The sequence below is a fragment of the Salvia miltiorrhiza genome, chromosome 5 (genome assembly GCF_028751815.1).
Source record: "Salvia miltiorrhiza cultivar Shanhuang (shh) chromosome 5, IMPLAD_Smil_shh, whole genome shotgun sequence".
In the NCBI taxonomy this organism is placed as follows: Eukaryota; Viridiplantae; Streptophyta; class Magnoliopsida; order Lamiales; family Lamiaceae; genus Salvia; species Salvia miltiorrhiza.
The window spans coordinates 46,753,999-46,814,946 of record NC_080391.1 but is presented as its reverse complement, the minus strand read 5'-3'; the positions used below and the strand labels follow the sequence as shown (position 1 = coordinate 46,814,946).

Sequence of the window (60,948 nt, the reverse complement as noted above, 5' to 3'; positions counted from 1 at the left end):
GTATTAATGAGAAATTATGACGAGTTTTCTTATGTTGAGTAAGTTTTACGGTTCCAAATGATGCCCCTTTCTTCCCCTTATTCTTTAACCCCATCCCTAGTTGTAGATCACTCGACTTAACTATCCTTAGTTAGGGCGGGCTGCGACAGAGTGGTATCAGAGCGAAGGAAAGCTCTGAATTAGAAGTCTTGAGTTTAGTCTAGAATGAGTCACTAGACTAATAGTTATTAACAACCGTGAGCTCAGCGCACCATCACACCAGGCTCAACGAGGTATGTAAAATTTCAAAGTTTATTTGACGTTAAATTTTGAAGAGCATGATGTTGAGGTTATATGATGAGTTATGATGTTACACTTTGAAGGTGCATAGTTTGAGTTTGAGGATGACAACATGATTAATAATGAGTTATTATGTTGTAAGAGTATGATGTTGATGTTACATGATGAATCATGAGAGAGTTTATATCATATGATGTTATATGATTGAGGATGCATAATTATGAGTTATGATGTAACACCCCGTACTTTTCCTCATGTTGTGAGATAGTGTCTTAACACTATTGAGAGTACTGAGATGTCGAAATACGAGACTAATTTTTTTTTTAATGACCAGATAAGACAGTTTGTCTTTTAAATGGAGATACGAGTGACTAAACCGATGATAGAGTTGGAGTGATGAGATTCGAGAAATGAGCAGAGATAGAGATGCTGATTGAATTGAGCTGAGATTTTATTTTATTTCCAACTACCGGGAATAGAGTTACCGGATACCGAGTTATCAGAGATTGACTGTCCTATTAAGAAAAATAGGAATAATGAGTTGGAAATAGAATCGAGGAAGAAAGAGTGAGAAACCTTGATAAATAGAGTCGGTCTGAGAGACGTTTAGTCTGTTTGTGTTTGCCGACTACTTTGATGTGATGATATGTGAATTTACGTGACTGATTGATTATGTGATTTTGTTACGTGAGTCATTTTAACCAAGTTATTATGATTTTTAATTGAGACTTTAGCACTTGGAATTTTTATTAAGTTTGCAAAGCAAGTGCAATTTATTTTTACCGGAAATTCGAACGATGCCGGTTTATGGAAATTTTTCCAAGCATAATATTTTTAAATTATTTTTCCTATGATGAGGAATATTATAATTGAGTGAGTGCACTAATATTAGTGCTATAATTATTTTGGTCACATGAATAATTATACTATGATACTTTATTAATGAGTAATATTTCCATAGTTTTTGTGATTATTATTTAATCACCTTACTCACACTATTATTTTAATTTTCCTAAGCATGTGACTAATTCAATAAATTGCTAAGTGTAGAGATTGAGAGAGTAGAGATTGAGAGAGTAGAGATTAGAGAGAGTGTAGAGATTAGAGAGAGAGAGATCAAGGCATTAATTGCCAAATATTTCATAAGATTACAAATCTTTCCAAAGATTGCCAAATCTTCTATAAGATTGCCAAATCCTCACAAATCTTACCAAGCAATTCTCTCTCACTCACTCACTCCATTCGACCAACACCCTCTCTCCCTCATCTCTCTACTTTCCACCATTGTCAACCATGGATGAGACCTCCGAAGCTTCACCAAAAAAATGCCAAACACATAAATCACCAACAAAATCCCACCTAAACACCTCCTATCAACTTGAATTCAAGGAAATCCTTGAAGATTGATCTTCAAAGTTAGAGAGAGAAAGTTTGATATTTGGTGTAAACTTGGGTAAGTGATCTCCATATTCATAGACTAGACTTGTATGAGATTGTATGTGAGTATTCTTGAGAGTTTGAAGCAAGAAAATCACCCCCTTCTTTTTTCTCTAAATTTTCGAAAATATGGGTCTCATACCCTTCAAAAAATTTTCTTTTTCTTTCCTTGAATTGGGGTGAGAAAAATGATCTATGATATGTTTGGTGATGATTGATATGTGTTTTGAGATTCAATTTTTGAATGAGTTTAGTTTACCCAAAATTGGGAGATTTGGAGTCAATGAGATAATAAATAAATTGATGATGTAAATGAGTCTATGAGATGTATATGATGATGATTGATGGAGTAATTTGAGTATATGATGTCCATTGGAGTTTTTGATGTGAGTTAGTTTACTAAAATTAGGGATATGCGTATATATGCCCTTATATGTAAATGATGGTTTTTATGTGAGATTAATTGGTTAAAAATGAAAGATATATGAATGGATTAAAGATTCATATGTGTTTATAAATTTCAAGGAGTTAGTTTAGTAAAAATTAGGACTTTTTGATCTATATGTCTATTAAGTGATTTGGCTTAAAATATAGGTAATTGAACATGATGTTAGTGTTTTAATATGTTTGAATAAGTCTTTTCTAAGCTAAGTAAAATTTTGACTTGAGTTAGTTTATGAGAATTTTTGAGTTTTCATATCTTGAGAAGTCAATGATTGATAACATGAGGTCTAATTTGCTTTATGACCATTATGTGAAAGTTGTCATGTTTTTGTTGAGAGTTTATGTGGATATATGAGTTTTTATTAGAGTTTAGTTGGCATGATTATAGGGGATTTATTTGTGTAAAATGAGTTACATGATGTATGAAGTCATTAATGAATGATTGAATGATTTTGAGCATGAGATTGAGAAGAGGATTAAATTGATGCGTTTGTAGAAACGTTTTCCTTGAGATTTGAGTTTATGATGTAAGAGGAGATTTGAGATTGAGTATGATGAGTATTTTAATGTTTTTGAATGTTTTTGAGTGTTATATGTGTTTAAAATGAGCTTTGATTGGTTTTCTTTGAAGGAATGTTGAATTGAGCATTTAAGAGTTTGAGATGAGTTTTTGGTGTTTTTTTTCGTAGGCTACTGACCTACTGTGATAGACGGGTTGTCGATGTCTAATGGCTTTGAAAATTTTACAGCATGTCCCTACATGAGTCTTGAGCATACCGGTAAAATTTCAAGTCATTTGGACTTGATTTACTATTTTTATAAAATGCAAAACCAAATCTGCACATTTCTACCGGGAATTTCAGAGAACAGGGGACAAAGTCATTCATTTCAGTAGCTTCCTATGTGATCTATCTTTCCAAATTTTTATGGTATCAACCTTACTGTATGGGCTAGATATCCACCAAATTTGAGCTCAGTTTGACAACGTTTACTATTTTTCAAAAATCAATGTTTCCGATTGCTCAAAACTGCCGAATATGGTAGACCGTGATAAAAACGCCATATCTCCCAAACCACTTGGAGTTTCTGACTCTACATTTTTTTTAAATGAAACTAGACTCAAATACCTTTCTTTTGGTATGAGTCTGGAGTCCAGGAGATGTCGGAGTCAGAACGTGTTAAATTTTGAAGTTGAGTCAGTGGGAAAACAGAACATGAATTGTTGATGTTTGATTGTATTTTCTTATGTGCCTTATGTGTTTATGTTGCCTAAGTGTTTTAATGAGATTAGACGAGTCTTATATGAGAGATAAATCGAGACTTAGAACCATGATTTTCTTGAAACCTATCCTTGGACTTAAGGATTTGAAATGAGTGAAGAAGTTTATATATGTAGAGTCGATTAAGAGATAGAATATAAGATAGAGCATGAGTTAAGGCATGAGTTTTTGTCGTTGAGTTCTAATCGAGATTCATTTTATGACATGAACCTTCGATGATGACGATAATCCCTGAAGACACGAGCAGAGCAGGGAAGTAAGTAACTCCGCTTTGACGGGAGTTTTTGAGTAAGGTCTTCAGGTGGGCAATATTTTGAGTATATGTTTATCATTCGAGCTTTCTAAAATGATTTGATGATGATTATGAGATTAACAAATGTTTGAGATAAATGATGTTTAAGAACTGTTTGACTTGCCGATTTTTGCTGATAATGACTTGTGTGTTACCCTCTACTGATGAGACGAATTCGGTCCTGCCACAAGCGGGATTTTGTGCACAGAGGTGACTGCGAGCCGTCTTCGGGTCGGCCGGTCACGGTACTTGAGAGGGAGGCCTACTTCTCAGTACCTTTGATAATAACGAGTTGTAGATGTGGTGCATACATGTTGAGATCTTTGACTGCAGTCATTTATTTATGTTATCATGATTATGAAAACTGCATGCACAGATTCATTTACGCTAACTTTATCTCTGTGTATTGCTGAGATGTGGCAAGCTTCAAACTTATAGCTCTAAGAGCACCTTTCTTGTTTTTCGGCGTTTGCCCACTGAGTATTATGTACTCACGCCCTGCATGTATTTCTAAATGTGCAGGCTAAGCGAGGAGCGAGATTGGTCTGGTGCTGGCGGGGAATTGTTAGAGGATGTATTTACTTTATCGTATTTCCATTTTGACGATAAAGTCTTGATAATTGATATACTTGGATTTTCTTTTGAAGTTAAGCAATGTACTCACGGTTATATGTCTTCATACATATAATCGATTCGCCTTTTGCTGCGATACTCTGCATATTATGATTCCTTACGAAAAATGAGCGATACCCATTTTGTTTTTGATCTTGAAATTCCTGATAATTAAAAAGTTATAACGACGTTGACGATTTTACCCTTGGGGTCATTTATGATGATTTTCCTTAGCATGCTTTAATGCGAGCTTCCGCTTGATGTTTGACCTATTCTTCTTATCATTTATTCTTTTAAAAATAGTCGTATCGATACTCGTACCCCACTATCACTAGTGTCGGGAATCGGGCTGCGACAGGGTGGTATCAGAGCAGGTCGTCTGCTCTGAGTCTATTGCTTGACTGAGTTGAACCTTTGATTGATTCTACTCTTTTAAAATTGAGTACTAGCCTAATTTGAATTCTTAGGCTAATTTGAGAGAGTTAGTTCGAAACAGAACCCCAGCACCCCATCTCCTCCGGCTTAAACGAGGTAAGAAGTTGATGTTGTTTCTTGTCGCTTTCTTAATTGAAAGTTGAGTTTGTTTCACTAATGAGTTATGTATTGTTTTGATGGCGAAATTGTTTGAGATGATGAATTCTGATACGTGGCAGTTGATGTGGAATACGAGGAGAGATGTTGAGGCTAGTATAGCCGATTGTTTCTGTTGAGCCTCAGATACAGTATGTGCCCTTTGATCCTTATCCGAGGGTTGCCCCGTTGCCTAAGCCGGGCACTTTGGCTTTTCAGACGTATATACACTCGATTTTATATTCACCGTCCCGAGACGCCCAGGAGGGAAGGTCTCGGCCAGTACACCTGGACAGTGATGAGGAGGACCCGGATGAGGAAACTCCAGAGATAATGGTTGGCCACTGACGGACCCAGCCATTACAGCGTCATATTACTGCCGACGGAGTCGAGACGGGGGTACCTGTTCCCGAGGTGCCGATTTATGGTCCGATGGTGGACACCGATGTCGAGGATGAGCCGAGCGACGATAGTGTCTACCGACTGATCGACGAGTACGAGAGTTAGGAGACGGAGCCGAGTGAGGATATGGAGGTTGACGATGCGACGAGCAGGATTTCAGAAGATGACGACTAGCGATCACGTGTATCTAGTAGACACGTACATACGTATAGATGCATAGTCGATATATACGTATATGTATATATATAGGAAGAGAGGCATAGTATAGTGTGTATGTGCAGATAGTATATATCTATAGGTGCTTAGTACCTATGATGCTTGTATAACTAGAGCATCATTTTAGTGTTAGGACCTTTGTACATAGGATCCTACTTTTGTAAAAGACCTCAAGAGAGAGGCAATTTTCCTTATATATGTATATACAGAGATGTAGTTGATTAGTGAATTTCACTATCTTTATCAGAGCTTTGAGAATGATGATAAATGAGAAATAGAGATTGATGAGAATTACGAACGATGATAGACGAGAAATAGACTGGATGAGAGTTTTGAGAACTTTGAGATCACAAATAAGATATAGAAGTGAAATGAGAAACGAGGATTTGTATTTCGTAACGACGAACGGTTAGTTTAGAAGTCGATAGTTATATAACTCTTTTTCCTTTATAGTATACCTCCGAGAAGAAGAGGGAACCGAAGGAACATAAACCGAGAAGAAGATGAAGAAAAGGAACAGAGAAACCAACCGTTGAGATAATACGACGAGAGTTAGAGATTTCATCGCAATTTATAAACACGACCCTAATAGGACGAATGTATAATGGAGACCTCATAGGATGCATAGATACTACTGACCAATTGTACTTCGCAATAGAGGTACTTTCGTCGGGACCGCGCGTATTATCGCTAGGATAGTCATGAGAGTAGACTTATTGAGTCCCTATCCCGCTTGGTCGAATTTAAATTTTTCTGCATCTATTTGAACTCCAACAGGAGATGAACTATTTGCTATTGAGAAAATTTTTCCAGATCCACTGTGTTTGAGCCTGAGCCGTTTGTGTTGGAAATCTTTACCCTTTGCTTTAACAGTGGACAATTTATTCATTCATTTTCCACTTAGTGGATTGCTTCTACTCCCAGTATTGATTTACCCCAATCATATCATATCTCAGTTTTATTCTAGCTTCTGTTCTAATTTTTGATCTTACCTTGATTGTAACTTCTTCATTATCCTTGAGATAGCACTGGCTATTATGGAATCATTCCATTACTTGAGCTCGTCTTGTTCAATATCAGATATTTTTATTCATCACATCCTATTCCCTACCACATCCGACAAGAGTTAGGATCGTCTAGGTAATTAGGATGGTATAACAAGAAGAGTGTATGGAAGAAACACGATATATGGGAGCAGCCATAGAATATAATTATTACGGGACGAGCACGACTTTTCGATTATAGATTTTCTTATATTAGCCATGTATGCCGAAAGCTAACTAATTCGAGGATGAGAAGAAGTGATGCTAAGCCAGAATAGGCAACAGCAGATACAAGGAGAACGAGATTACAGATTAGAGCAGATAACGTTTTCGACGATAGCAGACTGGGATGATGACTAGTATAGAAGTAGCATCGTCGTAATAATAGGGGATGTTTTATTTTCGTTTTTCCCCGCAATTAGTAAGAGTTCTCGAAAGAGAAAATTTTCTTATATGTCTATATGACGATGACCAGAGAGTCTCTATGCTTGAGTAGAGTTTTGAGCTGAGGTTGCTATGATAGACATGAGATATGTCCTTGACGATGAGTTATGAGAATTGAGAAAACAGTATAATGTTGAGTAAGGGTCTTAAGATTTGTGAGTTATGAGAATTAGTTCTAAGGTTGATATATGTTCCCTTAGACTTTCACCGAGAAAGAGAAACCGAATGAAGAAAGAAATAGAGCTGTTAATAGGAGATAAGGCAATAAAACCGTAGCTGAATACGAACGTCAGTTTCGCGACTTGGTCCGGTATGCCACATATCGAGAAGAGATGAACGAGAAGATGTCAGGATTGCTTCATCATGATTGAGACAAGAGATTCGAGTCGATTTAACGAGTCAGAGTGCGATTATGTGTACTGAAGCATTAAATAGAGCATTTGATATAGAACTGGCAATGCAGCCAGAGAACGTGATTTGAGCTTCAGCACCCCCAAACGAGTTAGAGCACTCAGACGTGCAATCCATCCTTTTCTGGATGAGGGCAAGAAGAAAAGAGAAAATGGGACGACCGAAGTCAAGATCCCCAAGGAGCCGTGGCAGAGTCAAAATACGCCACCGCGATATCAGAACTGAAGACGAACAGCCTTATGATTGGCCCAACTGCCCCAGCAGCAGTAAACCTTTAAGGACCGCGAGGGTTATCGACTTGTCGAAGAGCAATAAATTACGTCTGAGAGAATGCAAGATAAGACAGAATAGCTGTTACACCTGCGGAAGGGTCGGGCACTACTCGAACTAGTGACCGAATCGTCAGCAAAGTGGAAGCAGATGACGACCGAGTCAGTTTCGGCCACAACTCAAAGCAATGGAGGGAATTCTACCGCTACCTCTACCACAGCGACAACAGCCAGCCTATCGACCACGTCAGTCAAAAAGGCAACTACCAGCCCCGCAGGCGAATCAACTGCATCATCGCGGGCGAATCAACCGCATCATCAGAGACTGTTCGCGCTTGAGTAGGAAGCACCGGACAAGAATAGAGGAAATTCGTCAAATAGGCGAGTTGAAAGACGTGCCCATAGTATTTTTGTACGACACTGAACGTAGAGCTTGCTCCACAACCTCTAAAGGGTAGCCACACTTATAGGCAGAATTACTACGGTTTCATCCGTGTGCCCTAACTTAGAAATCGAGTTAGAATTGATTAAGCTCGAGGCTAGAAACCTGAGATTGATGCCTATGTGGAAATGGATTGGTTAGAAGAAAACCATGCGAAGATACAATGCAAGGAGAGACAAATATCTTTTCAACCATCTGGCTAAGAACTTACTTCCTTCATTAATATTGAGAGAAAATGGGAGAAGAAGCCGATCATCTCGGCACTGCAAGCAAGAAATCTCTTGCGAAGAAAAGATACAACCGCGTACATTGTATATCTGAACCAGAGAGACGAATCCAAGGTAAACGTTGATGACGTACCAGTCGTGTGAGAGTATAAAAGACGCTTTTCCTGAGACTTTACCAGGATTACCCCCAGATCGATAGCTTGAGTTTACGATCAATTTAGAGCACGACGCGGCACCGATGTCGAAAGCGCCGTACAGAATGGCCCCTACAAAGTTGCGAGAGTTAAAAACTGCAACTACAAGGAGCAAGCACTTTTTCAAAGATTGACTTGAGAACGGGATACCATCAGCTGAAGATACGATCGGAAAATGTTTCGAAGACGGCTTTTCGTACGAGATACGGACACTATGAGTTTATAGTCATGCCTTTTGGTTTGACGAATGCTCCGGCAGTATTCATGGATCTCATGAATCGCATTTTACACGAATACCTAGATAAGTACGTGTTAGTCTTCATAGACGATATCCTGATTTACTCGAAGAGTAAACGAAAACACGAAGAGCGGTTGATGATCGTGTTAGAGAGATTTCGAGCTGAAAGCTTTATGCGAAGTTAGCAAATGCGAGTTTTATCTTGAAGAAGTCAATTTTCTCGCCCATAGTGTTTTGCGAGAGAAATTGAAATGGACCCAACGAAAGTTCGAGCGATACAGGAATGGAGATTGCCAACCACATCGCACGAAATTCGCAGTTTTATAGGATTAGCAGGATATTATCGACGTTTTATTGAGGGCTTTTCGAAAATCGCTAAGCCATTAACGCACATGCTAAAGAAAGAAGTCAAGTTCGTTTGGACGGACGAATGCGAGCGAAGTTTTCAAAAGCTAAAGAAGAGGCTTACTTTTGCCCCAGCGGATCAAGAGTATGCAGTTTATACTGATGCATCGAAAAATGGTCCAAGATGTGCACTGATGCGAGAATGAAGAGTTATAGCGTATGCTTCGCGACAACAGAGACCACACGAGATGAGTTATCTAACGCATGATTTAGAATTAGCAGCCGTAGTGCATGCTTTGAAGATCTGGAGACGCCATTTCTATGGAGCACGGTGTAAGATATACACCGATTATAAAAGTCTCAAATATTTCTTTGAGCAAAAAGATCTGAACATACGACAACGAAGACGGCTAGAGTTTGTGAAGGATTACGATTGTGAAATAAATTATCACCCTGGAAAGGCTAACGTTGTAACTGACGCGTTAAGCAGAGAGAATCAGGGAGAGTTAGGATTTCTCCTTACTCGAGAAGTGAACCTAATCAAGGAATTCGAGAAGATGAATTTGAAGGTAGTAATACCACCACAAACGACAGAAATAATAATTTCTGCACTGAACGTTATACCTGACTTACGATTGAGAATAGTCACAGCTCAAAGAGAGAGGACAAGAAGATGGAAACTTTGCGAATGAAGATTCGAACCGAGAGAGTTATCAAAAGGCGGCAGATAATGCCATTTTAGTTTTAAGAGAGAGACTGTGTGTACCTAATAAAGAAGAGTTGAAGAATAAAATCACGAGCAAAGCTCATGATACCCCTTACACCGTACAGGCGGAAAGTATAAAGATATGCCAAAACTGAAACGATGATAGAAACGATGATTATGTGAGTTTTTCCCTATCTCGGGGAGCATGTTATTTTCGAGTTAACAAGAACTCAAACCAAGATATATAGGATCGTATGATGTATTAGAGTAAGTAGGCCATGTAGCCTATAAATTAGCGTTGCCTCTGAGCTTCGCGAACGTCCATGACGTTTTCCATGTTTCTCAATTGAGAAAGTTCGTGTTTGATCCAAAACACGTCATCTATCAAGAAGAAGTGTCCCTGGAACCAGTTTTGAGCTACGAAGAGATAAACCTGATGCTATGCAGGACTGGAAGATCCAATAATTGAGGGACGAACCGATTCCTTTGATAAAAATCCAATGGAGATATCACAGTCAAGAAGAATCAACATGGGAAGTTGAAGAGAAGATGAAAGAGAAGTACCCAGAGTTTTTTCCCGAAGGTGAATAACTCAAATTTCGGGACGAAATTTTTTTTAAGGGGGGTAGGATGTAACACCCCGTACTTTTCCTCATGTTGTGAGATAGTGTCTTAACACTATTGAGAGTACTGAGATGTCGAAATACGAGACTAATTTTTTTTTTAATGACCAGATAAGACAGTTTGTCTTTTAAATGGAGATACGAGTGACTAAACCGATGATAGAGTTGGAGTGATGAGATTCGAGAAATGAGCAGAGATAGAGATGCTGATTGAATTGAGCTGAGATTTTATTTTATTTCCAACTACCGGGAATAGAGTTACCGGATACCGAGTTATCAGAGATTGACTGTCCTATTAAGAAAAATAGGAATAATGAGTTGGAAATAGAATCGAGGAAGAAAGAGTGAGAAACCTTGATAAATAGAGTCGGTCTGAGAGACGTTTAGTCTGTTTGTGTTTGCCGACTACTTTGATGTGATGATATGTGAATTTACGTGACTGATTGATTATGTGATTTTGTTACGTGAGTCATTTTAACCAAGTTATTATGATTTTTAATTGAGACTTTAGCACTTGGAATTTTTATTAAGTTTGCAAAGCAAGTGCAATTTATTTTTACCGGAAATTCGAACGATGCCGGTTTATGGAAATTTTTCCAAGCATAATATTTTTAAATTATTTTTCCTATGATGAGGAATATTATAATTGAGTGAGTGCACTAATATTAGTGCTATAATTATTTTGGTCACATGAATAATTATACTATGATACTTTATTAATGAGTAATATTTCCATAGTTTTTGTGATTATTATTTAATCACCTTACTCACACTATTATTTTAATTTTCCTAAGCATGTGACTAATTCAATAAATTGCTAAGTGTAGAGATTGAGAGAGTAGAGATTGAGAGAGTAGAGATTAGAGAGAGTGTAGAGATTAGAGAGAGAGAGATCAAGGCATTAATTGCCAAATATTTCATAAGATTACAAATCTTTCCAAAGATTGCCAAATCTTCTATAAGATTGCCAAATCCTCACAAATCTTACCAAGCAATTCTCTCTCACTCACTCACTCCATTCGACCAACACCCTCTCTCCCTCATCTCTCTACTTTCCACCATTGTCAACCATGGATGAGACCTCCGAAGCTTCACCAAAAAAATGCCAAACACATAAATCACCAACAAAATCCCACCTAAACACCTCCTATCAACTTGAATTCAAGGAAATCCTTGAAGATTGATCTTCAAAGTTAGAGAGAGAAAGTTTGATATTTGGTGTAAACTTGGGTAAGTGATCTCCATATTCATAGACTAGACTTGTATGAGATTGTATGTGAGTATTCTTGAGAGTTTGAAGCAAGAAAATCACCCCCTTCTTTTTTCTCTAAATTTTCGAAAATATGGGTCTCATACCCTTCAAAAAATTTTCTTTTTCTTTCCTTGAATTGGGGTGAGAAAAATGATCTATGATATGTTTGGTGATGATTGATATGTGTTTTGAGATTCAATTTTTGAATGAGTTTAGTTTACCCAAAATTGGGAGATTTGGAGTCAATGAGATAATAAATAAATTGATGATGTAAATGAGTCTATGAGATGTATATGATGATGATTGATGGAGTAATTTGAGTATATGATGTCCATTGGAGTTTTTGATGTGAGTTAGTTTACTAAAATTAGGGATATGCGTATATATGCCCTTATATGTAAATGATGGTTTTTATGTGAGATTAATTGGTTAAAAATGAAAGATATATGAATGGATTAAAGATTCATATGTGTTTATAAATTTCAAGGAGTTAGTTTAGTAAAAATTAGGACTTTTTGATCTATATGTCTATTAAGTGATTTGGCTTAAAATATAGGTAATTGAACATGATGTTAGTGTTTTAATATGTTTGAATAAGTCTTTTCTAAGCTAAGTAAAATTTTGACTTGAGTTAGTTTATGAGAATTTTTGAGTTTTCATATCTTGAGAAGTCAATGATTGATAACATGAGGTCTAATTTGCTTTATGACCATTATGTGAAAGTTGTCATGTTTTTGTTGAGAGTTTATGTGGATATATGAGTTTTTATTAGAGTTTAGTTGGCATGATTATAGGGGATTTATTTGTGTAAAATGAGTTACATGATGTATGAAGTCATTAATGAATGATTGAATGATTTTGAGCATGAGATTGAGAAGAGGATTAAATTGATGCGTTTGTAGAAACGTTTTCCTTGAGATTTGAGTTTATGATGTAAGAGGAGATTTGAGATTGAGTATGATGAGTATTTTAATGTTTTTGAATGTTTTTGAGTGTTATATGTGTTTAAAATGAGCTTTGATTGGTTTTCTTTGAAGGAATGTTGAATTGAGCATTTAAGAGTTTGAGATGAGTTTTTGGTGTTTTTTTTCGTAGGCTACTGACCTACTGTGATAGACGGGTTGTCGATGTCTAATGGCTTTGAAAATTTTACAGCATGTCCCTACATGAGTCTTGAGCATACCGGTAAAATTTCAAGTCATTTGGACTTGATTTACTATTTTTATAAAATGCAAAACCAAATCTGCACATTTCTACCGGGAATTTCAGAGAACAGGGGACAAAGTCATTCATTTCAGTAGCTTCCTATGTGATCTATCTTTCCAAATTTTTATGGTATCAACCTTACTGTATGGGCTAGATATCCACCAAATTTGAGCTCAGTTTGACAACGTTTACTATTTTTCAAAAATCAATGTTTCCGATTGCTCAAAACTGCCGAATATGGTAGACCGTGATAAAAACGCCATATCTCCCAAACCACTTGGAGTTTCTGACTCTACTTTTTTTTTAAATGAAGCTAGACTCAAATACCTTTCTTTTGGTATGAGTCTGGAGTCCAGGAGATGTCGGAGTCAGAACGTGTTAAATTTTGAAGTTGAGTCAGTGGGAAAACAGAACATGAATTGTTGATGTTTGATTGTATTTTCTTATGTGCCTTATGTGTTTATGTTGCCTAAGTGTTTTAATGAGATTAGACGAGTCTTATATGAGAGATAAATCGAGACTTAGAACCATGATTTTCTTGAAACCTATCCTTGGACTTAAGGATTTGAAATGAGTGAAGAAGTTTATATATGTAGAGTCGATTAAGAGATAGAATATAAGATAGAGCATGAGTTAAGGCATGAGTTTTTGTCGTTGAGTTCTAATCGAGATTCATTTTATGACATGAACCTTCGATGATGACGATAATCCCTGAAGACACGAGCAGAGCAGGGAAGTAAGTAACTCCGCTTTGACGGGAGTTTTTGAGTAAGGTCTTCAGGTGGGCAATATTTTGAGTATATGTTTATCATTCGAGCTTTCTAAAATGATTTGATGATGATTATGAGATTAACAAATGTTTGAGATAAATGATGTTTAAGAACTGTTTGACTTGCCGATTTTTGCTGATAATGACTTGTGTGTTACCCTCTACTGATGAGACGAATTCGGTCCTGCCACAAGCGGGATTTTGTGCACAGAGGTGACTGCGAGCCGTCTTCGGGTCGGCCGGTCACGGTACTTGAGAGGGAGGCCTACTTCTCAGTACCTTTGATAATAACGAGTTGTAGATGTGGTGCATACATGTTGAGATCTTTGACTGCAGTCATTTATTTATGTTATCATGATTATGAAAACTGCATGCACAGATTCATTTACGCTAACTTTATCTCTGTGTATTGCTGAGATGTGGCAAGCTTCAAACTTATAGCTCTAAGAGCACCTTTCTTGTTTTTCGGCGTTTGCCCACTGAGTATTATGTACTCACGCCCTGCATGTATTTCTAAATGTGCAGGCTAAGCGAGGAGCGAGATTGGTCTGGTGCTGGCGGGGAATTGTTAGAGGATGTATTTACTTTATCGTATTTCCATTTTGACGATAAAGTCTTGATAATTGATATACTTGGATTTTCTTTTGAAGTTAAGCAATGTACTAACGGTTATATGTCTTCATACATATAATCGATTCGCCTTTTGCTGCGATACTCTGCATATTATGATTCCTTACGAAAAATGAGCGATACCCGTTTTGTTTTTGATCTTGAAATTCCTGATAATTAAAAAGTTATAACGACGTTGACGATTTTACCCTTGGGGTCATTTATGATGATTTTCCTTAGCATGCTTTAATGCGAGCTTCCGCTTGATGTTTGACCTATTCTTCTTATCATTTATTCTTTTAAAAATAGTCGTATCGATACTCGTACCCCACTATCACTAGTGTCGGGAATCGGGCTGTGACATATGATGTGATGTATTTGAGATGTTTTGTGATGAGAATTGTTTGAGCAGTTGTGATAAGTCGCGATGATTTAGATGAAGGAATCTAATGCCATTGTTAAGAGAGATTTTCTACTAAGTAGGAGGATGAAATGAGAACTTAGAGCTAAAGCTTGAGAGAATTAGCAATTGCTTTAAGTACTTGTTTGTATGAGTTATGAGTTTGAGTTATGAGCTTGAGTATAATAACATGATTAATGATGAGTTACTAGCATACTGCAATGAGATATTGTACAATATGTTGAGATGTTTTGTGACGCGAGATTTGCTCACGCAACCTGAATGGTACTTGAGAAGGTATCATGAGCTATAGTCTTTGGAGATGGCTTTGAGAGAGAATTGTTTGAGTTGTCTTACTGAGTCACGATTATTTAGATTAAGGGATCTAATATAATTGTTTAGAGAGGTTACCTACTATGTAAAGATGGGACGAGATGAGAATTTAGATGTTTTGAGCTTGAGTTTTAAGAGAACAGTACTACTTAGTAGGAGTTTTGCTAAGTTATGTTTTGTTTATTTCTGCTGCTGGAGCCAAGTAGAGTTAGTTCCTAGAGTCACCTTTAAGTTCTCCTTATAGGTTGGCCAAGGCTGTTGGCACTGCACGAAAGTGGACTGCTGTGAGATCGAACTCAGGGAAGATCGAATACGAGGACGAGGCGTACAGTATGTGGTACAGAGATACCCTAGCAGATTTTCAAACACATGTTCAAAGACTATGAAAGGATGAAAGCCTTATGGTTGTTACTAGATTGGATGGCATCGTGCACCTTATCCCCGTGCTACCAATCGAGTGGTAGGATTGAGCAAGGAAGAAAGCTTCTCAATATGATGGGACAGGTCGTCTTGAGCGCTGGACCCACAGGAGATGGGATTTGTTACAGATACCTAGATTTTTCTATGCGGATCTACTGATCGGATGCTTGTTTCCTACCAGGGACTCCAGAAGAGTGTAGTAGATATCGAGTCGATCCTTGAGTATCAGTTACCAAAGATGATAAAATGATAAACGATAATGAGGATGAGAAGTAGCCGAGGAGGGCTAGAGTTGATGAGGATGAGAAAATAAGCCGATGTAGGCTAGAGCTAAGGATGATCTTGAGAGTATGAGCGGTACACCCTCGTTTTTGATTAGTTTCAATTACATTGCGATGTATATAACTTACTTAGGAGATACTTGTACTTGAGTTTTTGACATGCTGATAGATAAACATACGAATCTAGTACCCTACTGATGTTAGATAGATGGATGTTCCTAGTGTGCTAAAGTAGCAACTAGATGAGTTAACCGGTAGCAATTACTGTAGGAGGTCCAGACCGAGACATAGTACTATTAATGGTGTCGGCTTAGAAGGTACATCACGATAGATACTATGGTTTTCGTAGGGTTTATATGACCCATTTATGTAAGTCCTCTAAAAGAGGCATTCTACTGATGGATATATTTGGTGGACCCGAGTGGTCTTTATGTTAGCATTTCGTGAGTGCTTATTGCCTTACAGATGAATGTTAAGGTGACCGTGAGGGTTTCCTTAGAGTTTGAGTTAGTAAATTGAACTTGAGTTTCGAGGATGCTTAGAGCGTTGGTCGAGTTGAGTTTTCCTTTTGTGATTTCAAAATGCCTCAAAGATTTCATCAAGAGTGTGGCGTGGAGGATAGGTGAGAGACAATACTCTGCCACCACCACCGCAACATGAGAGGAGAGTCGAAAAATATTGAACTTTCGGAACAAGAGTTTAGAACATAGGACCCTAAGTTTAAGCTTTTAGCTTGCTGGTGCGAACTTAAGTTTTGTTATGTATAGTATGTTGAGGGTTTAGAAGACACAGAATTTCCAAGTTCGGGATAGTATATCCCATGTGACTGGGGAGTGATTATGTTGGACCTGGCCAGTCCGCATGATCCAAATCTCAGTAGACGTGTTTTGGGTTTATAAACCCACGTGTTTCAACTTTCGGTTGAAAAGCCAGATGGGTTCTTACTCTAGGTCATTTTTGTTCGACCTGGCAGTTACTTCATTCTACCCTCTGGTCATTCATTTGAGTCTCTTGAACAATTTGTTTTGATGTCGTTCTAGGGTTGAACCCTTACAACTTTTGAGTTATCCTAGTAGATTCTTTTAATGTATAAGACTAGTGAGAGGCACGTCAGAGGACTTTAACACCTGAGCAACTGGTAAACTATACTTGAGAACAATTGAAGACTACTCTTGAGAAGTATGTACCGAGGAGTACAGTAAGCAGCGAGAGGCTGATTATCGAAGTTTGATGCAAGGAAAGAAATCGATTGTAGAGTATAATCGAGAATTCTGTGAGCTAACACGTTCGCTCATCTGAAGATGGATACTGATGAAGAGATGTCTGAGTTTTAAGTGCCGGTTTAAGGCAGGACTTTAAGGTAGTATGGACAAGTTATTGGATGCACCAGTTAGAATCCTGTTTAATACAGAAGCCTCGCATTCTTTAATTAGTTGAAGCATGTTACCTTCAAACTCGAACCAAAACGAGCTAGTCTCGAGTTGAGAGTAATCACTCCTGTAGGAAGAGCTACTACAGTTCCTCACATGATTTCTAACTTAGAGCTTGAGTTAGGATCACTAAAGATGAAAGCAAGAACCTTGCACTTAATGCCTATGTGGAACGTAAACATTATTCTAAGGATGGACTGGTTAGCAGAGAACTTTGCCCCGATTGATTGTAAGAAGAGACAGATAACTTTCCAACCACCTGGGAAGGAACAGACATGTTTTCACGGCATTGATAGAAAGAAGAGAGTTCCAATCATTTCGGCACTTCAGGCGTCGAAATTGGTAAAGAAGAAAGGAGCACAAGCTTACCTAGTTTACTTGAATGATGAAGGAGAATCAAGTAAAAAAACTTTGAGGATGTAGCAGTGGTAAGGGAATATAGAGATGTATTTCCCGAGGTCTTACGGATTGCCACCAACAAGACAATTTGAGTTCACTATCGACCTAGAACCTGGATCAGCACCAGTGTCAAAGGCACCCTACAGAATGGCGCCTAAGGAGCTACAAGAGCTAAAGATTCAGCTACAAGAACTGCTCGAGTTAGGTTTTATTAGACCTAGTGTATTCCCGTGGGGAGCACCAGTCCTTTTTGTCAAAAAGAAGGATGACACGTTGAGAATGTGCATAGATTATCGAGAGCTGAATAAATTGGCACTCAAGAACAAATATCCTTTACAGAGGATAGATGACTTGTTTGATCAATTACGAGGAGCGAGCTTTTTCTTGAAAGTTAATTTGAGATCAGATTACCATCAGTTAAAATTTTGACAGAAGGATATACCTAAGACAGCTTTTCAAATGAGGTATGAGCACTATGAGTTCATAGTTATGCCATTCGGTTTGACGAAGGCACCAGTAGTTTCCATGGATCACATGAATCGAGTTTTCATCAATAACTGGATAAATTTGTCCTAGTTTTCATAGATGATATTCTCATCTATTGGAAGGATGAGCAGGAGCGCTAAAACATTTGAGAACGATGTTGGATACACTAAGAGTTGAGAAGCTTTTTGCCAAATTCACCAAGTGCGAGTTTTGGTTGAACGAAGTAACTTTTCTAGGACATATTGTATCATCCGAAGGAATTAAAGTTGACCCCGCCAAGGTACAAGCTGTACATGAGTGGAGATCAGCAACTACGCCTAACGAGATTCGCAGCTTTTTAGGTTTAGCAAGATACTATCAGAGGTTTATTGAAGGATTTTCCATGATAGCAAGACCGATGACATAATTACTCAGAAAAGAAGCTAAGTACAATTGGAAAGAAGAGTGTGAAGAGAGTTTTTAAGAGCTTAAAGGAAATTGACTACAGCACCAGTGCTGCTAGTCCCGAAAATGGATAAAGAGTATACCATCTACACAGATGCGTCAAAGAATGGGCTAGGATGTGTTTTGATGCAAGAAGGAAGAGTTATGGTCTATGCATCACGACAACTTAGACCCCACGAGATAAATTATCCAACGCATGATTTAGAGCTTGCAGCCGTTGTGCATGCCCTGAAAATTTGGAGACATCATCTCTACGGAGTTAGATGTGAGATTTTCACGGAACATGAGGCAAAGGAGATGGCTCGAATTAGTAAAGGATGTTAACTGCGACATTAATTATCACCCTGGCAAGGCCAATGTAGTAGCCGATGCATTGAGCCGAAAGGTCTCGTCAAAGTTAGGATGCCTTCTCACGAGAGAGGATGAGCTTATAAAGGACTTTGACAAGATGAGAATAGAGATGATAAAACCACCAGGGACGATAGCGAGTATTGTTGCGACGATGCCTAGTTTGAAGAAAATGGTGATTGAAGCACAAGGAAAGATGAGACAATGAACAAGTTACGAGAAAGGATAAGAGTAGGAGATCTCAAGAGTTACCAAAAAGCATCAGATAATGCTATTTTATTTGAGGGGAGAATATGCATTCCCCGCGATGATGAACTTAAGAATACGATCATGAGTGAGACTCATGACACGCCTTGCACCGCCCACCCAGGAGGCACAAAGATGTATCAGGTTGTAAAAAAAAAAAGATTTTTGTGGGACGGAATGAAACGAGACATAACTTCGTTTGTAGAGCGATGCTTAGCTTGTCAGCAAGTGAAAACATTACACCAACGACCCTATGGGAAGTTAAAACTGTTGGAGATTCCCGAGTGGAAATGGGATCACATAGCGATGGATTTTGTGATAGCTTTACCGAAAAGTCAAAGAAGAAATACAGCAATTTGGGTGATTGTAGATCGACTAACAAAATCTGCACATTTCATACCGATCCTAATCGCGTATGGACCAGATAAGTTAGCACAATTGTACGTTCGTGAGATTATAAGATTGCATTGAGTACCGGTGTAGATCACCTCAGAGAGAGATTCAAAAAAAAAAATTACATCACGTTTTTGGATGAGTTACAAAAAGAGTTGGGTACAAGGATGAATTTTAGCATAGCAGACGATAGAAGATATGATAAGAACTACTATCCTTGATAGAGGAGTACATCGGGAGAATGTGTTGCCACTAATTGAGTTTGCCTATAAGATGTGAGACAAAGTTTCGAGATAGGTGACAAAGTTTTCTTGAAGGTTTCACCCTCAAAGGGGATGAATAGATTTGGAATTAAAGGACAGCTTAGACCCAGAGTTATAAGTCCTTACGAGATACAGCAAAAGATAGGTCCAATAGCGTACAGGTTGGCTTTGCCACCTAGCTTTGGAAACGTGCATAACGTGTTTCACGTGTCATATTTGAGAAGATATATTTGAGAAGATATACCCAAACCATGAGGTTTACTAAGAAGAAATGATCTTAGAACCAGACTTGAGTTATGAAGAGAGACCTCAGATGATGCTAAATCATAAAATTCGGCAATTGAGTAATAAGTCGATTGCATTGGATAAGGTCCAATGGAAATATGATAGTTAGAAAGAATGGAAAGAGAGCTTGAGGATAAGATGTGAGAGAAGTGCCCGAAACATTTACAGGAGGTACAAATTTCGGGACGAAATTTATTTTAAGGGGGAGGGTATGTAATACCCGGGCTTTTGATGACGTGTTTAATTGCTTGAGTTTGAGTAATTAGGGTTTAGATCCCTTGTTTGATTTACTTTGTAAAGAGATGATGAGTTATATGAAGGTTTCTAGTTATTTTTAAAGATGTTGAGATGTTCTTTTGATGATGTGGGATTTTATATCCGTAATTGAGTTTGAGTATTTGAATAATTCGAGATAATTATTTGAATGAGAACGGTGAACTCGGAAGTGAAATCTGAGTCCGTTAAGACGTTTTTGAAATTTTTGACTTTTTGACGATGAATAGTAAAAATACTGCTATTTCGTCTTTTTGTCGACTTTCAAAATCTTACATGCATGTCGTCGAGAAATATTCTTAATTTTTCGATACGAGTCCAATAATGAAAGTTTTTATTTTTTTGACGACGAGTGAATAGTAAACCGAGATTTCTCGATAAACGAACCGAGCTCGTTTATCAGAATTTCGAGAACGAGCTTGCGTTTTCTATATTTATATAGAATTACGAGTGTTATGAAAGTGAGTAGGAGTTAAGAGGGCGAGTAACGAAGAGTATGGGTAGTTAGTCGTTAAAACGAGACGAAACGAGATATTTAACGACTAACGGGTTAATATCCTAAATATCTAACCTACCCTACGCCTAACCACCCCCCAACCGCCCACTATTCCTCTATCTCACTTAACTCACGCAGCCCACACACACAACTCACGCAGCACACACAAACACACTAAACACACACTATTTTCACGCCAAACACCATTGTTGAGAAGCTTGAGCTTTTGAGCTCCGATTTGAGCACCGAGACGAGCGTCGATCATCTTTTCAATCACGTATCTAAGTAGGTAAGATCTCTACCTACGTTTTGATGGTTTTCTTTTCGATTTTCGTCGACGTCGAAAAACGTCGATTCTCGACTTTATTTTGAAACGACGTCGGATCGTCGTGAAATTTTAGTATGTTGTTCTTGGGTAGATGTTGAGCATGTTTAATGAAGGGAGTAAGAACGGAACGAACCGTAGCTATGAAACCCATGAGGGCAGCCCCGTTTTTCACATATTAGCTCGTCTTTCGATTTTTGTTTGATCGTTTAGACTTGATATTTGTGCTTAGGGGTATGCTAGGATCGTTATATATTAAATTCGTATTTTTCCAATAACGAAAATTGTATAAATTTTTAGAGTATGATTATTTAAATTCGTGAAGTTTGGGACGTTGCATGATGAATATTATTGTGTATATGTGTTCTACGATATCACATGAGCATGCTAGATTAATTTGGGAATTTTCGAGAAATGTTAGAAACGAGAAGCGAGAGGACCGAATGGTTTGATGCCCAGATGTGAATATTTGTTTTTTTATTTGAATGATTTGAGTTTATATATATGTGTTATATTTATTGAATATTGCACGTATAATTTACTTAAATTTATTTGAACACCGAGGTTCAAATTTGATGAAGGCCGCGAGTCATAAGGCAGAGACGAGCGATGCTCGATTTTAATTGAGTTAATTTGAGCATGCCAATGTGTTTAGGATAATTAAAAATATTTCTATTTAAATTTTGGGAATTTATTTCCATTAAATACAAATTTTCTAATTATTCGATGGTTTATTAAATTGAGATATGTGGAGTATGTGAAGTCATGTAAGTGAACTAGTACTGCATATGAGTTAATGCTATGTTAGTAAGACTATATGAATTATTTGAGTATTTGTGAGATGAGCATGATTAGTGAGTTATTGAGCTTTTTGAGTTGCATGAGAAATGCATATAAAATGACCAAGTATGAGAAGATAGCATGAATTAGATATATTGTGTTTCAATGAGAGAAATAAATTAGAGAAGTATGTTAGATAATTAAAGTTGGAATTTAGTATTTAATTACTAAGTTGAAGATTTAATTGAGAATTATGAGCATGATAAATTGTTAAAATATAATTTATTATTTGAGTTTGATATTGATTATGTGTCTAATTGGAGTGAGTGTGAGAGTTATGATTAACGCACATAAATGTTGGTATCTGACACTCGAACAATTGGTTTCGAGTATAAATGATAGTTTACTGATAAAGAGTTTTGATGATTTTGAATTGTTGGTTTGCGTTGAAGAGATGTCAAGATGTTAAGTTTTGAGTCGAGAGACGAGTTCACGTAGTGAGATTCACGCGTTGAAATCTCGTGGCTGACATTATGTATGAATAGGTCATGCCGAAAATTTTAGTGAATACTTTGATATATCATCAAATAATCATTATAATTTCTTAGTGAAATTAGGATTTGAGGTCAAAAGAGAGATGAACATTAGAGATACTAATGTTTCATAAAAGAGATTAGATTATTAATCGAGTTTTCTTTAATAACTTCTCACTGATTCTTCATAACGATGAAGGTCCTTTTGGGAAGTAACGACTTGAGGGAGAGAGTGACGTTACTCGTTGATACAGAGACATAACGAGGTGGGCTTTCTTAAACACGTATATAGAGATCCCCTGCATACAGGCCTCTTATACGAAATGAAATGAATGATATGATATAATTGTTAAGTTTCGATTTTATGAAAATGATCAAATGATGAATGGTTCTTTATGAAATGAAATGAAATGAAATGAAGGATGTTATATTGAAGTTATTGCATTGCCAAAATTTTGATGTTTTGGTATGTTATCTATCAAGCATCTGATCAATAAAGGGGAGGGGAAAGTGGTCTTTCCTAGTAGCAGCATTCAACATGCGATAATCAATGCAGACTCTCCAACCAGTAACCACACGTGTAGCAATCATCTCATCAGACTCACCCTTCACAACAGTCATCCCCCCTTTCTTAGACACCACTTGGGTAGGACTTACCCACTCACTATCAGATATAGCATATATAATCCCAGCATCAAGCAATTTCAACACTTCTTTCCTAACGACTTCTTGCATAATAGGATTCAAGCGCATTTGAGGTTGCGCTCTGATGCGTCTTAGACTTTTGGGCCATTTGGCCCTATTTTTCCCTTTATTTGTGTCAGTACAGGTCTGTCCGGGGGAAAAATGAAGTTGTGAAGGAAGGAAGGTCAGTAGAGCGGAAACGGAAGAAATGCGGTCAGAATGGGCACTACCGAGCCCAGATTGCTAAGTCATGTCTACCAGCATGGAGCTTCGGCCAACAAGTACCTCCCTAGTTCAACTTGGGGCATGGGAACCTGGAGCAACCACCTGGTATGAGCCACACCGATAAGAGCAGTCCGTCTGATCGTTACCAGGAGAAACAGACAGCCAAAGCCAGTAAAGGAAGGTGAATCTCGGAGTTCTCGAAGAAACAAGTGGAAGAAAGAAGAAGAAACTGGAAGGATCGAAGGAATGGGAAAGGTTGACTAAGCTTGCAGCTGGACGCCATCTTCAATCAGGATCAATCAAAGATCGAGCTAATTAAGGAAAGAAGATCCCGGCGAAGATTTGGCACCGGCGCAGCTAGGGTTAGGCCTCTACCATCCGGCAGTATAAAAGACTAACGGTGTGCATCGTGCACAACTTCTTGGCACTCAAAAAGCTTTTGGCACCTTGAAACTCTTATATTTTACTTTAGTTATCATTTAAGTTCGCCGTGTGTGGCATCCAAAACATTTTACATTTTCCGTGCTTTTCCCTATTCAGTTGTTTTTCTACTTTTGAACAAGTTCGAAGGCTTGAGGCCTAGGTACTATTTTATCTATTCCAGTATTTCTTTTCATTCTATCATGTGTTTAATCACTTTTGCATTTATGAATTGTGCTATGTGTGAGTAATCCCCTTGGTGAGGTTTTAGGGGTGGAAATAATTGATGTTAACATGTAAACATTCGTGAGGCACTTGTTCTTTCGGTTGAATCTCGTGGTTCCGGAAGGATCTGTTTGAAACCATGGGCAGTAGGGGCCTAACGGGTGATCTCCGTTCGGTAAAACGCTGTCCATGTTAAGCAAAGGCCAGGGTATACCAAGGTACAACAATCGGTATGCCCAAGACCGAGTAGCTGAGCAGCGTCAACAAAAGGCGTTGTAGATCCAGAAGGTGGGGAAATGGTTGATGGGATACACTGCCCTTCCTCAGTCTTGGGCTTCTCTAGAGACTATCCATCAACTGTGACGAGGCATTAAGCCATGGTTATCAAACGAGGAAAGCAATCTCGGCGCCGTAGCATGTCTATGACTGGTCGGCTGACAAAGCCGGAAATAGTTGAGTCCAGGAGGCATGTGTCACTAAAAGCGTGGAGTTGGGGACCTCGGGAGAGAAGGTTGGTGAGGGTCATACTTGGTGAGTAACGGGTATGACTACTATCTACGGAGAAGTGAAGCACTGCCTTGTGACCGGGGATTGTGTGACCTTCGGACCAAGTGACCACAATGAGATCAACCATCCTATATGTGAAGTATAACCCCTTGAACCGCCCCAATGTCTTTGGGCCACGCCTTGGGCTTGTATGGATCGTAGACGGATCATCAGTGTGCCTATGACCGAAACGAATGTTAACAACAGTTATGACCTAACCGAATAACCTCACCCCTTTGTTATTATTGATCTTGTTTATTTCGTGTGCAGAGTATACAGATTGAGAATTGTGACACCTCAGTTTGTTGTAGGAGAACAAAGTGGTTCCTCACTCCCTGTGGGATTCGACCCTACACTTACCGCTAAGGCTAAGTTCTTATTGTGAGAAGTAGGAGCGTGTATTGACTGTACTGGGCATACACAGGTATTTTGTCCGCACCGCACGACGGGTGTGTGTCAAAATTGGCGCCGTTGCCGGGGAGTGACGCGCAGCAATTTTGTTCCTCCTCATTCCATCTTCCGCTACTGGTGTATGCGTGGAACTCGTAGAGCTGTAAGAGCATTGGTGTTTGACCCCGATATTGATCGTACAGAAAGACGACTGCGCGCAGAAGCACGAATAGCGAGACGCGAAGCTATGGCAGAAGCTGAACAAGCAGATGCCGTACGGAATCACCTTACCCGCAAATCCGTTCGCACCTCGTCGGTATGACATGAAGCCCTCATTGCTTCAGATCTTACCGAAGTTCAATGGATATCAAGGAGATGACCCTCATACTCATCTCCAAGATTTTGAGATGACAATCATGCACCAATCAAATGATGAGCAGCAAGAGTATGTCAAGTTGATACTCTTCCCTTTTACCTTGGTGGACAATGCAAGAAGATGGCTGTATGACCTACCCGAGGGCAGTGTCACTACATGGGCACAACTGCAACAGGCTTTCTTAGAAGAATTCTTCCCAGCAGCACGAGTGGAGCGGATGCGATGGGATATCCGCAGCATCAGGCAAGACGGACTAGAATCCTTCTATGAATACTGGACGAGATTCAAGAGAATGTTAAGCAATTGCCCCCATCACCAAATCTCTCCAAAAGATCAAGTGGAGAGCTTTGTAAAGAGCATGCGGAGGAACGATCGCAGTCTGGTCCTAGCAGCTTGTAATGGATCATTGATGAGCAAAACCCCGCTGGAAGTCTTCCAACTATTGGGCACCATGGCGGAAGAATCACGTGATGAAGGGCATGAAAGGAATCTGGAGAAACCAAGGAAGGCTGAAGAGAAAGAGGAAATGTCTAAATTAGAAAAGACGATGGAGAAGAGCATGAACGAACTCAAGGAGCTTCTTTCGGGCTTGACTATACCGAAGAAGATTCGCCAGTGTGGCCTTTGCGATGCCACTGGACACCAATCTGAAAATTGTCCAAATTTTGGTGAGGATATTGTTGATGTCAATGCCATTGGAGGACATGATGGGAATCCACGGAAGTACGATCCTTATGCAAATACTTACAATCCTGGGTGGAGGGATCACCCCAACTTTCGGTAGAAGTAAGATGGTCAGCCCCAACAGCAGAACAATATGGGCGCACCAGTGCAACGTCCTCAGTATAATCAGAACCAGCATCAACAATAGTACCAGTTAGGACCACCTCAACACCACAACCAGAATCAGCAACAACCTCCTTACCAACCTCCACATCGAAGAGCACCTTGGAAAGAAGCAATTGAAAGCATGGCTAAGGAAAGCGAGAACTTTCGCAATGAAATTCGTGCCGGCATGAACCAAACTAACCAGCAAATTAGTCATTTGACTAAGGCAGTGGCCAAACTAGAGGAGAACGCTGGTAAACTCCCAGCCATGGGAATCAACCCCAGAGAGCACGCCCAAGTGGTGCTAACCGAGTTTCCTGAGGGAGAGGAAAAGGAGGAAGAATTGTTAGCAGAAGCTGAATTGCTTCGAGGAGGCTGGAATAAGAACAGGAAGGGTCCAACTGATGAACAAGTTGGAGGTAGCAATCCAACCGAAGCACCCTACCCGGGACGCTTGAAACAGAAAGCTAGAGAGAAGGAAGCAAGTGAAATGATGAAGATGTTCCAAAAGGTTGAGTTGAGCATACCTTTACTCGATGCTATCAGGCAAATCCCCAAATATGCCAAATTCTTGAAAGACCTTTGTTCAAGAAAAGTCAAGATGGAGGAAAAGGTCCGCTACGTGATGGGAGAAAGTGTTTCGGCGGTGATCCAACGGAAGCTACCCACTAAGCGAAAAGATCCGGGGATGTTCACCATTCCATGCAACATAGGAGGAACAAATATGGATAAGGCAATGATGGATCTGGGAGCCTCCATTAATGTGATGCCATTGGCTGTATACAAGAGACTGAATATTGGCGAGATGAGGAACACCCGTGTGGTCATACAGTTGGCTGACAGATCCAACGCTTACCCTGAAGGAGTAGTGGAAGACGTGCTGATCAAGGTTGGGGATTTGATTTTCCCAGAAGACTTCTATGTTCTAGATACCGGACCTGAAACTGGAGAGAATGCCATACTATTGGGAAGGCCGTTCATGATGACCGCCGGAACCAAGATCGATATGAAAACCGGAATCTTGACATGTGAGTTCGACGGCGTTCAAGTGGAATTCAACATCTATGAGACCATGAAAAGGAAACAAGCAATGGAGACGGTGGACATGGTCGATGTATTTGAACCCTTGGTGCAAGAACAATGAATTACTTTCGGTTCTAGGGATACCACAGAAAAGGTGATTCAGTATGGTCTGACTGATCGGGATGCCGAACATATGGAGGACGAGGAAATGAAGGAAGCCATCATGGAGCTCTACTCTCTCCGAGAGAGCACCTTAGAAGCCGAGGTGGAGGTAGATCAGAAGATCAAGGAATTGATACAGGAAGTCTATTTAGCTGGGGGAACAGAGACAAGCAAACCGGAGTTGTTGGCTCAGTATGGGCAGAACGAGAAGCTGCTGCCCTCAATCCAGAAAGCACCCATTTTGGAGCTCAAGCAATTACCTAAGCATTTACAATATGCTTATCTGGGACCAGAAGAGACGCTACCAGTTATCATCAGTTCTGATCTAACTGTCGTACAGCAAGAGCGATTGGTCAGAGTATTACGAGAGAATAGGGAAGCCATCGGTTGGACCTTAGCTGATATCAAAGGCATCAGTCCCACGGAGTGCATGCATCACATATACCTAGAAGAAGGAGCCAAACCCGTTCGAGATTCTCAAAGAAATATGAACCCGGTTATGAAAGAGGTGGTACTAAAGGAAATTCTTAAGCTATTGGAATTGGGAATCATCTATCCCATATCTGATAGCCAATAGGTGAGCCCAGTCCATGTCGTACCGAAGAAATCAGGGATACAGGTTGTGGAGAATGATCAAGGCGAGCTTGTGCCCACCCGATTGCAAACTGGATGGAGAGTTTGCATTGACTATCGGAAGCTAAACGATGCTACCAGAAAGGACCACTTCCCATTACCCTTTATCGACCAGATGTTGGAGAGATTAGTCGGTAATGCCTATTACTGTTTTCTAGATGGATATTCTGGATACATGCAAATTTTTGTGGCACATGAGGACCAGGAGAAAACCACTTTCACCTGCGTATTTGGGACATTTGCATACCGGAGAATGCCGTTTCGGACTCTGCAACGCACCGGGAACTTTTCAACGGTGTATGATGAGCATCTTCTCCGACCTATTGGAGAATTGTATTGAAGTATTCATGGATGACTTCACCGTATATGGTAGCTCTTTCGACACATGTTTGGAGCATCTAGAGCTTGTCTTGAAAAGATGTGTGGAGAAAAGCCTAGTCCTTAATTATGAAAAATGCCATTTTATGGTAAGGGAAGGAATAGTGCTTGGGCACGTGATTTCAGAAAGGGGGATTGAAGTGGACAAGGCGAAAGTCGATTCCATCGCCAAATTGCCCTACCCGACGACCGTAAAGCACATACGGGCATTCCTAGGCCATGCAGGCTTCTACCGGCGATTTATCAAAGATTTTGCCAAGATTGTCCAGCCCATGACCAGACTTCTTCAACAAGATGTGCCGTTTGAGTTTGACGATGATTGTAAGGAGGCATTCACAATTTTAAGAAACAAGTTGGTGTCGGCCCCCATTATTCAACCACCGATGTGGGACATACCGTTCGAGATCATGTGCGATGCCAGCAACCACGCCGTTGGAGCAGTACTGGGACAGAAGAAAGGCAAACAGAGTTGTGTGATCTACTACGCATCCAAAACACTGAATCCAGCACAGTGCAGCTATACCACTACTGAGAAAGAACTCCTGGCGATGGTATTTGCCATAGAGAAGTTTCGTTCCTACCTTTTGGGAACAAAGGCGGTGGTCTACACGGATCATGCCGCGTTGAAATACTTGATGGCCAAGAAGGAATCCAAACCTCGACTCATCAGGTGGATTCTGCTACTACAAGAGTTCAATATAGAGATAAGGGACAAGAAAGGAGCTGCAAACCTCGTAGCAGATCATTTGAGCAGGTTGCAACTGGAAGAAGATGACGGTATGCCCATTACCGATACCTTTCCAAACGAGAGACTATTTTCCATGAGCATCCTGGAGGAAGAAGAAGAACTGTATGCTCTAACCAAGCAGGAGCCCTGGTATGCGGATATAGCTAACTATCTGATTACCAAAGAGTTACCCTCAGGATTGACAAGATTCGAACAACGGAAGTTAATCGTGCAAGCACGATATTATTACTGGGAGGATCCATATCTCTGGAAGACTGGAGCAGATCAAGTCATACGGAGATGCATACCTGAGGATGAGCATGCCCAAATTTTGGACATGTGTCATGGAACAGCAAATAGCGGACATTTTGGAGGAAAGCGCACGGCCCACAGAATCTTGGAGAGTGGATTCTACTGGCCCACCATATTTGCGGATGCAAGGAAATGGGTACAGAGCTGCCCGAAGTGCCAGATGACTGGAGGTATTACCGCAAAGGATGAAATGCCACAAGTTCCGATCATGCCGGTCGAAATTTTCGACGTATGGGGGATTGACTTTATGGGACCGTTCCCAAAGTCAAAGAACTACGAATACATTTTGGTGGCAGTGGATTACATATCAAAGTGGGTTGAAGCCAAGGCAACCGCAAGCAATGATGGTCATACTGTGGCAGGATTCCTGAAGGAACAAGTGTTCGGGAGATATGGTATACCCAAAATTCTAATCAGTGACCAAGGGTCTCATTTCTGTAATGCCATTATCAGAGCACTAACCAAGAAGATGGGGGTGACACACAAGGTCACCACTGCATATCACCCCCAAGCAAATGGCCAGGCCGAGATTTCCAATTGGGAGCTAAAGAGCATCCTGGAAAAGGTGGTGCACCCCAACCGTAAGGACTGGAGTGACCATTTGGGGGATGCGTTATGGGCATACAGAACTGCTTTCAAGACACCCATTGGAATGTCCCCGTTCCGCTTGCTTTATGGGAAAAGATGTCACTTACCTGTGGAAATTGAACATAAGGCGTACTGGGCAATCAAGCAAATTAATCTCAGTATGACCCTAGCTGGAGAAGCAAGAAAGTTGCAGCTGAGTGAGTTGGAAGAACTTCGGTTGGAGGCTTACGACAATGCGGTGCTCTATAAAGAACGAACCAGAAGGATCCATGATGCCAAGATCAGGAAGAAGGAATTCTTGGTGGGACAAAAAGTCCTACTTTTCAATTCACGCTTCAAGATGATGGCTGGGAAGCTTCGTTCAAAATGGTCAGGACCATTCGTGATCAAAGGAATCTTTTCAAATGGAAGCATTGAAGTATATGATCACAATGGAGTTGATACGTTCGTGGTGAATGGGCATCGCCTAAAGCCCTATTATGAGCTTGCTGAAGTAAGAGAGGAGAAGGAGGAGTGCCACCTTCTCGACCCTGAGTACGAGTGAAGAGTGAAGGAAAGTCGAGCTCAAGACGAGAAACAAGAACGCTTGCTGGGAGGCAACCCAGTGTGGTTACTTCGGTATGGTCTATACCGAATTTTCTTTTTTTTAAGGTTGTTTTGTTTTTTTGGATGCACTAACATGCAGGAAAGTCGGGCCGAGATAATTTGGAAGGAGGCCCAGAGGTTGATCCAAGCCCACTTTGCGTTGCAAAGTGTGTAGGTGGAGAGTTAGGGATTGGAACGGTCTGGAAGAGGGCTTACAGAGGGAGATGACGCGAGCGTGTCAGAGGCAGGCGGCGATGTGACTGCAACTCTTCGGTTTCCGTAGAAATTTGAATTTCAAATTTTGGCCAAGTTTTTATTTCCTTAAAAATTCTTTTTCTGCCAATAACCGTCACACTTACCATATTCAAAGCCTCAACCCACGATCTTCTTCCCCACAAACCCTAACCTCCGAAAAACTGCTACACCACGATCACCACTCGCCTCAAACCCTAAATTCCCATAATTACCGATCACCTTTCTTAAAAAACCAACCTTGCCTCCAAACTTCCGCACAAATTCTAAGTCCTGTGATCTCTACAATTCGCAATGGCAAAAACCAAAGGAGGAGCAGGTTCCGAAAATACCCAACCGCCGAAGAAGAAAGGCGCCAAACTCCCACCTCCAAAGCGTACCACAAGGCGGACCGCTTCGGAGGAGACCTCCAGTAAAATCACCAAAGACCCTTTGCTGAAGATCCAGCCCGAGGACAAAGGGCGTGCCGAAGTCCTCCAACAAGAGGAACGAGAAGAAGCAAGAGCAGCCGCCGAGTCGACGCAACCGGAAGAAGGGGAGCCCGAGCTCACCCTTCCTGTGAAGAAATCAAAGAAGGCTCAGGCGAGCAAAGCAACTCCAGCGCGACCCACTGTCGCACCACCACCTATTCAAGCTCAACCGCAACCACAATTTCCAGAAACCTCCATGCAGGAGGGGAAAACAGCTTCCGAGGAAACGGAAGCGGAGGAGGAGAAGGGCGAAGAAGAGAAGGTGGACGAGGAAGAGGATGATGAAGCAGAGGAAGGCGAGGGCGTTCAGGAGAGGGAAGTAGAAATCTCGACACCCCAGAGCAAGAGACCCAGAGTGAAAAGAAAACTAGATGTTGCCAAACCCCCACTACCAGTTAAGGCCAAACCGGCACCGGCAGGCAGTAAGACCCGAACAAAAGCTGAACAGAGTAAGAAACCAAGGAAACCCACTGCAGCTGAAAAAGGGAAGGCCAAGGAGATGGAGGAGCCGATGGAAGTAGACCCAGAGAGAACCAAGACGGTTGAAAGCTCCAACTCGGAGGATGTGGTCGCCCCTGCTAAGCCGGTGACGAGCACAATCACCTCAAAACCCAAGGGCGTCAAGCGCAGGGGAGTGGTACGACCCAGCACTGTGGAGACGGCCATACCGAGGGACAGTCAGAGGTATGCCGTTTTACAGAATCGGGAGATAACTCCTTGGTATTTTCTTGTGACTGAAGTGTTGGAGAGTTTCGGGATAAAAAAACGTGTGGAGGGATATTTCGAGAGCATTGGTTGGGGGAAGATTCTGAAGTGGAATGTGTTGGCGTTCAAGAATTTGTCGGAAGAGTTCATGAGTACGGTAGAGTTCAAGCCAAAGGGAAATTACTCAATCGAAACACCAGGTACCCTCCGCTTCCAATTGCGAGGGAAGGTGTTTCCACTGTCCATCAACGACTTGAACATCCACCTGGGAGTAATAGAGGACAAGGAAGTGTACGATGATGAGTATAAACAAGCTGAAACCATGGCTCCACCGGAGTGGCGCAGTCAGATTGACCAGTACTGGTCCCAACTCTCAACGGGGGCCAAATATGTGAAGAATATCAGCAAATCCAACGAACTCTGCGACCCAGCCCTGCAGATTTGCCATCGTTGGTTGGCCTATAACATCTATGGCCGAATTGAGGGATCCAACGTCGTCACGCAGCAAGAGCTCTTTGTGCTCTGGTGCATGGTGGAGAGAAAGAGGGTGAACTTTGGGTTCACCGCTGCACTATAATTTCAGTATGGGGTAACCCATACCAACAAGTATCTCTCCCTATGCCCACTGGTGACTCTCTTGGCGAAGAAGCTTGCGGGTTTCAACGAGGAAGCCCCGGATGAGGCAGCTGCGGCAGAAACCCGACTCTTAGATATCGGGCGGTTGGTGCGTTGGCGGATTGTTGAGATGGATGAAGGTGGTAGCTACCATTTGGTCCAACCAGAAGGCAGCTCAGTTCGACCTGAACCGAAGGTTGCACAGGAACAGGGAACTTCTCGCCCAATCAGTGGCGAGATTATCAAGCTGACGGCCGAACTGAAGGAAATCAAAGACGAGCTGGTGATGCTGGGAGGAGAAGTGGCCACGTTGAGGGATACTGTGGAAGAAGGATTCAAAGTGATGGAAGCTGGCTTTAAAGAAATCAAGGAGATGCTGACTGCGGAGGCGAGATCCTCCGGCCGAAACGACTAAGTACCTTTCCCCTGAACTCATAGATTAGTTTTTATTTTATCTTTTTGCTTTTCTTGTTTTAGTGTCTGTTTAATCTGTGTTTGAAGTCGAGTCTACTTGCATTGTTTGATGGTGAAGGATTGTGCATGCTGATTTCAGTCTTGGTATGAATTGGTGGATTGAGTATGAAATGCATGATGGTAGCTGTGAGGATACTGAGAGTACCCCACCGGTGAGATCAGGACCAAATTGAAAAAAAAAATGCATGTTTGTGGTGAGAATTTGCTGTGACTAGGAAATCTTGACTTTGTTTGAGGACTCATTTTTGCTAGTACATGACTTGTGTGATTTGGGCACGATTCTTTGATTTAGGGCCCCAGATTTTTCTTTGATACGTAATGTGAAAAATAATCCCTTGTATGCCAACTTGAGCCGAATTCATTCTTTCTTGAGCTTTGTTAATGCTATATCTAGGAGGAAGAATTTATGAAGTGAATGAAACGGTGAACAAGGAATTATAAGACAGAAAGAAATCTGGGCACAAAAAAATTGGTGAATAAAAATGATTGCCCACAAATAGAATCAAAGAAAAATGAACCCCATTGAAAGCGGGAAATTAAGGGTTGGTTGTAGCTGTACTGAACGTGTATACTGAGTAAGGGTGATACTGAAATTAGCCACTGAACCATATATACCTCACCTTAGCTCTGTATGCCCCATTACAACCCAACAAAGACCCTTTGATGAGTCATACTAGTGCGCTTAACTTGCAGTCATCAATCAAACTCTTAGAGGAACTAGCACAACAAATTATGAGTGTAAACACTTAACCCGGTGCTTGAGCAACAAGAGAGACTACCATCACACTTTATGCATGATCATTACTCTGGTTTGTGGTCTGTTTGAACTGAATGATGCATGTTGGTATGATCTGATCCTGAAATCTGTGCAAGTTTCGTGTCTTTTAGTTTTATTCATTTTCTTTCAACCTTTTCGTCCGTGTCTTCTGTGAATCCACCTACATACTTGAGGACAAGTATGCTTTAAGTGTGTAGGTGTGATGCGTCTTCGACTTTTGGGCCATTTGGCCCTATTTTTCTCTTTATTTGTGTCAGTACAGGTCTGTCCGGGGGAAAAATGAAGTTGTGAAGGAAGGAAGGTCAGTAGAGCGGAAACGGAAGAAATGCGGTCAGAATGGGCACTACCGAGCCCAGATTGCTAAGTCATGTCTACCAGCATGGAGCTTCGGCCAACAAGTACCTCCCCAGTTCAACTTGGGGCATGGGAACCTGGAGCAACCACCTGGTATGAGCCACACCGATAAGAGCAGTCCGTCTGATCGTTACCAGGAGAAACAGACAGCCAAAGCCAGTAAAGGAAGGTCAATCTCGGAGATCTCGAAGAAACAAGTGGAAGAAAGAAGAAGAAACTGGAAGGATCGAAGGAATGGGAAAGGTTGACTAAGCTTGCAGCTGGACGCCATCTTCAATCAGGATCAATCAAAGATCGAGCTAATTAAGGAAAGAAGATCCCGGCGAAGATTTGGAACCGGCGCAGCTAGGGTTAGGCCTCTACCATCCGGCAGTATAAAAGACTAACGGTGTGCATCGTGCACAACTTCTTGGCACTCAAAAAGCTTTTGGCACCTTGAAACTCTTATATTTTACTTTAGTTATCATTTAAGTTCGCCGTGTGTGGCATCCAAAACATTTTACATTTTCCGTGCTTTTCCCTATTCAGTTGTTTTTCTACTTTTGAACAAGTTCGAAGGCTTGAGGCCTAGGTACTATTTTATCTATTCCAGTATTTCTTTTCATTCTATCATGTGTTTAATCACTTTTGCATTTATGAATTGTGCTATGTGTGAGTAATCCCCTTGGTGAGGTTTTAGGGGTGGAAATAATTGATGTTAACATGTAAACATTCGTGAGGCACTTGTTCTTTCGGTTGAATCTCGTGGTTCCGGAAGGATCTGTTTGAAACCATGGGCAGTAGGGGCCTAACGGGTGATCTCCGTTCGGTAAAACGCTGTCCATGTTAAGCAAAGGCCAGGGTATACCAAGGTACAATAATCGGTATGCCCAAGACCGAGTAGCTGAGCAGCGTCAACAAAAGGCGTTGTAGATCCAGAAGGTGGGGAAAGGGTTGATGGGATACACTGCCCTTCCTTAGTCTTGGGCTTCTCTAGAGACTATCCATCAACTGTGACGAGGCATTAAGCCATGGTTATCAAACGAGGAAAGCAATCTCGGCGCCGTAGCATGTCTATGACTGGTCGGCTGACAAAGCCGGAAATAGTTGAGTCCAGGAGGCATGTGTCACTAAAAGCGTGGAGTTGGGGACCTCGGGAGAGAAGGTTGGTGAGGGTCATACTTGGTGAGTAACGGGTATGACTACTATCTACGGAGAAGTGAAGCACTGCCTTGTGACCGGGGATTGTGTGACCTTCGGACCAAGTGACCACGATGAGATCAACCATCCTATATGTGAAGTATAACCCCTTGAACCGCCCCAATGTCTTTGGGCCACGCCTTGGGCTTGTATGGATCGTAGACGGATCATCAGTGTGCCTATGACCGAAACGAATGTTAACAACAGTTATGACCTAACCGAATAACCTCACCCCTTTGTTATTATTGATCTTGTTTATTTCGTGTGCAGAGTATACAGATTGAGAATTGTGACACCTCAGTTTGTTGTAGGAGAACAAAGTGGTTCCTCACTCCCTGTGGGATTCGACCCTACACTTACCGCTAAGGCTAAGTTCTTATTGTGAGAAGTAGGAGCGTGTATTGACTGTACTGGGCATACACAGGTATTTTGTCCGCACCGCACGATGGGTGTGTGTCACGCTCTAGGCCTAGCATCATCATCAAGCAAAATCCTATGCATGCAGACACTTGGGCTAATCCCTTTCAAATCAGAGATCGACCAACCAATAGCAGACTTATGCTTTCTCAACACTCGCAACAAAGAATCCAATTCACAAGAAGTAAGATGAGCTGATACAATTACCGGATACGTCTCACCATCACCTACGAAGGCGTATCTCAAGTGATCCGGCAACGGCTTCAACTCAAGCTTTGGGGCGGTCCCCTTTTCCTCCTCCATCTTTTTCTTCTCCTCCTCGGTGCACAGCTCCAGAAATCGTCCTCTCCTAGGTGCAATCTCTGCAACACTCTCCAATGCACTACAACACTCAAATAACTCATCAGAAAACAAATGCATATCAAGAGGAAAATCAAAATCAGTAGAGAAAAAGAAATGAGAGATGCAAGCCTCAAGAGGGTCGCCGAGACCCTTCCATGAAGATGGTGTGTCACAGGAATCAACTAGGCTCAACAACTTGCACTCCTCTATGTCAATATCTTCCTTCTCATCATAAAACTTCAAAGCTCGATATATGGAGAAGGTGTGGCTCTCATCATTCACTCTCAAAGTGAGCTCCCCATTAGCCACATCTATCAAGGCTCTTCCTGTGGCCAAGAACGGTCTCCCTAGGATCAACGGGATGGTCTTGTCCTCCTCAAAATCCAACACCACAAAGTCAGCTGGGAATATAAACTCATTGACCTTCACTAACACGTCTTCCACTATCCCCCGTGGATACGTCACCGACCTATCTGCCATCTGCAACGCGATCGACGTCGGCTTCATCTCTCCAATAGCCAACTGCTGGAAAATAGATAAGGGCATGAGATTAATGCTTGCCCCCAAATCGCATAGCGCCTTCCCAAACTGCTGGCCTCCAATGATGCAGGAAATAGTGAAGCTGCCAGGATCTTTAAGCTTGGCTGGGAGCTTCTTCTGCAAGATCGCACTGCACTCCTCGTTGAGATTCACCGTCTCAAACTCTCCCAGCCGCTTCTTTCTCGAGATGATGTCCTTCAAGAATTTTGCATATTGTGGCATCTCCTGCAACGCCTCCACCAATGGAAGATTGATGTGCAACTTCTTGAAGATCTCCAAAAACTTGGAGAACTGCTGTTTCACCTTCTCTTTCTGATGTCGCTGAGGGAACGGCAAAGTCACTGTTGCTGGCGAAGTAGTCTTCTGCTTTTCATTCTTCTTTTTGCCAGAAACCTCAACGGTGACCTCCTCAGCTTCTTTCTCATCAACCGGCGACACGATCTCATCCTCAGGCATCTTGGGTCCCTCATAAGTAGTCCCACTCCTCAAATTGATTGCCTTGCAATGCTCCTTGGGATTAACAGTTGTATTGCTCGGAAACTGACCTTGTTGGTGTAGATTCGTGAAAGCATTGGCCAGTTGACCCAATTGGGTCTCGAACATCTTCATCTGGGTCCCCACAGCTGCAGCATTGGACTCCAACTTTTCCATCATCTCGTCGGACTTGGCCACGAACTTCATTAGCAACTTCTCAAGATTCGGCTTCTTCTCTTCGTTTATCACTCCGTTGGTAACCGAGAAGCCTGGTGGAGGTTGAATTGCATTATTGGGATTCTCATATGACAACTTCGGGTGTGAGCGACCTCCTTGCTGATATTGTTATCCTCTATTGTAGCCACTCTGCTGTCCACGCTGGAAATTCCCGAAGTTCCTCCCATGAATGAAGTTGGCGTCTTCTACGACTGTCGGATCCTCCACAGCTGGTTCAGGATTTCCCATAGACATTGCTGAAATTTTTTAGTTCAACTCCGCCAGCTGAGTCGAGATCACTGCCAAAGGATCTGAGCTAGATGCTGCAGCAACTTTCTTCAGCTGCACCCTCTCGGACGGCCATTGGTAGCTGGTAGCTGCCATACTTTCTATGATCTCCATCGCGTCCGAGCTTCCCTTCTTGAGTATGGAGCCTCCAGCTGCTGTGTCCATGAACATCCTCGTGCGCTCTCCGCATGCATTGTAGAACATGACGACTAGAGTCCCTTCATCAAAACCGTGGGACGGGCACTTCCTCAATTTCTCTTGATATCGTTCCCATGTTTCTGCTAATGATTCACCTTCAAATTGCTGAAACTGAACGATGTCCATCTTCAACTTCAAAGTGAGACCAGGAGGGTGAAACTTCCGCAGAAACAGGTGTGCCAACTCTTCCCATGCAGGATTGTCACCCAATTGCAGAGTGTGGTACCATGACTTGGCCTTGTCCCGCAATGAAAAGGGAAATAGACGAAGGCGAATGATGTCATCTGCTACGCCGTTCATCTTTATAGTACTGCATAACTCCAGAAACTGTCTCAAATGCACATTCGGATCCTCTATAGCACTACCTCCATATTGATTCTGTTGTACCATGGTAATCAGCCCAGTCCTTAGCTCGAAATTATTTGCATTGACTCTAGGCGGCTCTTGGTACTGGTACAGTGAAGTAAATGCCTCATCAATAGGCGGCTGTTTCTGCTCAGCAGCATTTTTCTGAGCATCCAACACCGCTTGCAACTGCTCTCTCAACGCACGGTCTTCTTCCGTAGTGGCCATCGTCTTGAGTGTGGCTTTAGTTTTCTGGCGGAGTGAAGCTTCAAGTTCCGGATCAAAATCTACTAGAGGTAAATTTTTAGATCTTGTGTTCATAAACCACCTAAACAATCCACCAGTTTCAAATTAGAACCACAAGAAAGAAGTAAAGAACTTAAATAAATAACAGAAATAAAAATCCAAAGTAGTATCAAACAATTAACAGAATAGTACTGATAAAAAATCAGTCCCCGGCAACGGCGCCAAAAACTTGTTCGCTATTTTATTTACACGCCGCAAGTGTACGGGTGCAATTGTATATAGTGGCAAACAAGGTCGAATCCACAGGGACTAATGGTTATCAATGCCTACTCTTAATTACTTTACTCTATCTGGAAAAACAAATTTTAAAGGTTTGATTTTGGAAAACAAATTTAAATTGAAATAAAGACACACTAAAAAGAAATCAAGCTGTGAAAATGCGAAGTAACAGAAGAAAGAGAGTTTCCCAAGGCAAAGGTTTCAACAGATTCTCCTAACTAACACGTTTGATTCAATTAATGAGATAATTCCTAAGGCAATCTCAAAGTTAATTCATACCCACTCCCGTGGCATACAAATCGTTGATTACATGCAAAGTTACCATCCCTGGATCACACTTCTAACATGTAACTCCTAAAAGTTCCTATGATTAAAGCCTTCACAATTATTAATTCCCTTTAGAATTAGAATAAAAGTGTTCTATGTTCTTAGTTCAGGTTATAATTATCATCTCCCGATCTCAAATTAAAACCTATGATTATGCTAAATTGGTGATAAAGCAATAAAGCAAACAATTATAAAAAGAACATAGAAAGGAATATAAATCTCAATTAATTAAATCAACAGTCAGAAATTTGAATCATGTTTACTCCCTAAACCCTGGGAAAAGGGAATCTAGCCACACATAGACATATGACTAATATTCAAAATCTCAATAAAACTAATGAACATTAAACAATGAAACCGTAGAGAAGTCGAGATTCTTCAGTCTTGCTCTTGCTCCGTGTCTCACAGCTCTCAGGAAAAGTCAGAAAATGATAAAAGGTACTTGGAATAAGCTAAAGGATGGTATTTATATGCCCTAGGTCGTCTAACTCGAAAATACTCCAAAAATCGCATTTTAGGTGAAAAAGCGGAAAGATTGGGCAGACTCGGCGCCTCGCGCGGGCACCGTCGCGCGGCCGCATGGCTGGGCCGCGCGAGCTCGCGCGGCCGTGCGGTCTTCCAGCGGGTTCTGCAACGTCGCGCGGCCGTGGCATGCGGCCGCATGCCCGGACCGCGCGACTTCCCGGCGCCGTCCTCGCGCACGGCCGCATGTCCTCCGACACACGGACTTCCCGGCGTCCGTTCTTGCTCATCCGATGCCCGATTTTAGCCCTGTTCGTGCCTATGGACTCGTCACTTCGCGTACTCCACTACGCTTCATCCAAATCTTCACAAATCGAGCCCAATAACCTGTAAAAACAACACGAGCACGGACGAGTAGTCTATTCCACACAAATTTAACAATTCAAACCAAAGACACTCAAGAACTCAATGAAAACACCCAAAAGCTATGAATAAACGCAACAAAGAAGATGAAAAATGCATGTAGAACATACATCCACTGAAATCAGTCCATTTTATTCCTTACAAGATGGATCTTACTTCATTACAAACAAAAAGGGGAAAATAGTTGTAACTCTATAGGCAAGATTAATACACCAAGCTCAGCTGCTATACAATTGCTAGTGATAAACACAAACCAATATCCGAGAAATTTTTTTTTGCTGTAAAGGCCACACAAATATGTCTAAGTAATATATTTGCAGAAAAACTCCACCACCATCTCCCTCTCAAACTATCTCTCGGTTGGAGCGTCACCTCCACCGCCTGAAGCCAGCTCGTCTTCCTCACACAATAGCAATGGTTTGAGACTTTACTCTTTGATAGACGGTGACACCACGCCGCCGCCGCGCGTCTCGCCTCGGGCTACAACCATCCATTCTGAGGAACAACGAGAAGAACCGACCACCGCCTCCCTCTGTCCTCCGGCGAAAGCAGCGCCGCGGCCGCCGCCGCACACATCGCCTCTCCATCCATCAACAACAACAATCACAGCACAAAGAACTCCTTACTCGAATCTATCCCAAATTACAAGAACTCAAAAAAAAAAAATTACAGCATGATTTGCCCCGGAGAGCCGCTGGGTTCGACTCCTCCAGCTTGTATCTCCCATCTCACAAAATAGCAGCCACCGCTGCGACACCACGTCGCCACCGCGCTCCTCGACTCTCCCCCATCCACGACTACACAGCACCGCAAACTTGTTGAGAGGCCTAGATTTGGCGAGACTCGCCTCAAATTTCTGGAGAGAAGGCCGAGAATCCGAGGAAAGCAAGACGGGAGCACCGCGCCTGAGCCCTAGATCTGAAACAAAACCACAAATTCGGCCAACAAACCCTTCTCCTTCGACTATCCGGCGAAGAACGCCGCCTCCTGGCCGGTCCTCACCCAATAGTCACGGCCACGAAGCCGCGAATGAAAAATCCTAGGCACCAATCGCCGCCAATCGACCGCCGCCGCAACGGCCCTCATTCCAGCAAAGCCAAGGTCTGAACAACACCGATCAAACAAAGGTGGCTGCCGTTGTTGTTAACGGCGGGAATGAGACGGGAAGAGAGGCATATCTCCCATCTTCTTCTTTTTGCACTAGATGAGATGGAAAGGGGATCTGCCTCTTTTCGTTTTCAAATGTGAAGTCAAATAAAATATTACAGCTGAAACAAAAGAAATAATTCCATTTGAATAATATACCAGGATGGACTTCACATTCACAATATACCAGCTTGGAAGACAAATTGTTTAAATATATATATATATATATACACCAGCCTGACTTTAAAACATTTTTACAGGTTGTATCCATATTTCAGTAATTCCATGCTGGCAACACCGCAAATTCCATGCAGATTAATGAGTTCTCCTTGACTCACACATATACATGCTGGTATTAAGTTCTAAATCGCCCAAGTTATCAATTTGTGCAACAATTTCCAGGCTGGCTGGTAGCCTTACTTTCGAAAATTCCAAGCAGCAAAACACCAACACTCGTGTTGGCAAACGGATTCGGCTGGCTCATATACACGGGCTGTCATTTAACTCCAAATAGACTCACGTCATCTACCGTCGCAGCACAACAAATCTCAGACTGGAAAGCCAAATTACATATATGCATATATTATCCACACAATATATATATATATATATATATATATATATATATATATATATATATATTTCCAATAAGGAAGAGATGACACAATCCGACTTGACAAAACCGATTGACGTATGCCCAAATTGCAAGTATATTTTTCACGCCAATCTGCTGCAGCATGGCAAACCAAGATAGTTTGATATCCCCAAAAGTTCACCTATACGGGATAGTTAGAATCAACCAACTCTTCAATTAGAAAATTCTAATTGTAGAGTGGGGGGCTAACTGTAGTGGGAAAAATCCGTCAACTTGGCTCAAGCCCAATTAACATTCCAAGTTGGCCCAACGAGTCAAGCAACCTGGTTCATCCAGTCCGACAAGCTTCGGACCAACTTGGATCGACAACGATGATAAACAAATTACTTAAGAAAACATGTTTGCCCAGCTCGATAAGTGAAATTTTAAGACCTACCTGGACTAACTCAGGTTGAACACTGATGCGTCTTCGACTTTTGGGCCATTTGGCCCTATTTTTCTCTTTCTTTTGTTTTGTTTGAGTCCTCTAGGGGAGAAAACAGGTATTCAGGAGGAAGAAGGCTCAGTCAAGGGCATATGCACGAAATATGGTCAGAATGGGCATTACCGGAACAAAACTATCCAAACTTCTAGAAGTGAAACTTATCAGGAAGAGAGCTCGGCGAAGTACCCCTCAGACCATTCGAGGCGCGGGAATCTCCGAAGTGTACCACCTGGTGTGAGGCTAACCGAAGGAAGCAGTTGGTAAGACCATAACAGCAATCGCAGTCAGCACAGATGAGCTATATATGAACCAGGAAGAGAGCTCGACGAAGTACCCCTCAGAACCATTCGAGGCGCGGGAATGTTCGAAGTGTACCACCTGGTATGAGGCCAACCGAAGAAAGAATCTAGTATGACCATTCCCATCAACAGCAGTCAGCAGCTGGAGCTATATATGGAAAGACGTGTGGAGGAGATTGCATGGAAGATTCTGGCGAATTCTAGCAATGGAAGGATCTGGAATAATGTGGAATCAACCCCAAATCCGCTGGAGATCCATTATCTATCAAATCAAATCAAGAATCAAGCTAATTATGGAAGGAAATAATCTGCCAGATTTGGTCTGCCGGCTAGGGTTTACCGAATTGCTATATAAACTTCAGCATGTGTGGCTGGCAGAGGGCAGTTTGACAGCAGTGACAGAGGAGTTTTTGGAGTCTTACGAATTGCAGAGAGCAAAATTTACATTCTAGAGTTTAGGATTACTCTTCTAGACTTAGATTTTAGTTAGTTCACCAAGAAACAATTTACTTTTAGTTCTTTTATATTTTTTGCACCAAAAAATTTAGTTGCTTTTCGTATTTCAATTCCGTTGTGACGAACAAAGCCAAGGTTGCTGCCTTATGTATTTTTAATATCAAGTATTTCAAATTTCCTTTCATTCATGTGTTTATTTTATTTTGCATTTACGTTTTTCAATATGTGTGAGTAGTTCCCTTGGTGAGGTTTAAGGGGTGGAAATAATTGTTGTCAATATGTAAACATTCATGAGGCATTTGTTCTTTCAGTTGAGTCTCGTGGTTCCAGACGGATCTGTGCCAAACCATGGATAGTAGGGGCCTAACGGGTGATCTCCGTTCGGTAAAACGCTGTTCGTGTTAAGCAAAGGCCAGGACATACCAGGGCGTGACAACCGGTATACCCATGACCGAGTAGCTGAGCAGCGTCAACAAAAGGCGTTGTAGATCTGGAAGGTGAGGAAAGGATTGATGGGATACACTGTCCTTCCTTAGTCTTGGGCTTCTCTAGAAACTACCCATCAACTGTGACGAGGTATAAAGCCATGGTTATCAAACGAGGAAGGTAACTACTGCATTGTAGCATGTCTATGAGTGGTCGGCTGACAAGCCGGAAATGGTTGTGTCCAGGAGGCATGTGTCACTCAAAGTGCAGAGTTGGGGACCTCGGGAGAGAAGGTTGGTGAGGGTCATACTTGGTGAGTAACGGGTATGACTACTATCTAAGGAGGAGTGAAGCACTGCCTTGTGACCGGGGATTGTGTGACCTTCGGACCAAGTGATCGCAATGGACTCAACCATCCTAAATGTAAAGTATAGCCTCTTGAAACGCCCCAATATCTTTAGGCCACGCCTTGAGATCATGGACGGATCATCAGTATGCCTATGACCGGAATAAATATTGACAACAGTTATGACCTAACCGTAAACCTTACCCCTTGTTATATTTGATCTTTGTTTAAGTTTAATTGTGCAGATTATACAGATTGAGACCGTGACAACTCAGTTTGTGCACTCGAAGAGTAAAGTAGTTCCTCACTCTCCGTGGGATCGACCCTATACTAGCTGCTAAGACTGTTCTTTGGTTGCAAGCAATAGGAGCGTGTACTGTCCGTCTAGAGCATACACAAATTATTTTGATACCGCGCGCCGGGCGACGGGCGCGCGCATCTTATCAAACACCTCAATTCAAGACCAACCTATCAGAACCGTCAAGCTGAATAATTCGCACCCAGCCTGGCCCATCAAGCTTGTCCACCAAGCTAGCTCACCAACCTGGCACGACCCTAAAGGCCCAGTCAGTCACACAGGTTGGCCCATCTAACCCGGAAAGCTATAGACCGACTTGAGTCCACAACCAAGCTGGATATATTGCATGCGGCCCAATGGTTATTGACAACCTAGAAAGACAAAGTTACAAGGCCCAGCCGTCAAACCATAAAATACGTTTCTCACCAAGCTGACACGATCAGACGGGTAAATCTTTGTGATCCCGTCCAAATCGCAACAACCCGGGAGATAAGAGCCTTGACGAGGCCAAATTATAGAAACCCTAGCGGCTGGATGTCCCTATATAAACAGCCCGACTAGGTCATCAAAAGGACACGAAAAATCCTACTTGCTCTCTAGTCTCTACTCCTTGAATTCTCTCTACTCCGCCGCCCTGCTAATTGCTCTTCCGAGCCAGAAATAGCCAACTTGGCCTATCTCCACCTCCCATATTCCATTATCACAGCACACTGTCACCGTTTCCACCCTCTGACGTCGCCTACAGCCTGGAATAACCACGCATTCCAGCCTGTCTTTCTCTCTTATTTCATCATGTTCTTTATTTCACTTCGCTATTCTATTACTGACTTGAGCGTCGGAGGCTCTACGGTCGACACCCCCTCCCGGTGCTCAACCTAGGGCTCTTACGTGTTCTTGTGTTGACAGGTTGCTAATGCCCGATCGATCCGGATGTGCAGACGTCATCCTCAATTGTAGATTTTAGCTTCTACAAGGACTATAGTCATCTGACTACAAACATGTATTCAAATTTCTCTTAGTTGGGGTACTTGAGTTATGTCTGATCTAAAGAATTGTTGCTTCCACAAGCACAATTTCTTTTGATGTCTACATTGTATATTCAACCAATTGGAAGTTGCCTCGTATTTTACAGGTTCCTCTAATAGAGTCATGCGGCAGCGTTGAGAGCCACTGGCCAACTGATGGACTCCTGGTAAAATATTAATACATATCAGATTTTCAACTGTGCTTGGAATTGTATACGAAAATGCACAATATAAACATCTGCACTGATAGGATAATAAATGAATGTTAAGACCAATAGTCATTAGCCTAATATCTTTACATATGTGTGAAAAATGTTATCAAGCTGTAAATGCTTGTTACATTGGGATATATGCTTTTCTGTTTTACATATGTTGAGGGCAAAAATATTGCAACAAAATCGATAAAATGAGAATGATGTTGCGAAATAACTGCTTTGATGGTAAGTGTTGGGACACAAAAAGATATCCAACCAGTTTTGATGATACCAAAACCATTAGAATGCTTCGCTTGTCTTTATCTCTATTGCAGGTCCAAGGGTTTCAGTCCTCACAGTCCTTGACTGAAGCTGCAAAGACTTTAGATCATGTGGACAAGGAAAAGAAGACTGAAGATCAAAGACAGTATAACTGAAGCATACTTGTTGGGAACTTAATGAAATATCCTAATCCTAGTTTTGATGATACCAAAATCAATATGTTTGTAATAGACTAGAACTGTTCGAACTCAAGTGTTAGAGTTCTTTTCTAGTTTTGTTGATGTTCTGAAGACTGAAGACTGAAGAACGAAGGACTGAAGACTGAAGACTGAAGATGCCGACTGATGTGACGATTAAGGCAAAGTTAAATATTAATATTTGACTTATCAGTCCAAGGATCAATTTCGACTGATTACTTTATGCGCGCCACGTGGATTCAGCGGACTGATACTAAAGTCAAGTATCAGTTAAACATTCTTCCTCGGACTGAACCTCTAAAGTTCAAAGGAAGCCACGCACTCCAGAAGTACAGCCGCATTAAATGCAGAGATCTCAGGATCGTCCTTTCTCTGCAGAGGCCATTCCTTTTTGGTGATTAACTTTTCAGAGATGTCCTATCTCCTGCTCCTCAAAGTAGCCGTTCTCACCAAACAAAGGAACCTCGAAGATTGAAGCCTCAGCCTAAGTTCAAATTACTCTCTAACGGAAGAAATCTTGAAGACCATCTCCACCAACGGATCTATTCAAGACGTCTCCTATAAATTTCGCTCGAGGATCACTTCAATCTTCACCGATTCAACAACATAAGTTGACGGTCTGATCAACTGACCGTGGATGTAGGAAGTATTTTCCGAACCACGTAAAAATCTCTGTGTTATTTACAGGTTTCAGTATTTACCTTCTTACTTGTGCTTTTACTTTCTTAAACTGAAAACTGATTAATTGCAAAGAGAAACTTAACTGCTGACAACGTGATTAATATCACAGGCTATTTCGAAACAAAAGTTTTTCGCTGCGTGTGTTATTAGTCTAACTGATCTATCTTCAGATAGTCAGTAAGATTCATAATATCTCTCTGTTTAACAAACTCGACTGAAGCCTTACGTGTATCAGTTAAAGTCTTTAACTCAACTGATAACTCTTTTCTGAAGAGTATTCAGTATCAGTTGTCAACATTACTTTGATAAAACTCTTTTAACTAAAGGTTGAGTCAGTTTGTGTCTCAAAGTTTTATTTCCAAAAATAGCCTATAGGTGTATTTCCCCCCCATACACCTATTCGAGATCCTCCGGACCCAACAACACTTCGCTGAACGAGCAGAAGGACGCATCCTAACTGGAAGTCATCAGTCATCAATCGAAGATGTTCACACAATTCAATATCAACATTGAACTGAAGACTAAGTCAAGTACCAGTCGACACTCTGCACCTAACTGAAGAAAAGAGTACTGGACACGCTGCATTAAATGCTCAAGTACAACAACATTACATGCTGAAGATTTGAAGATCGTCCTTGCAAGTACCAGAGCTTCCCTTTGCGTGTAAAGATGCAGAAACACCATACTCCGAAGACAAGACAATTCAAATATCTGTCAAAAGGAGTATCCGAAAATTGCCACCTCAACCCAAGAAGCGACATCCTCTCACAACGACAGAAATCCTGAAGACCATCTCTCCAACGGATCTATTCAAGACTTCGCCTATAAATAGAGCTTGAGGAACAACTGCAATCTTCACCGATTCGAAGACATACGCTGAAGCTCTGCCGAATTAGAGAGCCAGTATTTCCATAGATAGATTTCGAATCGAAGAAGAGAGTAATCGACGTTGTAAAATCAGTCTAGCTGATTACCTAAACTCTCTTATTAGACTAGGCACTTCGTGTTTTATCTTAAGCCTAGAATGGATTACTTGAGAGCCCGTTCTCAGTAATCTTAGTTGGAAGAGTCCAAACCTCCTTTTCAACCGAGAAAAAAGTGGGTTTGAGTGGTTGTTGTTTAGTACCAGAAAACTAAACTAGGTGGTTACCTTGGTACCAGTTAAACCAAGAGGGAGTTCAGATTAATGGTTCTGGCTCCAATTACCTTAGCATTAGCTGATTGGACACGACAGTGTCAGGGCGTGCTAAGTGTTAAATCCAATTCAGGATGGATTGGTAGGTTTGTTGTGTTCCTCTAAGCATAAGCTCAGAGTGTTTGTCAGACAAATAATCTGGCTGTGGATGTAGGAGAGATGTTTCCGAACCACGTTAAAAATTCTTGTGTTCTTTATCTGCTTTCAGTTTTTCCTTACTTGTGCCAAACTGTTTTTAACTGAACTGGATTAATTGAAAAGTGTAACTAAGGATTTTACTAGTAACAAACCTCTTCTAAAGGCTATTCGCACTAAGTTTAGATTCCGCTGCTGAGTTATTAATCCTACTGACGACTGTTAGTCAGAGAGATTAATAACTCTACTCTGTTTTACAAACTAGACTGAAGCCTTACTTAGATATCAGTTAAGCCCAGTGCTCGGTTGATGTCACTTTACTAAAGTATCTTCAGTATCAGTCTACAACCTATTTCGAACTGAAATCTGGTTAAGTTTATTTAGTTTGCGAAAAATAGCCCACATGTGTATTCCCCCCACATACACCTGTCAGTCAACCCTCCGTGGCCCCAACAGTAAGTCTTGGTTTTGCAAAATTTTTATCTTCGTCCTATAATGAATTGCATGCTGCAACTGCAAAATGAGCTATCCCATAACCTTATGAGCAATCCTGAAATTTCCTTGGTGCATTCTACTTATTTTCTGGTAGAGTGATTTTATTTCCATATCCCGTTACTGTGGAATACTCTTTTCTTACTATGGTGTTGCTTTTTGTGTTTTAACTTTTAACCGACATTACTCATTTTTTCATAAATTTTCTATTGTTTTAATTAATAGAGTTGAATTTTGGATTTGAAAAGGATTCTCTAACCTATTGGCATGTTGTGTTGATCTCACACTATATGATTGGTGGTACTGACCTTTGAGCATACATAATCTGTCAATATTCATTATGGTATAGTAAGAGTAAGGTAAATAAGTTTTTAAAGACTATGTGATGATGGATTCTGTACTTGAGATATTTGATTTCCTATAGTCACCATGTTATCATTAAGTCAATGCGAGCATACTCATTTTGGTATATTAGAAACTATAGAGCGGTCGAATGATATTAAAATCTAGCGAGGTTGATGTTGGCTCAAGAGCCCTGTTATGCTTTTATATAGATGCAAAAATGCAAGGTCACGAATTGTGTTAATATTTTCTTGTATTATTCTCTAAAATTGTCCATGCGAACAGATTGAAACTGGTGATACCAAACTTTGTAACATACTGTTAGCTTTAACTCTCTTTTCATTTTCTTCTCTGATCTTAAGCTCAATGACAGCTCTGATTTTCTTCTTAATATCAAGTTTAAGCTCAGTGTCAACTCTGATTCTCTTCCCAGGGCATGTTGTTTGTAACCTTTCATCAAAGTGCATTAAAGCTAAGAAACAATAAAATATGTAAATTAATTATTTTACTCTTTTTGTATTTTAAGTTATTTTTATGCCACGATCAATAATGCTTTTGTTAGCATTGCGATTGTTATGATGTCTTTTGCCTTTGTTGTATAAAGTAAATAGGTGCACCAATCACCTTCTACCATAGAAATTCGACAATACTTGGGCAAGAACCCTTTATCATTCGAATTTAAAAGAGCCAGAGCAAATGCTATGAGCCAGAGCAGAATGCTATGCAGGCACCGCTGGTTGCCAGAGCAAAAGAGCCAGAGTAAATGATATGAGCTAGAGCAGAATGCTATGCAGGCATCGCTGGTTGCCGGAGCAAAAGAGCCAGAGCAGAATGCTATGCAAGCACCGCTGGTTGCCGGAGCAAATGAGCCAGAGCAGAATGCTATGAACTAGAGCATCGAGCAAGAGCAGAAAACAAAGACAGATATTATAAATAATTTGAAAAGAGAGCACTCAGAGTACGCATCATAGATGATCAAAGCAATAAAGATTTGAAATAAAAACTGGCAAATGATCAAAACAAGGGGTATTCATAACGTGAAAACAGCAATAGAATCGTGCTTGACTTCTAAAGTACACGCACGACACTGGGGATCATTCGAATTTAAAAGAGCCAAAGCAAATGCTATGAGCCAGAGCAGAATGCTATGCAGGCACCGCTGGTTGCCAGAGCAAAAGAGCCAGAGCAAATGCTATGAGCCAGAGCAGAATGCTATGCAGGCACCGTTGGTTGCCGGAGTAAAAGTGTTAGAGCAAATGCTATGAGCCAGAGCAAAATGCTATGCAAGCACCGCTGGTTGCCAGAGCAAAAGAGCCGAAACAGAATGCTTCATATTTATTTGAACCGGAACTGAGATATATGGATAAATGTAGGCGTAATTTGTTTTCCTTGTTGCAATAATTTATACGTGTAAAGTTTCCTTGCTATCTACATAATAAATGGTTTACAGCCCGGTCTCAAAGGGCTTTCGTGTTTTTATTAATATTTGTGCTTAAGAATTCTTACAGCACAGGATAAACACATTTTGAGGAAAGACTTGAACACCTATGGTAGACATTATAACATTAAAAGATAACCCATTAGCCAATGGTGACTCAGGTACTTCGCAGAGCTGAAGTTTATCACTATGTTGTCTCGTTGAAGCATGTGAGCATGATTAGAATATGTTACACTTTAGCACTTGGGCACAATCATGATTTATATTATCCTTGATAGGACTTATGAAATTATAATGATTGTCTTGGAAACTGCACAACTTCTGCATATGTGCTTACATTTGAAACATGAATCGATTAGTAAACGAAGCTGCACACCTTCCGCATATGTGATAGGATTTGAAATACAATGTGAATTATCTTACGTTGTGATCATAGCTCTGTCACAACCATCATAAGTATGAACATCAACCATACACATCACTATTGTATGAATTTCTTCATTTTGAAATTATTCAACTCAAATGTTGAATTTAAGCCTGATTTTCTTAGATAATTCGAGTATGACTACCAGATTATCCTACTTATAAATTTTATTCAATTATTGGGGCCTTCTATAATATGTATCACCGGAGATCTTTACAGGGCTATATTACAATCGTGCTTGACTTCTAAAGTACGCGCACGACACTGGGGGGACTAGGGTGTTGATAACACTCATGTTTCCATGGTTTCTAATGTTCTTTTGATGTTAATTTTATAGGAAATTGAGTGCTGGATTATTATTTTGTGCTTAATTTGCTTTATCTTGTGAAACATGATTCTTACTCGAACTTTGAAGGAAATTGCAGGATTATTGAGTTCGAATTTGGAAAACTTGTCTGAAATAAAATTTGTAGATCATCTCAATACGAATTCGGGAGTGTAAACGGATCATAAATTGGAGTTTGGACGAGAAAGTTATGACTAAAACAAAAACATCGCACGCAGTAGTCAAAACCCGGCGGTCAAACACCGTTGACCACCGCCCGAAGAAGGATTTCCGGCGACCTATCCGGATGAAGATGAACGACGATCGCCGCGTGAAGAGGATTTTTTGTGCTTGAGCCGGCGACCGCCGGATGGGTCGCCGGGCAGGTCGCCGGCTACCCGGATTTATCAGTTTTGCGCGTTTTTGGAGTTCTTCTGGGTTTCAAACACTGTATTTTACCCTGACACTATAAATAGGTCTTCTTTTGGCCTAGCTAGGGTTCCCAACTTTATTTTTCAGTTCTCAGCTTTTATTTTTCAATTTCATAGCTTTAGAATTTTTTGTTTTCCATTTTGTACTGCTTGGATTGGATTTCCACAAGATTGAAGATTCAAGCTGCTACAATTATTTTTCTTTCGGTTTTTATATAGTTCAGTTTTTACAATTGTGTTCTTTTTAATTATGTTTATTTTTTCTTTTATTATGTCTGGCTAGTTTCATTTGCTGATTCTAGGGTTTGTAAATAGTTGATTGAATTTATGTGATTTATTTGTTAATACCTTTGTGCCTTCCAGTTTATGATTCATAATTCCTGGTGCTTGATTTCTTGTGGATTATCTGATCAATAATTTGCATGTGTAGCTATTCGGTTTGAGACCTAGCGGAGATAACTGTTTAGCGGATTCAGGAATGTATGATATAATCTTAACCTTGAGACCTAACGGAGATAGGTGGATTATAGGGAGCTATTCTTAGGAGCTATTGGGAGTTAGTAGATTTTCTTGAGACCTAGCAGAGATAGAGAATTTACTAATCTACGATCGTTGCTGCTCTAGCGAGAGTGATTGATTAATTAAGTGATCTCTCATCATAACTGGATTAAACTGGTACATATGATTAATAGATTTATTGCGTAGATTTAGTTAATGAACTTACTACCCTAGGATCAGATGTTTTTCCTTATTTGATTTAAATATTTGCTTTGTTATTCTTTTATTTGTGTTTTAGTTTAAGTCAATCAATCTCTATGTTCTGTTACCTGTCTGATAAAGCATCATATCAACACCTAAACTAGAAAGTAATAAACGACACATGGATTTACGTGGTTCGGCCATTAAGACCTACATCCACGGGTGATCTTCGAGTGTTTTCACTATATTAAGAGTGTTTACATATTACAGGTGAAGTGCTAGAATGAAAAAATCCCCCCGTGCTAATGCTAAACCTTCAATTTATAGATAACTAATTGGGCCTAACTTTAAAACCCACGCAACAGATAAATAGAGCCCAACTCGGTGGTAAAGTTAGCTCTGGCAGGGGCAGTTAGCTCTGGCTCTGCTATGTCCCTCTGCTCCTCGGCGGAGCCAAGGTCTGCTCTGCTATGCTCCTCTGCTTTGCTCCTCGGTAGAGCCCAGGTCTGCTCTGCTCTGCTCCTCGACGGAGCTGGGGTCTGCTCTGCTCCGCTCCTCTGCTCCGCTCCTCTGCTCTGCTCTGCTCTTCGGCAGAGCTGTGGTCTGCTCTGCTCTGCTCCTCGGCGGAGCTGGGGTCTGCTCTGCTCCTCGGTGATTCCTCTGACCCGAGTGATTCCTCTGTCCAAGCCCATTCCTCTGCTCTGCATATATTACTCCTCATCAGCTACTCCCCCCTGGTCAACAATAAATGAGTGTTTCTGACGAATTTTTTGTTGCTTTGTGACCTTTGATTGTCATCCATAATATTTTAGCTCCGCCATTCACTTAAGACAAGATGTTTTCACTTAGCAAATTCAAAATACTTCAGCCCTGCAACTTTGACTTTTCTTTTTGTTGCTCTGATTCTTCCCTCATATGCATTTCTCTGACTCTTTCCTCGTGCTGGCTGGAATACTCTGCACGGAGCATAGCTGGTCATAGGGATCCAGCTAACTTTCGCGGCTTACGATTAATAAAGAACCCTCTGCGCGGAGCATGGATGATCCGGGGGATGCATCCAACTTTCGCGGCTTACGATTAAGAGAACACCCTGCACGGAGCATAGACGATCAAAGGGACCTGCCTAACTTTCGTGGCTTACGGTTAAGAGAACACCCTCTGCGCGGAGCATGAATGATCTGGGGGATGCATCCAACTTTCGTAGCTTACGATTAAGAGAACACCCTGCACAGAGCATAGACGGTCAAAGGGACCCGCCTAACTTTCGTGGCTTATGGTTAAGAGAACACCCTCTGCGCGGAGCATGAATGATCCGGGGGATGTATCCAACTTTCGCGGCTTACGATTAAGAGAACACCCTGCACGGAGCATAGACGGTCAAAGGGACCCGCCTAACTTTCGTGGCTTACGGTTAAAACGAACCCTCTGCGCGGAGCATGGATGATCCGGGGGATGCATCCAACTTTCGCGGCTTACGATTAAGAGAACACTGCACGGAGCATAGACGGTCAGAGGGACCCGCCTAACTTTCGTGGCTTACGGTTAAGAGAACACCCTGCACGGAGCATAGACGGTGAAATGGACCCGCCTAACTTTCGTGGCTTACGGTTAAGAGAACCCTCTGCGCGGAGCATGGATGATCCGGGGGATGCATCCAACTTTTGCGGCTTACGATTAAGAGATCACTCTGCGCGGAGCATGGATGATCCGGGGGATGCATCCAACTTTCGCGGCTTACAATTAAAATGAACCCTCTCTTTGCTCTGTTCTACTGTGCTATACTCTGCTCAACTCCTTAGCTCTGCCCATTTAGCTCTGCTTTTCAGCTCTGCCCTTTAGCTCTACTTTTTAGCTTTGCCCATTTAGCTCTGCTTTTCAGCTCTGCCCATTTAGCTTTGCTTTTCAGCTCTGCCCGTTTAGCTCTGCTTTTCAGCTCTGCCCGTTTAGCTCTGCTTTTCAGCTCTGCCCATTTAGCTCTGCTTTTCAGCTCTGCCCGTTTAGCTCTGCTTTTTAGCTTTACTTTTCAGCTCTGCCCGTTTAGCTCTGCTTTTCAGCTCTGCCCGTGGATGTTGACCCTGGATGTTTATCTTCCCCTTGACTTGCTAAGCAGCAATTTGGATTGAAATTATGAATTGTGGGTATATACCCTACTCCCCCCTCTGGTGACATGTGCAATGCTCTGCATGAACATGTTGAGTAAAGTATGCAATGTAAAATGAAATAATTAAGGTGAACGAGACAACACCGCGGAATTCTTAAAACCACGCATCCAATTTATATTTTAGCACATATGCGGAAGTTGTGCAGCTTCGTATCAAAGTGAATTCGCGTTTCAAATCTAAGCACATATGCAGAAGTTGTGCAGCTTCCAAGATAGCATTATAATTTCATAAATCCCATCAAAGATCATATAAATCATGATTTTGCCCAAATGACGAGGTATAGTATTTGCCGAACATGCTCTTCCTCATTTATAAAATTTAGCGAAGTACCTGAATCGCCACTGATCAATGGGCCACCTTTTTCATGTTATGATGTTTATCATATTTGTTCAGGTCTTTCCCAAAATCTGCTTATCATGTGCTACAAAAATTCTTAAGCACATGTATTAGTAAAAGTATGAGAGCCCCTAAAGCTAGGGCTGTAGATCAGCTATGTGAAGGATAAAGAAGCTCTTTGATATATAATTCATTGCAACCTTATATGTTTAATGGACCACTTAAATGATCAGACTCGACAAGCAACAATCATTTCTCCTATTTTTCGCATATTGAATTCATCAATCAACAATTATTTCCCTACTTCTCAAAGATATATTTATAGAGTACCAGTCCGTAAATGATCCAAACTAACACAAAATCAGACACAATTTTCAGTTAAAATTCCAACACGTAGTAACACAAAATCACTGTTGCAATATCACGAAGGATTTATTTAAACTCCCAACAATGATCAGATTTCAACTATGATAAGATTTTACTGATTAAGAAAGAGCTTAGGAGCATAATCACTCAATCCAGGTAGTAATATAGGTAGATTAACACCCATAAGAGAACAATCACACATGACACTTTGATTTTCATATATCCTAAATTAGTTCAACACCATATTGGTTTGAGACAGTGAAAAAATAGAGATAGCTTAGCTTCTTGGTTAGTTGAGAGGCAGGGATATTAATCTGTGATAGGGATTGTAGTGTTGGGAGGCTGAGCCACCAGAGTTAGGGATGCCGAAGCTGGCAACTGTTGGCTTCCAGCGCCACTTAAGTTTTGATTAATGCTCCAGCCAGATAGGGCTTCGAACTAGACGGCTGCGGCGATGCTGTTTTGTCCTCTGCCGAAGAGAGATTTGAGGACGGCAGGTCAGAGTCATGGTAAAAGGGGGCGTTCTTAATCAGAACCGATGGTTTTTTCACGTCATTGTCTTCGTATAGAATTTCCAGCAAGTATGGAGCATCAGGCTCTTTCCAAGGAAAACGGTGATAAACCCATTCATCACCTGACAGTCACATAGGGATCAGTCAGTGCAATTGTAATCTGCTTATTGTGAATTCTCTACAGCCAGCTGCTCAACAATCAATACACATCCAAACACCTTCAGTTAACACAATAAACGTTCCCCTCAAGTCTTAAATCAAATTTAGTTGGTTATCTCCTTAACCATAATAGCAATCATACATGAGATTTTGGAGCTTGGCAACATTAGTCAAATCCAAGGTATTATTAAGTCCAACCCAATATCATGTGATGATACAAGAATTTAACTCCATAATTATTATTATCGTCAAACATAACTCAGCTTTTAACCCCCAATTAATTCAAAACCAGATTCCATTTAGAAAAAGAGGTAACTTAGCTTGATATGGTAGCGTTTTTCAGAGAGAGTAGGCTCTTCGGAGAATACAGAATTCAGCAAAATTTCTGGCAAAGATCTTCAACAATTGTATGATTAAGCGCGGTGTACCGCCATCTCTCATTTTCCACAAAATCAGCAACCAAAAGCCTAGCAACAAGTTGGATTAGAAAGAGATGTAAGCTAAAGGCGATGAGAAATTGGGGGTGGGGATACTATCAGCCATGAGGCTTGAGAATTATCTCTTGATGGCGCGATTCTGCCGGAGATCGGCGCAATGACATAATGACCGACGACTGGTGTTGCTTGCACACCCAGGCGGTGGCGATCTAAGGGGCAGCGACTTGCTCGCCGGATTTTTGAAGGATAATTCATCGGCTGAATCTGCCGTCCCATTTCTTTTCATCCTCAAAAGTGCTTTTTTGGAGCTAGACTGTTGCGCCCTTTTGTGTATACATGCGAATCTCCGAGAATTCAAGGAGAACCGATTTTGCAGCGAATCTGTTTTGGAGTTTTTGGATTTTTGGGTGTGATTATTTGGATTTCTACGAGAGAGAGGGACGATCTGTCCTGGTGTTTTGATTTTTAGGGATTTTCAGTTTTTGGGGATTGGGGGTGGGCTGATTCTCGCCGGGAACTTTTTGGCCAAGAAAAGTGAAGAACTCTGTTACTGGAAACTGGAAAATTGGAGGATTTTTTTTGGATGAACAGTAACCGGAAAATCATATCAACACCTAAACTAGAAAGCAATAAACGGCACATGGATTTACGTGGTTCGGCCATTAAGACCTACATCCACTGGTGATCTTCGAGTGGTTTCACTATATTGAGAGTGTTTACATATTACAGGTGAAGTGCTAGAATGAAAAAATCCCCCCGTGCTAATGTTAAACCTTCTATTTATAGATAACTAATTGGGCCTAACTTTAAAGCCCACGAAACAGAGAAATAGAGCCCAACTCGGTGGTAAAGTTAGCTCTGGCAGGGGCGGATAGCTCTGGCTCTGCTATGTCCCTCTGCTCTGCTCCTCGGCACAGCCGAGGTCTGCTCTGCTATGCTCCTCTGCGGAGCTGGGGTCTACTTTGCTCTGCTCCTCGGCAGAGCTGTGGTCTGCTCTGCTCTTCGGCAGAGCTGTGGTCTGCTCTGCTCTGCTCCTCGGCGGAGCTGGGATCTGCTCTGCTTTGCTCCTCGGCGGAGCTGTGGTCTGCTCTGCTCTGCTCCTTTGCTCCTCGGCGATTCCTCTGACCCCAGTGATTCCTCTATCCAAGTCCATTCCTCTGCTCTGCATATATTACTCCTCATCACTGTCTACTACTTAAGTTTGTTTAGGAGATAGTTAAAGTTATTTCATTGTGTTAGTCCTTGTGGATACGATACTCGGTTACTGATTATTTGCTACAATTGCATCGTGTTAGTTACGGTATTTGTTGCTAAGAAATTAGTGATCAACTTTTTGGCGCCGTTGCCGGGGACTAATTAGAAGTTTCTTTAATATTTCCGATAGGACTTAGCATTACTTCAGGCTTTTACTGTTTCTTTTTATTTTTTTTAATTCTCATATTTTCAGGCACACTGCATACGATGGCTACTGATGAACAAATTCGCGCTCTACAGGAGCAGCTGCAGCAGTTATTGGATGCACAGAAAAAGCTAGAGGAGCAGAAGCAGCCTCCGATTAATGAGGCATTCATACCACAGTATATCTACCAGGAACCTCCACGAGTCAATGTCAATAATTTCGAGCTGAAGACTGGTTTGATCACAATGGTCCAGTAGAACCAGTATGGAGGACACGCTATTTGAATGTTGGACATCCTGAGCAAGCTGTGAAAGACCCATCAGGCTTGGAAAACATCAATTATATCAATAGCAGAAATTATGGGAATTTCCAGCAAGGACAACCATGAATGTATAGCAGAGGTCAGCAATATCAGCCGGGTCAGCAGCAGTTCCAACCAAGAGAACGCCCGCATCCGAATCTATCTTATGGCAACCCAAACAATGTTGTGCAACCTCCACCAGGATTCTCTGTTTCTAGTGGGGGAGTAATTAATGAGCCAAAGAAAGATTTGATGGAGGACATGATGAAGCAGATGCTCATGAAGATGACTGGTATAGAGACAAATGTGGGAAATAAGATATCTATCATGGAAAATAATTTCTCAGCACTTTCCAAGCAGGTGCAGATGTTAGAGAATCAAGTTGGTTAGATAGCCAACCAATCAGCTGCGCAGAACAAGCCAGGCCAATTTCCTAGCAACACTCAGTTCAATCCGAAGAGCCAACATCAACAACCTCAGCAAAATCAGCAATGTCATTCCATCCGGGTGGTTGATAATTCAGTTGAGGATGAAGGTATTTCTGTTTCTCCCCCTCTTCCATTACCGAGGCCAAGATTAGATGAGCAAAGCTCCAAATTTTTGGAGACGTTTAAGAAGTTGGCTATGAATATTCCTTCTCTGGAGATCTTGAGAAACAAGCCAAATGAGGTGCAAATTGTGAAGGCTGTGATGGAAAAGAAGAGTGCATTCAATGAATTTGAGGAGGTGCTCGCAGTGAAGGAGTATCAGTTGCCTCCAAAGAGAGAAGATCCGGGCAGCTTCAATATTCCTGTGAAGATTGGAAAGTCATTGTTTGAGAAAGTGATGTGTGACACCGGAGCAAGCATAAATGTCATGCCTCTCAAAGTTTATAGGAAGTTGCAGCTGGGGGATTTGAAGCCAACCAACAAGAAAATTCAGCTTATTGATAAGTCTTGCTCTAAACCTCTAGGAGTTGCGAAAGATGTGCTTGTGAAGGTGAGTGGTTTTTTTCTTTCCAGTCGACTTTGTAGTGTTGGATATTCCGGAGGATCCAAACATGCCTTTGCTGTTAGGGAGACCTTTCCTTGCCACATGTGGAGCAAAGCTAGATATGCAAAGGGGGACGATGACATTGGGAGCCTATGGGGAAACTGTGATTTTCAAGAAACCTCCACCAAAGGAAGTTCCCCAGAAGGAAATGATTAATTTGGCTGACAGTTTTCTAGCAAATTCGGAGGATGAAGAGGTTGAGAAGAATGAGCTGCCCAAGTATGAAGCCAAGAAAAAAACTCCAAAGCCAAAAGAAGTTCTGAATTTTGAGATGTGTTTATTTTTAGAGCATGATGGGGGGTCATTGAAATCCCATACCCCCAAGAAGAAGAAAGTGAAATTCCAGATTTTTCGGAACAAGAATGAGAAGGGGGCAATGCTTGTGGAGGATGTCCGAGCCAAGAGAAGTGTTTTTGTGGAGAGGGCACCCAAGAGTAGAAAAGCTTTCCAATGGTTAGAGTGCTGTTTCCGACCTCCATGAGCCATGAGGTATCGTCGAGCTCTAGACGTTAAATTAAGAATTTGTTGGGAGGTAACCCAACCGTTTTCTTTGTTTTGTTTTCCTTTCGTTTAGTTTCATTTTGTTTCTTTGTTTTCTTTGTTTTCTTCGTTTTGGGGTTTTAGTGCAGTGTTGAGCTTGGAAGATGCGGGAGCTCGCGCCTTGTTCATACCACCACCATGGAGTATGTGTTTCTGTGAGTAGTGACACACATATCATCATCCCTCCAAACTTATTTTTGAACTTATGTTCTGTAATAAGTTTGGGGGAGAGGGGTGAGAGTAGATATGTGTATCACTTTTATCTTTTTGTTGGCTTTATTGTTTTATCCTGCTTGGTTGGTGGTGTGTGTTTGTTTTGTTTTTTAGATGATTATTGCTTCATTAGATTTTTGGTAAGATGCCAATGATGATTTCTGTGAAAAAAAATGTGGAGTTTGATTTTTCTTTGATGATTTGAGCATAATTGGAACTAATTTGCATAATTCTAGAGTGATTTTAACCTTGACTTTTGGACGTTGAATAAACATGTGAGATTTTGAGCCATAAGTGTTTATCACACAGTTTATTTTTTTGTTGTGAGTTTTGTCATGCATGTGGTGATCTTCTAGAACTTGCCATGGTTTCTGTGTCGAGGTTACTGTTGTGCCCAGGATTAGGAGATGATTTTAGGCCATCTTTTGTTAGCCACATTATTATCCCAAACACTATCCTTAACGAAAAAATTATCCTTTGTTATCCACTTTGATCTTATTTAGCTTTTATTCTTTAGTCGGATGATAGGGGGTGATGAAGTATATGGGGATCTTTGTGTGGTGAATATTCATAGTGGGTTGTGAAAAAGAAGGGATGATATTGTGTTACTATTTACTCTTATAAGCTCTAAAAAGTTGTAAAAAGAGAAGAAAAAAAATTGTTGAGAAAAAAAAGAGAAGAGAAAAAGTGTGAAGTCGAGTGTTTATTGAGAAATTTGTTAGAAAATCGACTTTGTGTGTTGGAAATAAATGGAGAGCATAAAAGAGTGTTTAGTTCTATTTTGTGATGATTAAATCCCTTGAGTTTTGTTGATTATGGTGGTATAGTTGGGTGGAAGATGGAATTTATTCCATGCTTGATTAGTGAAGTTATAAGGTTGGTGTTCTTGATCTATTTGAGTCACTTAGCCTATATTTCCCTACCTTAACCAATGTCCCTACATTATAACCTAAAGAAAAAGACCTTTTTGATCTTAGTCCTGGCACACTTTTAGCGATGGAGATTGTAGACGATTGGCAAGCTTATGGTAAGTGATCTATATTGCATTGAATTCGATGAGAGCATACACGTCCTATATATTCCATCAAATTGAGAGTTGAGTGATACACATACCTTGTGAGATTCAATTGTTTGGAATGTCAAGGTTGATTTTTCTATAGGTTGTGTTTATTGGTGAATTTTGTGCTTAATTATTGAGGATTTGAGAATTCTATCATTCTTTATCTTTCGGAGGCATTGATGAACTAGTTTCTTACCCATTCGTGTTTTTGATTGTGTTCTTCTCATTATTCGAGAACGAACCATGGCTTAAGTTTGGGGGAGTTGATAACACTCATGTTTCCATGGTTTTTAATGTTCTTTTGATGTTAATTTTATAGGAAATTGAGTGCTGGATGATTGTTTTGTGTTTAATTTGCTTTATCTTGTGAAACATGATTCTTACTCGAACTTTGAAGGAAATTGCAGGATTATTGAGTTCGAATTTGGAAAACTTATCTGAAATAAAAATTTTAGATCGTCTCGATTTGAGTTCATGAGTATAAATGGATCATAAATCGGAGTTTGGACGAGAAAGTTATGACCAAAACAAAAACATCGTGTGCAGTAGTCAAAACCCGGCGGTCAAACACCGTTGACCACCGCCCGAAG

General features: G+C 41.1%; 1 protein-coding gene and 2 long non-coding RNA genes across 3 annotated transcripts; 2 read left to right on the top strand and 1 right to left on the bottom strand.

The window, feature by feature from the left end:
* The first annotated feature begins 1,512 nt into the window (after positions 1–1,512).
* On the top strand, positions 1,513–4,481 carry LOC131024581 (uncharacterized). The gene is made up of 3 exons (XR_009101934.1): positions 1,513–1,732; positions 3,678–3,741; positions 4,255–4,481. It is a non-coding gene; the product is annotated as an uncharacterized LOC131024581 (long non-coding RNA).
* Positions 4,482–11,484: 7,003 nt separating this feature from the next.
* On the top strand, positions 11,485–14,353 carry LOC131024583 (uncharacterized). Its single transcript, XR_009101936.1, has 3 exons — positions 11,485–11,704; positions 13,650–13,713; positions 14,227–14,353. It is a non-coding gene; the product is annotated as an uncharacterized LOC131024583 (long non-coding RNA).
* A 21,477-nt stretch (positions 14,354–35,830) lies between these two features.
* Positions 35,831–37,618, bottom strand: LOC131026018 (uncharacterized). The gene is made up of 3 exons (XM_057955799.1): positions 37,513–37,618; positions 37,067–37,416; positions 35,831–36,994 (listed from the first exon to the last, which is right to left on the bottom strand). The coding sequence occupies exons 1-3, from the start codon at positions 37,616–37,618 to the stop codon at positions 35,831–35,833; spliced, it is 1,620 nt and encodes a 539-aa protein (XP_057811782.1).
* Between the last annotated feature and the right edge of the window lie 23,330 nt (positions 37,619–60,948).

Excerpts from the sequence above, each read along its gene's own strand:
- LOC131026018 (XM_057955799.1), bottom strand. The coding sequence starts at position 37,618 with ATGTCTATGGGAAATCCTGAACCAGCTGTGGAGGATCCGACAGTCGTA. Across the intron at positions 37,417-37,512 it reads TTTCCAGCGTGGACAGCAGA|GCTTCTCGGTTACCAACGGA; the intron begins GTGGCTACAATA and ends AACCTCCACCAG. Across the intron at positions 36,995-37,066 it reads CTGAGGAGGTCACCGTTGAG|CGACATCAGAAAGAGAAGGT; the intron begins GTTTCTGGCAAA and ends CCGTTCCCTCAG.